Below are 72,089 nucleotides of genomic sequence, written 5' to 3' on the forward strand. Positions count from 1 at the left end.
TGGAGAAATCGTGCACCATGTGTCTCAGAATTGTTCTCGCCATAGAGATGGCATTTATCCACCCATCCTTATTTGGTCAAGGGTTGTCCTGCGGTGTCAACTCCCTTGCACTTCCAGGATTGTTCTTACATCGTTAATGGCTGTGAGAGCTCCCTGTACCCTGTAGCCAACAGAAAAGCCCCAAGAGGTGAGGCAGAGCTGAGGTAAGATGCACCTGTGCAGAGCTCACTGTCAGCTCAATGGCCAGAGTAAAAAGACAGGTCAAGGAAAATACAACAAGGCATTAAAGATACCCAACACCACTAATACCAGTTATCAGCAGGACACATTGGTCCTCTAAGATTGGACTCTACCATTTTTTACGAGCCCAGAAAAAAACAGGGCTGAATCCAGTGGATGGAGCCCAACCAGGATTAAATATTGATGTCTCCCACCACTATTACGTAAGACTATTAAATAATTCCCTTTCGGAAGTTTCCCAAAGTCTTAGGGAATTGTTTGATCTTAGGGATCAAAGTCTTAGAGAATTGTTCTGTTGCAGAACTGAGTCAGACCAGGTGTGTGTGCGTACAAGTGGGCTTTCCCCTGAAATGAATGGATGGCCTCACTGCCGTTCCTCGCTGGAAGAGATGGTCCTGGATCTGACAAATGAGAGCGAGGGAGGTCAGCTTCAGATCAGGTGAAGAAAAACCTTATTTTTCTCACCTTGACCCAGAATTTAAGGAGATGAGGGAAGCAGGAGTGATCCTGGCCTTCCTCACTCCCTCATTCATTCACCACATACTTACTGAATGTTACCAGGACGCACCACCTCATTTGCAGTGCTCAGTGCAAAACGAAAATGGGGGAACCCCTTGTTCAAACATTATTAAGAATTTCAATATGGCAACAGCAGAGCATTAAACCAAGTGTGGGAATCTTCTGAATGAGGGGCGCTGTGTGACTGCACAGGGCACACGTGACCCCTGAATGTCATCTGTGGGTCAGACATTGTGCAAAGTTTCAGGCATATGCTGGCAAACAAAGCACATATGGCACCTGTCCCCATGGGGCTTCAAGTCCAGGCTAGGATTTATGTTGTTCCTTCCATCAGGATCCTTTCCTGGGTATCTTTCACAGTTTGAGCTCTTGCTATAGTGAGTTTGATTCTAGTAATTAAATACTTTTTCATGCAGCCTCTTCCCTAAACCTCTGGAGCCCAAATGAAGAATCAATGATCCATTCCAGTGCGGGGTGTGGGCACAGATGGCTATGTCAAGGGTGGTCAGGTGTGTCTCTGGGAAGCACGTTGGTCTCCAAGGAGCAGCTTCCTAAGGGATTGTCAAGTATAGTTTTAACATTAGCAGCAGTTGATTTATAATCTGATTTACAACCCAACTGCTGAGTTTTCTGTGACTCCATGGAGTTCCCAGCTCACCACGTAGGACGTTCCCACCACTTCTTATGGCCTTCAGACCTGAGCACGTAACATAGCTACCCCATCCGCACAGGCTCCAAAGATTCTGAGTCCAGGACCGCTGAACTCCTTGATACTCCTCCGCTAATATTTACAACATTCCTCACATGCATTTTCAGAGAACATCTCTCTGCAGCTTCAAAAGCTTGTCAAACGCCAGGATCTGCATAGGGAACAAGAGCTTCCAGAACCAGCATGAGCCCCGACTAGTTCTCCTGAATTGGGAACAAAGGGCAGGTGCCGCCATGGGAGGTGGGGAATGGGGCTCAAGTACAGGAAGTACCATTCCTGACTCAGGTGTTCTAAGTCAGGGACTTCCTGTTCCTGCCCTCCCGTGGATAACACTCTTTACATTACAGGAATTTGTATTTCCCACCACTGGGTTGGATGAATTGTGCTTACCATGTTCTTACCTGTGGGCTCTTTCACCTTAGCTTATGCTATGATGGGTTCAGTAAGTTAATGATTAAAATCGTAGGTATCCTTCTCTGAAGATCTTAATTTTAAAGGAGCATCTTCACCTGCTGGAAATGCTGCAAAGCAATTCTATTTAAAATGTAACAAAAGAAAAAAAATGGAAACCTAAGGTACATTTCATTTTAAAAGTCTCTAATTCATACCTAAAAGTATAATGCTTTATACTGAAGATAGTTCATGATGAAGTAGTAAATATTTTTAATTTCAAAAGTGATTGCTTTTTGTATGTATATTATACTTAAAGAAAAGTTTTCTTTTTAAACAATTTCCACTATTTTTTTTCTCTGGGTGATATGATTATAGGTGATTTTTTTTAAATTAATTAATTTATTTATGGCTGTGTTGGGTCTTCGTTTCTGTGCGAGGGCTTTCTCTAGTTGCGGCAAGCGGGGGCCACTCTTCATCGCGGTGCGCGGGCCTCTCACTATCGCGGCCTCTCTTGTTGTGGAGCACAGGCTCCAGACGCGCAGGCTCAGTAGTTGTGGCTCACGGGCCTAGTTGCTCCGCGGCATGTGGGATCTTCCCAGACCAGGGCTCGAACCCGTGTCCCCTGCATTAGCAGGCAGATTCTCAACCACTGCGCCACCAGGGAAGCCCACAGGTGATTTTTGTTGGCTTCTTTTAAATTATATTGCATTTCATAACTGCTAAGAATGAGCTGCTAAAGCTTTAATTCTTTCTCTGAATCCCACATAAAAAACTTTCTCCAAAATCAGTGATCACATAATAAGTAGTTGATAAAGGAATATTATCCACCTGGTGCTCCAAAACAAATGCTCTTCAGCTCAGAAAGGAGCTGCCTACTTCAACCCACACAGGGAGATAACATGTTCTCCTGAGCAAAAGAAACCAGTTTCAAAAGCTTCCAAGTTACCCAGAACAAAACAAGGAAATTTAGCTGAGACCATTTTAAGGAAAAATGCTTACTCACCATAAACCTACCTCCATTTAGTTATTTCCTCTGTCTTGGTTCCCTAAGAAGTTTGGAGTACACATGGGAGATGAAATCTGTGGGGTCATCAGTATCCATCTGCAGGATGTCATTTATTCTGAATGAGAACCAGGATGACTTTTGTGAACAATCTTGGGTCTCAAATTCAGATGCCCCAGAGAGGTATGAAAATGTGTAATCCAATAGCTGCTTGAGAAATAAAAATGCCTAAGCGATTTGAGCCTTAAGAATGTGAAAGCAAGAATATTATTCAAATACTGTGCTGCTATTCAAATGATACCAGCTGAGTACCCCTCTGGGTCATTGTGTCCTGCAGTGCTGGTGCTGACGATGATTTAGTGGTAGGTTTCTGTTTTGGAATCCTTCCACATCCCAAGCTTGGCCATCCAGCCTGTTTTGCAAACCCCTGTCCAATGCCAGATAAATCCCTTATTGATTAGGATAGCCAGGGCCAGTTTCTGTTGCTTACAACCCAAAGATTCTGAATTGCTACCAAATCCACAAGTGTATTCTCCACCAGGAACTGTTAGGCCATCAGGGCTCTTTCTTCATTTCTGCTCTCTGATCAGCTGCTTCAACTTTCTTCATCTCTGCAAACCTGCTTCCTCCTCTGCTTCAAGTTATATGGCGGGGCAGAAGATGATCCCCCCATAACTTCTGATCAAGAGACCGCTTTGCATGGGTGGATGGGCTGTTTCCAAAATCCCAAATCAATGCTTCAGAGTAAGAATCCAAATGGCCCGCATGGGTCTATTGTCCACCCCTCCTGGTCAGTCGATGGCCAGAACCCATTGTCATGCTGTGCCATCATGCCTGCCAAGGGCCCAGGCCTGGGGGGTGAGTGAGAAAAACCATTTCCAGACAGTGGGGCAGAGATGTGCCCCTTCACAGGCTGGCAAACACTGCCAAAGGAATCCCCTTCATCCAAGATGCCGTTGTTACTTTCATAACGATTTCCTGCTCTCCAAAATGTAACCTTAGATAATTTCTCTGCCTCTTCACCTCTACCTCCAGTTTTTTTTCCAAGCTCTTCCTAACCCTTTATCATGTTAATCTATGCATGTTTAATCCCTTCCTACTTTTGTAGAGCTTCCATAAGTTACATTTCCCTTGAAACATTTCTTCATTTTTTTAAAGTGAATATGGCATTTTTTTTCCATGCCCCAATACTTTTTTTTTTTAATTTATTTAATTTATTAATTTATTTATTTTTGGCTGCATTGGGTCTTTGTTGTTGCACGCGGGCTTTCTCTAGTTGCGGCGAGCAGAGGCTACTCTTCATTGCGGTGCGCAAGCTTCTCATTGCGGTGGCTTCTCTTGTTGCAGAGCATGGGCTCTAGGTGCGGGGGCTCAGTACTTGTGGCTCGTGGGCTCTAGAGCACAGGCTCAGTAGTTGTGGCAAACGGGCTTAGTTGCTCAGCAGCATGTGGGATCTCCCCGGACCAGGGCTCAAACCCGTGTCCCCTGCATTGGCAGGCGGATTCTTAACCACTGCACCACCGGGGAAATCTCCCTTGAAGCATTTCTACTGTCTTTACCATTGGTTTTTAACACTCACTTTTTTGTCGTTCGACATGGGCTTCCTTGAGTCATGATTTTGGGAAGCTCTGCTTTGGGAACTGAGATCACAGCCTGGTTCCTGGCATGCACCTCTTTGGGTGTTTCATAAGATTGTCAGACAGCAGAGACCATAATTTTGTAAATGGTGCAAAGATAGTTTCTTGAATATTCATTGGTAAATAAAACGGTAGGGTATAGTCACTTTAGAAAGCGGGCTTGGTCTTATGTGCCTTCACTCACTGTCTTAATTAAAATATCCTGGTTCATTTTACCTGATGTGAAAAAAAGAATTGGTCTATTTATATCTCGTGGGCCATAGGCATTAAGGTAACAGAGGGACACAGAAGAATATTGTAGTTGGGGATAAAGGGAAAAGTGCTTGACACTGATAGAAATGGTTCTCAAAAATTTGAATTTCACATCCCCATAAATTTTTTAAAATATGGATTGGGGAGCATCAGAGAGCTGCCAACTTTTTATTTTGCTAAGGAAGGACACAAAACCAAGGAAGGTTAAATCTAAAACCAAAAACAAAAGCAAAGACTTTGCCATATAAAAGAAAAGAGCAGAAACAGAATAAAAAACAATCCTTCCCAATAAGGTTGATAAACTTGTTCCAACTTTTTAAAATCCCAGGCCACCAAAGCAATAGACCACCCAGCAAAACCTTCCAGTGAACCTGCATTTGGAATCTGCTCCAGGACACAGTCTACCTTTCCAGAGTGTAGCTTTTAAAAGGGGGCCAAAAAACAGCACTTCTGTTGGAATTCTTCCCTCCCTCACCCTTGGTTTCCTACAGAAGAGAGACCATGCTCCCCCATCGGAGTGTGGTGTCTTCCTGTGCATGCAGTTCCAGCCGGAAGCAAAACAGAGCCTTATACTACCTGCTTGCCATGTGCCATGTGCCAATAATAGTCTAAGTGGTGTCCATACAACCACCCATGAGCTTGGTAATATCCTCCTTTTCACTGATAAGGAAGCCAAGGCTGGAAAAAGTGATTCCACTTGCCAATAGTCATAGAGCTTGATGAATTCTGAAGCTGAAATTTGCACCCAAGTACATCTGATGCCCAAGTCTATTTTCCAAACAATTTTCTCCTCTAAGATAAAGACAAGGATTTGGACAATGAAGTGATGCATACATATTCATTTTAGAGAAAAGTTATTTTATTAAACTACTTGTTTTATGTTTTAGACCCCAGAAAATGTCAGTAGCCCTGTGGCCTCATCATGGTACTCATCCTGTTGAATAACAAAATATCTGAGTCACTTACGCTTCATGGAGCAAAAACACATGAGGAGCTCTATATGTGATTGAATGGTTTTTAAATCAAGTCGCAAGCTCGGGCATGAGGATACTATATTCATTTATGTTGGCAAGATTAACTGATTGTGAATGTTGTATATGTAAAAATGAATGGACGGACACCCTGGGGACACTATTGTGGATGAAACACCGAGGACTCGTTGCTCACAAGTCTCAGAGCAGGGCGAGGGGTGGAGGTCCTCTTGTTCATTCCATAAAATGGCTATTTATTTCAATGAAAAATAATTTCCCTCCATCCCCATACCTTCGGACCCCTGTCCAAGTCTGAATTTAATTTTTCTACATTCACATGATGCCTTCCCCCTGCATAGGTGGAATTCTCATTGAGCTCTATGAGTAGAGATTCTTCTGCCCCTGAAAATACACTCTGACCTTCTACAAATGCCTCAGATTCCCTTAGCAGGGATTTCTCAGTCCCTTAGAGAAAGGGCTTCCTTTGAGGATACGCTCGTGTGAGAAACCAATTCAGAATGAGGTCGGTCAGCACCCTCAGCTTCCTTTCTGAGAGCTGATTTGGATAAAAGAAAGGGTAACAGAGTGAGTGTGCACGAGACATGACGAAAACACATAAAGAGCCATTTATTTTGTATTTATTTCCTGCTGGCCAAGCACTATTCTAGGTGCTTTCCATGAATTAACTCAACCACTTTAATAGACTTAGGAGGTAGGTATGATCATAATCCATGCTTTATAGATGAAGAAACTGAGACACAGAGATTCTGAGCCATCTGTTCAAGGTTGCACAGCCAGGAAGTAGGGTAGCTGGACTTCAACTTGGCTTAAATCAACCCTTTGTAACCACTACACTAAGCAGCCCATCGAGATGCGTTGGCAGAGGTGCTGATGGGGGCAAGAGTATTGCAAAGACAATGTTGGGGCACAAAATACAACCTCAGAAGGTCTGATAGCAACATAATGTTTAGTATGACTGTATTAGCCAGTACTTTCTAAGATGCAAGAGGAGAAACCCAGGTCAAAATGGAATTAGCAAAAATGAGGAATGTGTTGGCCCCCGAACAGAAAATCAGGAATGGATGGATACATGGTCCCAAACGATACCATCAGGATTTGATGTTCCCTTTCCCTCACCTCCACTTCTTAGCTCTGCTTTCCTCTGAGTTGGCTTTGCCCTTAGGGCAGCCTTCTCTACATGGTGGCATCCAGCCAATTTGGGCTCTCAGCTACCCCTCCCGGTGGAAAGTCTTCTCTCTCCCAGTTGCTCCAGCAAAAGTCCCAGGATTCACTGACTTGACTGACTTGAATCATGAGCTCATTCCAGATGGATGCACCCCATCTTACCCAAGCGGATGGAATATGCTGATTGGTCCTAAATCGTGATCCCTCCCTGGAGTATGAGATAACCCTGTATAACCACACAGAGTGCTGGTGGGAGAAGCAACACCTCCAAGAGAAGTCAGAAGACAGCCCGGATGCTGGGTTCAAAACCCATAAAAGTTCATCACGCTGATCCCAGGTCTGTTTCCTTTTAAACACATGTCCTCAGAACAATTGTATTTCTCAGGAGCTGGAAGACAGGAGGCCACGTGCCTCTAAACTTAGCGCTCAAGAGCATTTTGTGCAGCATTTGGTTGATCAAATGACTCACAGATAACTTCTATGTGCAACATTTCAGGACCTGAGAAATTGACCAAAGGTCACTCCTTCCCGATGCTTACCTTACAGAAGCTGGTTCCGCCTGTGAACTGGGGAAAGTATGGAAGATGGTCCTAATAGCATTATTCAGTTTAATTCTTACTTTAAGCAACTTGTGTTTATTTAAATAATTTTAACATTCACACCTGTGCCACCAAACAAAACCTTGAAATAATATAACGCCTCTGTAATACTAGAGCATGGCAACCAGGAACCATTTGATAATTAGGTTTAGAGATGACAGTAGGAAATACTGTCCCTTTGTCTTCAGGGTGAATAAAATATATTTGTGTTTCTGATCAGGATTCTTTGTGTGATTATCTGTGTGGGTCTCCTTCAGCTGTTAGCTGTGAAGGACCTGTCCCTGATCCTCCAGGTCTTAGTGAGGCCAACTACTTCTCATAATTGAAGTCTGAGCTCAAATATTAGTTCCTTAGGAAGGCCTTTGCGGATAACCAAAGCACAGTAACCATACATAACCCCATTTTATCTCCATCCCATCTCCCTATTTTGTGCCTATCTGAAATTATTCTATTTCTTTGATTACACGTGTGTTGTCTGTCATGTGAGCTCCAAGAAGTCAGAGGCCTTGTCTGTGTTATCCATCATTGTATCTCCAGTGCCAAGAATGGTGCTGGGCACATAGTAGGTGCTCAGTAACCATTTGTGGAATAACTCCACTTCCAAAGAATTCCACTCTACCTGGATAGAGTAAAAAACAAAACAAGAGACCACCGGAAACGTACATTAAATTATTTTTTAACAGAAAAGCCCATTATTCTGGAGGAATCTCAGTGCTCATGTAAACATACAAGAGCCCAGACTATTCTATCCAAGTTGCAATGAGGTTGGACTCTGTCATTTGATATCACCAGGAACTAGAATACAGGAATTTGCATAGCTGTTCTCTTCCGGTGGAAAAATCAGGTAATGAGATCTGAACGGTGAGGGCTATCTGGCATTTGCTGCTACACATAGGCTGCCTAAGTACTCTGCTAGCTAAACGTTTTTCCCCCAAAGATAAAAGGACTCTTCTAGAGTTTCCTTGTTTTAGAATTGCTCACCTGGCCCAATTCATGAATACTGACAAACAACTTGATATCCATTTCCATTCTTTCTGGAGTTTACTCACCCTGACGATGGAGGTACTTTCCATCAGTTCCGTTTAAGGTGCCAATCCAGTGTGGAAGTACACATGTAGTGGTTCAAGCTCTGGCAAAACACAACCAGAGCTCAATAATCCTTCATCCAAGTCAACAGCCATAGTAAGATATGTCAAGGCAGGCTCTTGACAAACAGGAACGAAACAGAATGTACTCTGGGTCCAAAATAATTAGCAATAATAATCCTGTCATGGAATTTCCCTGGTTTTCACCCTGATGGAATTAGCCAAGTTACATCATGCAAGAAAGCATAGAATGGGGACCCATGTGATGATGAATTTTTTTAAAAAATTTATTTATTTTATTTATTTATTTTTGGCTGTGTTGGGTCTTTGTTGCAGCGCACGGGCTTTCTCTAGTTGTGGCGAGCGGGGGCTACTCTTCATTGCGGTGTGCAGGCTTCTCATTGCGGTGGCTTCTCTTGTTGTGGAGCATGGGCTCTAGGCATGTGGGCTTCAATAGTTGTGGCACTCGGGCTCAGTAGTTGTGGCTCGCGGGCTCTAGGGCGCAGGCTCAGTAGTTGTGGCGCACAGGCTTAGTTGCTCCGCGGCATGTGGGATTTTCCTGGACCAGGGCTCGAACCCATGTCCCCTGCATTGGCAGGCGGATTCTTAACCACTGCGCCACCAGGGAAGCCCTGATGATGTAGTTTTAAAAGTTAATTATGAAACGTATATGGTACTGTTAACTTAAAAACATTATAAGCACAACATGAGAGTTATTTGGGGCAAAATGAGGGCTGCAGCCCAGGAGACAGCGTTTCAGATAGCTCTGAGAAACGGCTCCGAGGAGGCGAGGGGAGGGGCCAGGATATATAGGAGTTTTGAACAAAGAGCAGGTAATTGGGAACATCAAAAGATTATGGTTAAATAAAGAAAACCAGATATCTCAAGGGAAGGAATTTAACGCTTTTCTATGTATGGGAAGATGCAAGAGTCTGGGCTCACTGAAACCATTCCTTTGATATGCACCTTAGCTGTCTGGGGCCTGTATTTTCACATCCTGAGTTTCTTCAGGGCTCACCACGGGGAGCGGCTACAGTCGGATGGCAGCTAGATGGCAGGTATTCTTTTCAGCCCTGAGTTTCCTCGGGGCTCACCAGCTCACGCTGGAGGGCTGCAATCATTGGTGACTGTGACATCCTTTGTTTATTGATATGGCAGGAAATATTCCATTTATAAATATTCCATTTATCAGCACCAATGGAATTTTTCAAAATCAATCGATTTTTTTCATTAGCCAGCTTAGCTTGACTCTGGACCAGACAGTTATAGCTAGATCTTCCAAAATTAATACTACTACTACTACTGCTAATAATAACAATAGTAACTGCTAATACTTACTGAGTATTTACCATGTAAAAAACACTATTCAAAATATTAACTCATTTAATTGATTTTCTCCATTTTTTTTTGAGATGCTCTATTACTTTAAAGAGGGCACATCTACATACAGACCTCGATTTCCTCAGACATTTCTGAAAAAAGAAAAAAGGAAATAAAATGTCTCTTTATATATGAGGTTTGTAATTAAACACAGGAACTGTGTTTCACCAGAACCACAGAATCAACCAAATAGAACAAGTACAGCTGTAACACGTTAAGGCATTTAATCTTTGTTATTTTGCAATACGTTATTTGACAATTATTTATTGAGCACCTTGACTGATCCAAGCATAGTTATAGGTACTAAGAATACAGCAGAAGACAGACAGTCTTCCCGCCGTCAGGGACCTCCTGAAGCAAGCTAGAACTCAAGTTACAAAATAAACCTACAGTGTTATAATAACATATAAGAGCCACTATTATTATTCCCATTTTGCAGATGAGGACAAGGTGAACAAGTTTGGTAATATGTAGCATGGTGGATTCAAACTCAGGTCTGGCTTAAACTCTACAAGAAACAAGTTTACTCACACAAAATGGGAAATAACACTTGCAAATTGTGTGAGTAGAGATACAAAATATCTGGCAGACACATAGTAGCTCTTCAATAAATTACAATCTGTTGGGGTTTCCCTGGCGGTCCAGTGGTTAAGACTGTGCTTCCACCGCAGGGGGCACAGGTTCAATCCCTGGTCAGGGAACTAAGATCTCACATGCCTCATGATGTGGCCAAAATAAATAAATAGTATGTAGTAATAGTAAAATGACTTATAAACTTGAGTGTATACCTGTGTTTTTCATCTCCTTAGAAATGAACCTGCTCTTTTAATGAACTTTTACAAAGGTTCTCTCCATGTAACTGCATTTTGGAGGCTTTAAGTTACATTTTTTCATAGTATAATTTACCAACAGGGCTGAATTCTACTCAGAAATCATCAAGCATATACAGGGGCCAAATGGACGTTTGTGAAGACAATGGTTGATTGCACTTCAGCTGATATTTCAAATTTTCATCTTAACCTTCCTAAGACATAAGTATAGTAACCCCCAATTTTATGAATGAGGAAACTAGGCTCAGAGAGGTTAAATAATTTGCCTAAGGTCACACAGCTAGTGAGTGGTACAGCGTTGGCTTCAACCCAAGCTGTTGAAAGCCAAGCTATTCTTTTTGTCATATAGAATTGCTTCCTATATGGCACTCAAATAAAACCCTCCGGGATTTTCCAACGACCTCTTCCTCAGAAAACAAAGAATGTATTGATACAAATCTTTCTCTTTTCATTTGGCAATGAGGAAATCATCAATGATCAATTGCCTATTATGTGCTTATTGGATGCTGGCCAAGGTAAATGGCACTGTGTCATTTGCTCTAGGAGAGACAAAAAAAAAGGAGACAATGTCTGTCATTTCAAGGATTTTTTTGTGTGTGTCTAATTAGGCAGGAAACCCCAAAACAAATGCAACAGAGATTATGACCTTCATTATTTGAGAGCCCAAACCCTGTTAATTCTTATTAATGTTAACAATAAACATTTTAGAACCTTTACTATATGCCAAGGACTTTCAGTGCTTTGTCATCCTCAGAAAAACCCTACTGGGTAGGTACTCTCATTATCAGCACTTTGAGATGAGCTACCTGAGCCTGACAGAGATAAACGTAAATTATCCCTGGTTGATCTGGCTCCTAAGTGGCTGAGCTGGGATTTGAACTCACCAGCATTTCTTTGCTAGTCTTCCTCTGGCTTTATTCAATTATACAGTTTCCTGAGTCAAAAATACAGTATTAAGTTGAAAACTCGGTATAACAACTGAGACATCTATGTTGCCTCTCTTGTATGTAGTTTGCAAAAACCATGGCATACAATAGAGTAATATTGTAGGTAATATTCACTGAGCATTTTACTGTGCTAAGAACTGTAGATGTATTATTCTCACAGCAACCCCACGAGATTGGCTATTTTTATTACTCTTATTTCCAGGAGACTTGACCTTTACTGTGTGGTTGGTTCTAACACCACCCATTCGACAGATGTGGAAAGTAAGTCCTTCGAGTTTCCACAATCAGTAAGTGGATGTACAACACACCCGCTAGTTTAGCCGAAGCTCTGAAGCACAAAGCTGTGTATTAACATTTGATACATTTGAGAGAGCGCTGTGTTTCTCGGCACAGAGAAATCAGCCGTTGCCCTCTTCGGGACCCTCAACCTCACCCTCATCACACAAGCTTACACAAATGCACGTGTGCATGCACACACACACACAGACTTTTTTTTTAATATTTATTTATTTTTGGCTGCGTTGGGTTTTCGTTGCTGCACACAGGCTTTCTCTAGTTGCGGCGAGCGGGGGCTACTCTTCGATGCGGTGCGCGGGCTTCTCATTGTGCTGGCTTCTCTCTGTTGCAGAGCACGGGCTCTAGGCATGCGGGCTTCAGTAGTTGTGGCATGCGGGCTCAGTAGTTGTGGCGCACGGGCTTAGTTGCTCCGTGGCATGTGGGATCTTCCCGGACCAGGGCTTGAACCCGTGTCCCCTAGCATTGGCAAGCGGATTCTTAACCACTGCACCACCAGGGAAGTCCCCCCACACACAGACTTTTGTCATCTGCGGTCGCTTGGTGTGAGGGCTGGAGTATAATTATCCATTCAGGACTTGGTAAGATTTCCCGGAACAAAACAGAGGGCCTGGGCCTGTCTCGGTAATGATGGTGGGCATTTACGAGGCGCTTCAAGATCTCTCATTAGTAATTCCCAGCAACATCCCTATCGGGATGACTCACAGGAATGGGCGACAGAGGAGGCCAAGGGAGGAAGAGTGAGTTTCTGGGACGGGGCTCAAACTAGTCATTTTGCATTTAGCTGCACCTCATCAAAGATGGGTATGTGTTGATGTCAACCAAGTTTTAAAGAACCAGCACTGCTTTCTTCTGCAATCCGGGACTTTCTCCACTGGACATGAGAAAACAATTTCTCTGAAATAGGAATTTTCTTGCTGGCTATTATGAGACTAATGACTGCCTGCACTTCTAAGTATCTATTTGGAGTTTATAAAGCAAAATGATGCTAAACTCATGTGAAAACCTAGCAAATCTGAAATTATTTTCCTTTCTGCTTAAGCACACCTGCAGAGAGAGAAAGAAAAGAAAACACAGTGGGGGAGGGGGGTCAGATAACTCAATAGCTGACATAACAGTAGGATTTAGCATTTCTTGAGCACTTACTATGTGTCAAGCACCGTGCCAGAAGAAAGGCACACAGTGGTGAACTGAATGGTTCTTCTGTTTGGGGCTTTTTATTTGTTTATTTTACCACCATTGAGGCGTAAAACAACATTTGCACCACACAGCCCCACATATACTGATCCCACCCACCTCCGTTTTGGAGATATTCCCATTTAAGAAACATTTCCAATATACTGAGATATTCCTGGTTTAAGAAAAGGTGATGTAATATAGCATGTTGTATATGAATGTACATAGTAAAGGCCAAAATCAGAAAATCTGGGTCTGACTTTCACATAACCCTGTGATAAGATCTGTGACACAGGGCAAATTATAGAACTCTCTAAATTTTAACCTTATTTATTCATTTATTTTTTTGCCATTGGGCTGAAATGGGAAATTCTATGTAAAATGTCTAGCTTAGTGCCTGGCTTATCATAAGCCCTAGAAAGCTTTATATTTGTACACTAAGTAACATATGGTATATAAGATATAGTGTCTATTACATATAGTATATATTCTATAGCATATGCTATAGAATATGTACTATATAGTGTACATATAGATATCTATATAGATATAATACATTATGTATGAATTATATACATATATAGCTATTACTTTTATTAACATTAACAGTCATTAACGTTTAATCAAGACAAATCTGAAATGACAGAGTTCAAGCTCAAGTCGGCCTGCAAAAGGTTTTCAAAAAACCAGCTAAAAGTTTACAATAAACTTACGAGAGAAGGATTTGACACCAGGGTCAAAATGACGCAGTCACGTGACTTAAAAGCCCTCAGAGGAAACAGAACTTCCCTCACCTCCTCCGTGGCTGGCGGTCGTTTTTGTACTGGATCAGAACAAAAGAATACGAACCACTTCAAAACAGTCAGCAAAATCTCCAACTTCTCTTCCTCCGTTAGTACAGAGAGTTCTACCCTTGCCAGCCACGAGGACTCTAGGAAGTGTGTGTGTGTGTGTGTGTGTGCGCGCGCGCGCGTGTGTGTATGGTGTGTTCCCTCCCGCGCTTGCGTAAGATGGACTTTGTAGGGATGGATGGGGATGGTAGGGGCCGCGGTTCGAAGGTGCAGGTGCCTAGCTTTTGCACAAGGTGGTCGGTGTCCAGATGGAGGGAGGGGCAGATGCCCCGGGGAGGGGCAGCCCAGTCTCAACCACAAGCCCTGCTTTTGCCTCTCATTTCATAACCAGCTAAAATGGCAACATCAGGTGGAGTACTGACGGTGGACTACGTTGTAGGCGCTTTACCTGCGCTCACTCATTACATCTTCATAACAACCAAAATGGAGCAGCTGGGGAGAAAACTCTCCAAATTCAGCGGCTCCTCCTTGCCCAAGTTAAGACCCTAAGGTGAAATCCCCTCTTCGGGTGCCTTTCACTAAGACTCAAACCCTCCCCACCTTGGGAGGTGCAGAAAGCCAACCTTCCTCCAAAAACACTTCCGTCCCGGCTGGCAAAAAACTGGTTTCGGGCAACGCGCGGTCGCTCGGGCTGCGGCAGGCGCCGGCAGCCTCCCCGGGGCCGCGCTCGGAGACCTCGCCAGCGCGGCGGCGCGATTGTGCCTGCGCGGGGCTGCAGTTCCCGGCCGCCGGGGGAGGGCGGGGAGGCGCGCTCGGCGCACGCCCGGTGAACTCCGGTGAGCGTGCCTTCCCTGGGGGATTATCTCCAGGGTGGAGTCCGCGGCGTTCCCGCCCGGAGAGCCGCGCTCCGGTCACCCGAGGCCCGGCGCCCTCGCTCACCTCGCTGACTCCATCCTACTTCCATGCACCACCCCCAAACCCGGGTCCCGCGTCCCTCCGGGCCTGGCCAGCCCTAACCCACTCCGCCCCACTTAGCGTGCTCATTGGCCACCCAGGGCCTGCCCTGTCTCCATAAATACATGGTCCCCGGGCACGGAGCATGGAGAGGGACCGGAGGCAAGCGCAGCGCCAGCAGCATCTCTTCCACCTCCCTAGACACCTCCACGTCGCTACTCCAGAGCTGGAAGTCAGCCTTGCCACCAGCAGGCGGACTCACGTCCTTTCCTTTCCTCTTCCAGGAGCCACCCAACTCCTGCGCTCCTCCAGCCCCTGCGGCCAGCGCTCGGCGGGCATCCGCTCCCTGAGGCTGCCGCGCGGTGCAGCGTCGAGCATCCTCGCCGAGTTCCTTTCTCCTCTCTGTCCGCCTTCCGCCCTCTCCATCACACCTGCTGCCCCTCTTTGCCTCTCTTCCGCAGAATCGTCAAGCCCCCAGCTCTCGCCGGCGCCTCTTTAGCAACCTCGCCCTTCCCAGCGCCCGCACATTCCCAAGCGCCCGGTCTCCCCCGCTGCCATGAGCTCCCCCATCAGCAAGGGCCGCTCCCTTGCCGCCTTCCTACAGGAGCTGCGCAGCCTGGGGCAGCCCCCCAGACCCGTGACATCTACGGCGTGCGCGCCCCGTCGGCCGCGGGAGGTGCCCCTCTGCCCCATGATGGAACGGGGCGCGGCGCAAGACGCGGCCGCCCTGCCCGGTCCCACCAAGTGGCCACTGCTGGGCAGTCTGCTGGAGATTCTCTGGAAGGGAGGGCTCAAGAAACAGCACGACACGCTGGTGAATGCCTAGTCGCGCCCCCAATTCCCACTCTGCTCCCCGCCTTGCTCTCCAAACCCTCCCCAAGGCGCGCGGTTCGGGCGCACGGTGCGCTCGGGTGTGTGTCCCGACTGCAGCGGTCCCCGGTCCCCCGGAGGAAGGAGGCGGGAGGAGGGAGAAGCGCTCTTGGGACTGCAGGGGATGCGCGCTTACTTCGCACCCTGCCCGGCCCGCTGCAGGCGGAGTACCACAGGAAATATGGCAAGATTTTCCGCATGAAGTTGGGTTCCTTCGACTCGGTGCACTTGGGCTCGCCGTGTCTGCTGGAAGCGCTCTACCGCACGGAGAGCGCGTACCCCCAGCGGCTGGAGATCAAACCGTGGAAGGCCTATCGCGACTATCGCGAGGAGGGCTACGGACTGCTGATCTTGTGAGTCCAGGAAGCAGGATGGGGTTCGGCGGCTGGAAATTGGGAAGGGACGGGAATTGGGGTTCCCTGGGGTTGGACCCTTCTAATGCAGGGAGAACACGGAAGCCCCTACCTGCTGCCGTCACGGGCTCTTGAGCGGACTAGAGTGGGTGGAGGGGCGTCTGGGCTGAGTACGCAACACTTGTGTTCCTTCTGGCAAGTGGGCTGGGCGCGGCCTTTCCGTCAAAGAAATGTCAAAAAGGTTACGCGAATTATGATGTTCGGACTCTTGGGTGGAATGAGATTGTCAAGTTAGCGTGCCAGGCAAATATGTATACAAACAAAATTACCCCTTAAAATTCTGCGACCCGCCCCTCACCACCCCCCCTCCCCCTACCTTGGTAGCTCAAACGCCAGAAGTTAACTCCTTTTGCTTTGGACAATGACCTTCCTATGACCTTCCTTTGTAAAGGAAATGGTGGGAATTAGGAGATAGACCTACTTGGAAAGCTGGTATGGAGGGGTGTGGAGGTTACATTTTGGAGAGAGAAATACTCTAATGTGGTGTGATTCCTCGGCTTTTACATTGTTAGCATTTAACAAGTTAGCACTTTTTTTACCCCCAACTTGTAATGCCTAATAGTCGTATTTTTCAGGATATATATAATTACTGGATTTATTTATTTATTTATGGCTACATTGGGTCTTCGTTGCTGCGCTCCGGCTTTTTTTTTTTTTTTTATGGCTGTGTTGGGTCTTCGTTTCTGTGCGAGGGCTTTCTCTAGTTGTGGCAAGCGGGGGCCACTCTTCATCGCGATGCGCGGGCCCCCTCACTATCGCGGCCTCTCTTGTTGCGGAGCACAGGCTCCAGACGCGCAGGCTCAGTAACTGTGGCTCACGGGCTTAGTTGCTCCGCGGCATGTGGGATCTTCCCAGACCGGGGCTCGAACCCGTGTCCCCTGCATTGGCAGGCAGACTCTCAACCACTGCGCCACCAGGGAAGCCCCTGCGCTCCGGCTTTTTTCTAGGTGTGGCTAGCGGGCTCACGGGCTCTAGAGCGCAGGCTCAGTAGTTGTGGCGCACGGGCTTAGTTGCTCCGCAGCATGTGGGATCTTCCCGGACGAGGGCTCGAACCCGTGTCCCCTGCATTGGCAGGCAGATTCTTAACCACTGCGCCACCAGGGAAGTCCCTAATTACTGGAATTAAAAACGGTATTAATGCATGATGCATCACAGGCAGCGTGGTCACCTATAGAGCAAGTGCAAAAGGGTTCACGATGAGAACAGGCTTTTTACAGCTCCGGTGAATCTCTGTTATTTGAAGGCAATGGCAAAATTCTAAATTCGAGGTGTTCTGTGAATGTGCCTTTCAACCCAATTCAATAGATTGAAAGAAGACAAGATTTTTTTCCTCAAACAGATCTGAGTTGCTGGTGAAGTGGGTGTTCACGTTCCCACTCTTATTGCTGGAAACGGGCCACTGGCCTCCCAGTTCAACCCCAGCGAGGGCATATCAAAAGTTCTGAACCCAAATATCTGTACTTGATCTTTCTGTGCAATCTTTGGCTCAAGGGAAAAGTGCTTATTCATCGTATTGTCAAACCAGCCCCGAATATTCCAATACTAATTATTCTCTGGCTGTTTCTTGGCACGATTCTGTGTTCATTTTATTATATAGTTCATGAAGTCAGAGAACTGGAGGTGTCTCTGCTTCTTCGTTCTTTTCCTTTCCATTTGCTCTAAATATAATTCTGCTTCTCTCCCAGGGAAGGAGAAGACTGGCAGAGGGTCAGGAGTGCCTTTCAAAAGAAACTAATGAAACCAGTGGAAATTATGAAGCTGGACAACAAAATCAATGAGGTTTGCAGGACGGGGTTCGCTTTCCTGGTTCTCCTGGGGATGGAGGGATTTAGTGGAGCTTCAAGCCACAGCTACAAAGTGCAGAAGAAAAGGCAGGCAATTTGGATGATTCAGGAGTCTTCCTTTTCTCCTCATTCCTCTCCACATCCTCCTCCTCCAAAACCCTTATTCCTCCCTCCTTCACTCCCTTTTAAAGTAGTATTACGATAAGGGAGCAGTTACGAGCATAGACTTTGACATTCTACAGTCTTGGTTTTGAACGTCACCCCACCCCCACCACTTATGTAACCTGACTGTACCATTTAATTTGCTCACTTTCCCAGTCTATAAACTGGGAGTAACAATTCCCACTCCTTAGGTTTACTGTGAGGATTAAGTGAGATAACACTATAAACTTCCTAGGTAGTGACAGCTGAGCTGGGTTTTTTAGGACGAGTAGGAGTCTGCAAGCCAGAGAAGGTGGGAAAAGGCATTCAGGCAGAGAGCATAGCCTGCTGAAAATATGGAGGCATGAGATGGTGTGTTCAGAGAACAGTACATTTAGTGCAGCTGAAGTGAAGCTTTCTCTGAAATGATGCTGGGCAGAGGGCAGGTCTTTACAATATTTTTGGGCCACGCTAAGGTATTTAGATGTTATCCTTTAGCCAACAGGGGCCCAAAGGGGGAAGGATTTAAACATGTAGAGAATTCTTTTTACTCCTGTTCACTCTGGGTATTTATTTTGAACTGGACCCACATAGGATCATATAGGTGAAAGACTGCAAATTCAGAAGCTTCCAAGGGCCAGTTGATTAATATAAATGTATAAGGCAGGCCCAGTAGGGATTTTAGCAAGCAGAATAGTGCCTGCCCTTTCTAGAGGGGACAGCTGCCCCAGCTCTGGCAAATGCCTACCACATGGAAATGTAGACCCAGTGTCACCAGATCTAGTAATTATTATTATTTTTTGATGACTAACGGAAAATTCATATGTTCATGTGAAATCTCTGGATTTTTTGATGGTAACAAATTCAAAGTACTTTTTAATATGCTATGTGGACAAACACGCCCATTAGTTGCACCTGTGGGTTTTGTAGTCACATATACCCTATTTCAGACCCCAGCAGAGCCACTTTTATGTGTCCAAGGGAGAGTGCCTTTGCTACTCTCTAAGCCTCAGTTTTCTCATCTGTTACCTAGGAAATGGGAGTAATGACAGTACTTTCTACCTCATGAGGTTATTTGAGGATCAGCGAAGGTAATACATTTTGCACTGTGCCTGGTTCTATACAAGCCTCATTAAATGCAAAGCATCAGTCATCTAAAACCCTGATTGTGGAAACTGGCCTCTAGGGGCCGTATAGGACTTGCCCAAGGTGACAGAGCTATTTAGTGAAGGTGCTGCATCCAGAACTTACAGTTCCCTGGCTCTAAGCTTAATATGCTTAATACCACACCAATCAGTAAGGAGACCTTTGCCTGCCCAGCTATGGAAGTGGCAAACCTCAGGGTAGCCAGAGTCCTTGAGACGTTGTCCCCACAGAGACACTGGGCTGATTCCTCCTTTGTGGTTTATTCTCCATTCTGATTAGAAGAAATGTTTTCCTTTTCTTAAATTTAGATCAAAAGCTGAAACCTAAGCTTCAGGGAGGCTGCAGGGAAAACTCAGGAAATAACCCAGGACAAGGGTGTTGGGGCAGAAGATGAACTCCCAAGGAGAATATATAATTAGTGATGATTCAGAATGAGTAATATTATGGGCAGTGAATATACAAGGTAGCAAAACCTGAAGCTAACTTACTGAACTTGAAACTTTTGTTTTCCTTCAGTGACTGAAATGTGTCTTTGGTGATTTCTTTCTGTTAAGGTCTTGGCTGATTTTACAGGTAGAATAGGTGAGCTCTGTGATGAGAGAGGCTGCATGGGAGACTTGTACAGCGAGCTGAACAAATGGTCATTTGAAAGTAAGTTGTCTTCACATCTTGTTCATTTGATTTTGCAAGTGATTTTGAGGACAAACATTGGCCCTGTGGACAACTCTTCTGTAATCATACACTATTGCTGAGTAGGAAAGGCCATAGCAGCCCTCTTAATGCTTTCAGGCGTTTAGGTGATGCTTTACCCTCTGGATTGTTTATGTAGTCATTCAACAAACATTTATACAACACCTGCTATGTGCCAGGCACTGTACTAGGGACAGAGCAGTGAACAAAACAGGCAACATCCTTGCTCACATGGAGCTCAGATTTTAGTAGGGGTGACAATCAACTAGTAAACATAGTTTAATATATACTCTGCCAAGGAGTAAGGGAGTCAAGAAAGAATATACGTTCCTAGGTGAGGCAAGTCTGCTTGGTAAGGAGACATTTGAGGTGAGACCTAAAGGAAGGCAAGGAGCAAGCCACCGGGGTATCTGTGGGAAGCCTGTTGGGACAGTGGAGACAGGAGGTGCAAATGTCCTGGAGTGAAAGCATGAACAATGTCTTTGGAGAACTTCGAGGATGCTGGTGTGAGTGGATTATGGGGGGAGGGGAAAGAGGAGCTGAGAAAGATGAAGCCGGGGCCTGAAAGTCCCCGCAAGAACATTTACTTTGAGTCCGATGCTGAGCCATGGAAAGTTCCGAACAGAAGGGAGCATGGTCACTGTTTTCAAGGACCACGCTGGGAATAAAAGCAAAGCCCTGCCTTGATGTGCTCGCTGCCCAGTGGAGATGCAGGCAGGGGAACAAGGCAGTTGCAGTAGAATGGGGAGCACTTGACTGAAGAGGTTCAAGGCTGGGGGAGAATCCTAGCGGCTGCCTCAGCTGAGCATGGTCAGGGCCACATCATAGAGGTGGTACCGTCTCAGCCAAGGCCTGGGGGACGAGCAGGAGTTTCCCAGGTGAAAGTGAAGGAAGATGGAATGTTCCAGGCTGAAGGAACAGAGAGTGTTGTGTTGAGGAGAAAGAGGGTGTTCCGAGTGACTGGAGCACGTCCAGCAAGGGACGAGGATGTCCAGGGCAGAGGATGGGAGGAAGCAGCGGCCAGCCCATGTCAATCCTGTAAACCAGGGATGGGCATTTGGCTTTGAGCCCAGAGTCCCTGGGAGCAATAGGAGAGTGATTTTAGCAGGAAGGTGCCAAGGTCCGATTTGCTGGAAGGATCACTCTTGACTGCTGATGTGAGGGATTGGAGAGGGTGCCCCGGGATGGAGGCTTTTGTCCTGACCTGTCTCCCCCATCAGATAGACCTCGTTGTAAAGTTACAGACTGTCATCTTAGCACATGAGAAAGCCCCATGCCAATAAGAAATCCACAGAAGGTGTTAAGGGAAAGAGGGAATGATTACAGAGGAGAAAAGAAAAGTATGTTTTGGAACTCGTCCGCTGGAAATACCCAAATTAAGGAGCATCAAATGCATTTCTTTGCAAGTCAAAGAAAACCTGACCATGGTGGTTGACAAATTATTGTCCAGCGTTATGAGAAGTCTTGAGGAAGCCAGTCCACAGCCGGCACTCAGTGATGTCACTGGGACCCAAGCCTGTTCTGTCTTCCTTCTCATCCATCCTGAGCTAGTTGGCTTGCTGCAGAATGGCTCCTGACCCTCCTGGCCTCACCCCTGCATTCTAGGCACAAACAAGAAGGAAAGAGGGAAGAGCTAAACCAGCTGTCCTTTCCCCTTTATCAAGGAAGCAAAAGTGTCTCCCTTGAATCTCATTGGCCAGACCTGGGTCATGTGACTGCTTTGGCTGCTACAGGAAGCCTGGGAAATCAGGGAACAGAACTGTCTTAGATCAATCCTGACTTATTGCCTGAGGACTGATACACTGACAGCCTAAATAAAATCGGGGTTCTCTTAGGGAAGAAATGGGGAAGAATGAGTACGGAGTAGGTCATTAACAATGGCTGCTACACATGATATCAAGGGTAAACTCTGAGAAAATCAAGACATTACAGGAGAGATTCACTCATGTATAAAAATGGCTGCATCTTCACAGTGGCTTTTCTGATCAGGAGGTTCTGCAGGGGATGAGTCATTGGACCTGGGGATAATTCTAGAAAGAGAGGAGAGTAATCAGGCCCCTTTCTCTCAGAGAATTTGCTTTTCCTCTGTTTTTCGAAAAGACCTCACTTTTATGGGAGACAGAATTGAGCCTTTGGTAGCCAGCTAATCATAGACTCCAGTGTCGCTGTGAATGGGTAACAGCGTTGATTATTTTAAATAACAGGCATCTGCCTTGTGCTATATGAGAAGAGATTTGGGCTCCTTCAGAAGAATGCAGGCGATGAAGCTTTGAATTTCATCATGGCCATCAAAACAGTAAGCTTCTCCGGGGTAGAGAATCTTTCCTTATAAAACGTTTACAGAACCTAACAAATGTGCATCACAGTGTTTCCCAAGAGTGGCATCCACACATATTTTATTATAGTAGTTAAGTGTTCATTTTAATATGTGTTGCATATTTTCATGAATGAATGTGCATATATGTACGTATGATAAAAAAGCACATTCACTCGTTGTCAGGCAAGGTGAAAGTAGGTATTTCAGTTAAAGGTCAGTTGATTAAAATACTACTTCAAAGAGTCTGAACATTTTCAGATTAAAATTTGGGGGATTGTTTAGGTTGTAGGTAGAGATAGTAGACCCTGTGAAACTGGTTTTAGGAATGGCTGAAGTTTGGAAATTATTGGAAATGGAAATGGATATGAGATCTGTATCCTTTCTTCTTTTTTTATGTTTAGGTCATAAGATCAATTTTTTTATGAGACACATCCAGTGGAAAAGCATCCCAAAGATGATTTTCATATGTCCCTGGAGGGTGGGGCTGGGGACTGGTGCCGAGAGCCCTGAGGCGTCCTTGGAATTCCGGCCTTTAGGGGAGCAAAGGGTGCAGTTGTTTAGAACGCTTCTCTCAAGGAGTGCAAGTTGTCTTTGAGAGAAAGAGAAACGGGGGTGAAAAGGCATTTGTGTTCCCCACAGATGATGAGCACATTTGGGAGAATGATGGTCACGCCAGTCGAGCTGCACAAGAGCCTCAACACCAAGGTCTGGCAGGCGCACACTCTGGCCTGGGACACCATTTTCAAATCAGGTAACGTGGCCACATGTGCCCAGAAACCCTGTCTCCGGAGCTGCTGCCGGAAGGTCTGGATGACCTTGGCCTCAGCACCCCATCCTTTGATGGAGTTGCTCCTCCAGATTCTTTTGGGCTTTGCAAACTCATGAATTTGGGGATCGCCCTGGTGCAGATGAATTCTAGGAAAAGGCAGGAGGTAGTTTTCTGTAGTCTTCTTTGGGAACTAGGAGTGGTTAAAAGCAAGAGCTTTGGAGTCAAAGATTCCTGGGTTCAAGTCCCGGCTCTGTCATTGGGTGTGGTGGCTTGGCCAAATGCACTCTTTTTCATCCTCAGTTGTCTCGCCTCTAAAATGGGTTAATAGTGGTAGTAGTAGTAGTAGTAGTAGTAGTAGTAGTAGTAGTAGTACGTACCTCAGTACAACTGTTTTCACTTCTAATATAGTAACTTAAAACCTGGCATATGATCTAGTGGGAACTGTCACTGTTTCCTGCCAAGAAAATATGTAATATAATTTCTGCAAAAACCTAAAAGAAAAAAAAAAACCTGGCATAGTCCAATATCTCAATGGATCAGAGCTATTTCTGCTACAGGATGAAGGGAATATTTGGTGCTAAGTATTGTTCTGAGTATACGCACACACACTCATTTAATTCTCACAGAAACCCTGTAAAGTAAGGTTTTCTATTAGGCCTGAGTGATAGAACTGAGACACAAAATTAAGTAACGTTGTCAAGATTGCATGCTAGGTAATGGCAAAACCAGGGTTGAAACCAGGCAGAAGACCCAACTCTAACCGCTGTGCCATTTATTGTCATCATTTTTACCATCATCACCATGATTATTATTATGGTGGTGGCTTGTGTGATGGATTGAAGTGAGGGAGGTGCATGCCTAGAATGTATTTGACAAACATCACCATTATTGTCAGCATGCATGGGCACTGCACGTGTGTGTGTGTGTGTGTGTGTGTTTATGTTTAATAACAATGGGGGAGGGGTTCTCCTCTCCTCTGCTGCCGGGATTTGGGAGCCAAATCCCACTGTGCCTGTATCAGTGACCATATCTGCTAGATGCTTGGATATGGGACCAAGTTCTGATTCTGAGAACGGACCCAAATGCCACCTGTGTCTCATGATGACCTCTCTCTCCCAAGCTCTAAGCTCTTCCTACTCAAAGCGTGACTGCAGATCCAGCATCCTCATCGCCTGGTAGCTTGTTAGAAATCAGACTTCCAGGCCCACCCCAGACTCTAGAACCAGAACCTGCATTTTAAGAAGATGCCCGGGGGATTCTTGTGCACGTTAATATTTGAGAAGCCCTGCTCCTGTGGGCATTGGTCAGTCCTTGCTGACTTAACAACAAGGCAGTATTAGCTTATCTAACAAATTGTCAAATTGTCAGATTGCCTGCAAAGACCCTTTAGATGTTGCAAGGAGAATTTGATCCTGGGTTCCATTTCATTCTTTTCCTCCTCCTAATTTTCAGCTGATTTCCTCTCCCTTTTTCTCTTCTCCAACAGTCAAATCTTGTGTCGACAACCAGTTAGAGAAATATTCTGAGCAGCCCAGCATGGATTTCATTTGTGATATTTATCACCACAATCAGCTTTCAAAGAAGGAATTGTATGCGGCTGTGACGGAGCTCCAGCTGGCTGCGGTGGAAACGGTAAGGGTGGGCCCGGTTTTAGTTTGCTAAATCAACGGGCTGTAAAATCTTTTTCATGATGAATTTTACGTAGTCATTCAACTCACCTATTCCATAAGGATTAACTGAGCATTAGCTTAGCAGGCATAAAAATTCTCATACTAGAAATGTGCAGGAGACCCAGAGCACAGCCTTTGTGCTTAAACATATGATAGAAAAATTCATGTGCTTTAGAGACAGAAATCCGGTGCAGGGTATAAGTGCCACGACAAATATGCAAAATGCTACAGGAATTAAGAAGCAGTAAAATCCTACACCACAGCAAGGTAGATAATCTAGGTTTTTAAAAACTGGATATATTTTAGGTTGTGCATGTTACCCCAAAGTGCCTAACTGTGGATGTTATTTAGTCTAAAAACATTGGAATACTGTCTGCAATTCCAATAATATTTTTTTCTGCTTAAAATTGTCAACAGAGGGAGTTTGGGAAACACTTGATTTCAATTTAAAGGAAACAGCTAATTTTAAATACCAAAATTCTGTCCCCAGTATGGTTGATACTCCTAGTAGGTACACAATACAGCCAAACTCCAAACATAAATACTGACAAGTATTCAGGAGGGTTTCATCGTCTTTGGTTCATTTTTTGAGCTCTCGCTGGAGTGATGATATTAATATTCCTCACAGGCCCAACATCTCATACACGTATCATCTCTAAGAACAATGTGTACCAGGTCATTTCTGTTCCATGTTTTCCCCTTTCTGTAGTGTTTCTGGTCTGAACAAAAAGTAGGGTTTTCTACATCAGGGAATAGCAAGGTTCTCATTTCTCCTCATGCTCCAGAAGGCTGTCAAAAGTGGGGACTTATGTCAACTCATTTTTCTGTTAAATTCCTTACCCCGAGAGCCTCCTTAGAGGGATGAAAGTAAAGCTTAACCCATTATTCTTTTTTTTAAAAACTGGAATGTGAGCTCCATGACAGTGATGACTTGGTCTTGTCCCTGCTATTCCTAGGGTATGGAATAGAAGTTGGCACATAGTAGGTGCTCAACAAATACTTGTTCAATAAATGAAAGAATTCAGGAATTATGGAGTGTCTGCTATGTGCCAGGCACTGTTTCGGGTACTTGAGAGACCACGATGAACCAGTTCCCCTCATGGAACTTAAGTGGTCTTGGGGCACAGATGATAGACATGTAAATAAATAATGAAATAGGATCATTTCAGATAGTGATCCAGGACCTGGAGGAAGCCATCGGGGTGAAGTCATAGAGAGGTAGGGGAGGTCGTCTCTCTCTGAGGATGTCATACTGGAGCTGACACTGGAATAACGAGAAGGAGCCAGCCAAGGGAAGAGCTGGTGCAAGACCACTCCAAGCAGAGGAAACAGCACATGCCAAGGCCCTGGGCAGAAAGAAGGATGGACTGGAGAAGTAGCACATGTGGTCAGAGTTGACAGGGAAGAAGACGATGGGCCCTGTTAACCAGGAGCCTTCGTGAAGCATTTGGATTTACTGCACCTGTGATAGAAATCTCTTGGAGTGTTTTAAACAAAGGAGGAACTTAATCAGATTGATGTTTTGTAAAGTGGGCTCCGGCTGGTGGATGGAGAATGGACCTAGCAGAGAGAGAGTGGAAGCAGCAAGGCCAGCTATGAGATGTGTCTCCTCCATGGAGGTCAAGCCGGGATACTTTGTGCCCATGAGGTTTCTCAGGCCACTTCCCCTCCATTCAGCCCCTGCAGTTATCCTAAAAGGCCAGGGCTGTCTTACAGGGCTTTGGTGAAAGCTACAGTTATCTGCCTTTTGGAAACTCTATTTGGTACTTGTGGTAAGGGACCCACTGATACGGTTCAATCTGTTTCTTTTTTTAGTCCTGGCTATTCTGAAAGTCACATTTGGAAAATCAGAGAAATTTGACAGTGTATCTAATTTGGTGGCTACGCCCTCTTCCTGTTTTGTAAATTGGACTCTTGTAATAATGACATCCACGGTTTATTTGCAGCTGAGGCTGACAGTCCTCTGACAGGAAGAAGGCTACTTGGAAGCATCTTCTTCCAAAAACAATAAATACCATTGGCTCCAAATTGTCCTGCACTTGGCTCATTTATGTGAGTGGCACATAGCACTTAGCAAAAGCGTCTTCGTGTCTGCAGAGAGGACACAATGACCATTTTTATGGGAATATTTGGCTTAAATTAGACAAAAATAGGCCTAAAGACAAATACGTAAGACTACCAGTGGTGAGTATTACGAAGCTAAAAGCTGCACTGGCTGTTTCTGCCAATATTTTTTCTCTTCTCATCGCCTTTGGAAAGGAAATAAAGGATGCCACTTAAAAGGCCATGAGTCTCTGTGAGAAATTGTGGCTGGTTCCTTGAAATACTCAACTTGACGCTAGAATTTCTTATTTTGGTGTTGGCCGCCTCCTACCAGGGCTCTTTCCTTGAGGCTGAAACCCTGGGTACAGATAATGCCTTTTTATTTTTGTGGTAACTTTTGAGGGTGTGGCAAAAAAAACCTTTCTTTTAAATTCCAGGAATGCAACTTCTTGTGCATTTGCATCGCAAAATTTAAAAAAAAAAAGACACTTTTATTAGCAACGCTCTTAGGCTCTCCATCCCTCTCTCCCCACTCAATTTTCATATTATTTTTTATATTAAGCAATTAACGAATTTCATTTTGAGATAATTATAGATTCACATGCAATGCTAAGAAAAAAATAGAGAGGATCCTTTAATCCTTCACCAAGTTTCCCTCAATGGTAACATGTGCATAAGATAAACTGTTATCACAACCCGGAAATTGATACTGTTGCAATCGCCCATCTGACTCTCATTGGGCCAGTTCTACATGCCCTCATTTGTGTTCAATTTTTGTACCAAACTATATTTTGCGTCCTAATGCAGCTGATTATTTAAAGAATTCTACTTTGATTCCCTCAGGAAATAAGCTATTATTCATTGATGTGTTTTATAAACTAAATCTGACTCTTCATACAGGGCATTTGTTTGAAGCACAGCCAAGAAGGACATGTAAAATAGTGTCACTCATACAGTTTTCATGACAAGGTGGTAGGCGTCACCTTTGGTTCAGCTCATATTGGTTTTAAGGCAGTTTATTTGCAGAAAACTCAAGTTTATGTCCATTTGGCTTTCAGACAGCAAACAGCTTAATGTGGATTCTCTACAATTTATCTCGTAATCCCCACGTGCAACAAAAGCTTCTTATGGAAATTCAGAGTGTACTGCCTGAGAATCAGATGCCACGGGCAGAGGATCTGAGGAATATGCCATATTTAAAAGCCTGTCTGAAAGAATCTATGCGGTAAGAACACGTGCCTAAGCCAATATGAATATGTCAGAAGGCTGTTCTCTCCAACACATAATAAGGGGTGCCCTGCCACAGATGGCTCCCACAGTTGATTCATAAACATTTACCAAGCTACAAAAAAAAAAAAAAAAGAGCCTCTGGACCATATTCCTTTCCTATTACTCATTCCCTAAATCATTTGGGCAAATTCTATTAAATCTTGGAAAGTCAGAGTCCTGCCCTTTAAATCAGTAATAATAATACTCTAATGGATGCTATAAGCAATAATTAAGATTAGGGGCACGATTGAAGGCTGTGAGACGAAAGCTCACCAAGGAACCATATTATACGATAAGACATAGAGACACCTTTGTTTTTGAGCCTCTGTATAAAATGTTCTTTGAAAATTCTTTTTCTGGAAAACAAAGCTCACAATGTCTTAGGGTCAGAGGGAAATATCTTTAACTTCATGAAGGGTAGTTAGGAGAAACCGAGAACAAACAACAAGCTTGAGGGCGAAGCATGTCAATGTACACATTTGAATGTGTACGGGGAATGAAACCGAACAAACACTATCAACAACTATGAAGCAGGCTTGTACTTGGGGGTTTAACCAACACATTAAGATAAAGAATATAAACAAGAGGTGTAAATATTGGGAAGAAAGAGACAGAACTTCTTTGTAAAGAGTTGGGATCATGTTCCTTTTTTGAGAACTCAGGCAGCAACTATTTATTTAACCAGAATCTGCATTCCCTTGAGCTAGAACTTGGTCCGTGCCCACTTTGACATCTCTGATTTTGTTTTTTCAGGCTTACCCCGAGTGTGCCATTTACAACTCGGACTCTTGACAAAGCAATGGTTCTGGGGGAATATGCTTTACCCAAAGGAGTAAGTAGAATTTGTACAGTCTGTACCTTACCCTTTTCAAATATCCATCAGATCTCCCTAAACGTTTCTACTGGGAGAGCATTCATTTTGGAAATGTGTAGATTGCAGTATATAGTTGATGTGTTGTGTAGTCTAGCATTAGGAATAATGGTTATGGAGACAGACCTGGATTCAAGTATAGCCTTGAGTGAGTTACATAACCTCTGCGAGTCTCAGTTTTCTCATCTGTAAAATGGGAATGATAAAACCTACCACATGGGATTGTTGTGAGAATGTGATGTAAAATTTTAAAGTTCATGACCTATTTATTGTGCCAGTATCACCTGGCACATTTCAAACACTCAATACATGTTGGCATTCATCATTATTATACATTTGTGGGTTACTTTCACATTTGTAAGGTGATGGCTTTTGTAAATTTTGCTATTCAAATGTTTTCTTTAAGTGCTTTGTGTTTCTGTGTGTTTTTAGACAGTACTGATGCTAAATACCCATGTGTTGGGGGCCAGTGAAGAAAATTTTGAAGATTCAAGTCAGTTTAGACCCGAACGATGGCTTCAAGACAAGAAAAAGATCAACCCTTTTGCCCATCTTCCATTTGGCATTGGGAAAAGAATGTGCATTGGTCGCCGATTAGCCGAGCTCCAGCTCCACTTGGCTCTCTGCTGGGTAAGACCCTGATGGGATTTCTGCAGCTGTATTCTGGGCTATTTATTCCTCAAGGCAGGAGAAGAGGGGTGATTCTGCTTTTTTGTGCTTCTGTGTTCCAGATCGTCCGCAAATATGACATTGTGGCCACGGACAAGGAGCCTGTGGAGATGCTGCACTTGGGCATCCTGGTACCCAGCCGGCAGCTCCCCATCGCTTTCTACCAGAGATAGGAGGCCTCAGGTGAGCATCTGGGGTGTGGAGAATGGCCAAGAGGTGAGCCAAGCTTGGAAGTCAACCATACTTGGCTTGGTGTCCCTGCTCACTGTTGGTTCACTGGGTGACCTTGAACAGTTACTTAACCTTTCTGCCTTCATTTTTTTTTTTCATTTGTAAAATGGGGACCAAAATAGTATCCATCCAGAAAGATGATATGAATACAAAATACCTAGCCCAGAGCCTGACATCAACTAAGTGCTCCAAAATGCAAGATGCTTGTCATGGTTTTTGCATGTGAATATCGGGGTGGGGGGCAAACTTCTTCTGTAAAGGACCAGTTGGCAAATATTGTAGGCTTTGCAGGACATAAGGTCTCTCTCACATCCACTTTACTCCACCTCAGTGCAGCCTCAGACAACTGGTCAATGAAAAGGGGTGACTATTGTATTAGTTTTCTATTGTTGCCATAACAAATTACTAAAACAAATTACTTACAAATTACTAAAACTTGTATTAAGTAGCACACTATTATTTTATCATTCTATAGGTCAGAAATTCGACACAGCTCTTGACAGGATAGAATCAGGTTGTCATTTGGCAGGGCTGTGTTCCTTTCTGGAAGCTCTAGGGGAGAATCTATTCCCTTACAAATTTCAGTTGTTGGCAGAATTTAGTTTCTTATGGCTGTAAGACTGAGGTTTCTGTTTTCTTGCATCAACTAAGAGTTATTCTCAGCTCCTAGAGGCCACCATTCCTTGGTTCATGACCTCTTCCTCCATCTTCAAAGCCAACTAGCCTCCAGGCTTCAAATCCCTCATCCTTCTTCTGTTGCATCTCTCAGACAGGATATCATTCAGGATAATCTCCCCATTTCGAGGTCCATAACCTTAATCACATCTGCAACGCTCCCTTTGCAATGCAAAGTAATATATTCACAGGTACTGGGTATTAAGAACTAAGCTTTTTTTGAGGGCCATGATTCTGCCTACCAGTACTATATTTCAATAAACCTTTATTCGTAAAAAGAGGTGGTAGTACTTATTGGACCACAGGGTCTTGATTTACAGACCCCTGGCATAGAAGAGGAGATACTTACCAGCCTGTATTAAATACAATGTAATACTTTTTCTGCAACATACCATTTATTACATTTTCTGACAGTGTGGGTGTTCTCATACCAACTTCATAATTTTTGCCATATTCATATATCAGCTATTTAATTGCTGCTTAATTATTTCCTTTAAATTAACACAGGCCTAATAGTATACTTTAGCCTTATTTCTAATTTCCTTGATGAAATGGTGTTTTTTAAGTCTAGTTATTTTCCCCTAATCCACAATAAAATGAATTTTCAACTACTGAAGTGATAAAAAGTTAGCCTGAGAAATCTCTAGTATTATCAGATGTGGAAATATGACATATAGCTTTATAGAATTAGGTGTCAGTGGTAAAACTCAGTCTCAATCACTCTTCCCTTTCAATGACATCACGTAGAATTTGCCTAGAACCAGTTGCTATTTGCTAACTGCAAGTTAAGTGTATTTGCTGATAGGTGGATTATTTCGGGAAACATGCAATTACAGATGAAATTTCTGAATGAGGCCCAGTGAATTCCTCCCTACTTGTCTGGTATCATTAGGCAATTGTCAAATTCTGAACATGCCAACAAACAGAGTTGAATCAAGTAGGATAATGAAGGAATTCTAGCTTAATTGCGAAACTTCCAGTTTTCAGCTAGGACAGTGTGCACAGTTGTCTTGGTGAAACACAAGAGCCCAGGGCACTACTGGTTTTAGCATTTATTTTTTTGCTAATAATTCCTCTTGTTTAACTATACTGCTCTGATGTATAATTGGGGTATACTTTATTTTCCAGATTTTTTTTTTTTTACCAAGACCACGAGCAGCAATTTTTACCCTTTTGCAAGAATGAGGCTTTGGGTTCCTATAAAAGGGTTTCATCTTCAAGAAATTCATGGAAAAGACTCTGACAAGTACAGGTTTCTGGTAACTGACTGTACTGCTGAACTGAATGAATAAGCATTTTCAGAACTCTAATGAAAAACTGATGAACTCATAAAAGTGCTAACAAAAGATCAAGATGAAAAAAAAAATTACATGGGACTGAGTGAACTGATGAGGATGAGTATAATTTTTGTGACTTTCTGTCTGAATTTAAAAAAAAAAAAAATCCCACAAGGACTCAAAGGCAAAGAATATACAAATCAATTTTCACTGCAAAGTAAAGGAGCTGTTACAGTGGAGGATTACTGGACTGAATGTCAATATTATGACATAGTATGAGTGTGTTTCATGTTTGGTAATTGCAATCATTGTTGCTTTTGTTGTGGTCACCCATGTACAATGCTTGGTGTCAGTCTATTTATCTCTTGTAAAAAAAAAAAAAAAAAAAAAAAAAAAAAGAATGAGGCTTTGGGCTTCTGCATGACAGGAAAGCAAACATCAGAAACCTGAGCATGAAACAGCATGTAAAGAACATTTAGTCCCAGGTGTTTATACTCCTTCTTCTGTACAATTGTTCTAGAAGCTGTACTGTCTGTGTAGCTGATGGTATTTATTAAGATGGTATCTGGCTCAGGGAAAGCAGATTGTTGGAATACCAGGCACTCTACAGGGTATACCGCCTGCTTACACGTAACTTACACGTAACTGACATCAGCACCATCCTGACTTACACAGAATTGCTCATCATCCTGTTTTCTCTTGTATAGGGCAGTTGGGCACTTATCCGTTGGTCAGGTAAAAGTCACTAAATGTTTCTGTCCTAGCTTTACCAGATTCACTGCTGGAATCTTCACTTCTCAGAAGTTTACATTTCACAATGAAAGACCGACTATAGCTAGATTACTGGGGGCCCTGTGTAGTATTGACGATCCATTTGTTGTAACTCCGTCTAATATATTTGGGGAAATACTGCTTAATAATAGAAGCAAAACTAAATATTAGTTAAAGTTATCAGGTCCCTATGAAGCTGTTTTTTTTTTTTTTTCTTGTTTTGAAATAGAAACATTATTGGAAAATTAGAGAAAACCTCTATGTTAAGAAGTACTTTAATGAAGTCAAAACCTCCTGTCTAAGAATGCCTTAATGATTTACTGTGGCATCATTGTGTTAAAGGATCCTGAAATTATTTAATTATGGCATTGGGTCTATTTAATCTATTAAGGACTGCATCAGTAGTTTTTAAATTGTGTGTGTGTGTGTGTGTGTGTGTATTCTAATGGCAATTTGCTTACATCATTTAAAAAAATATACATGGTATTTGATTTAGAAGTTTAGGGCAATGTTCTAAAGTTTAGTCATGGCTTAAAAATATTCAGTGACTTTCCCTGCCTTAATTTTCCCAGCTATAGATGGGTCAGTAGTAAAGTGTGCATACATTATAGATTAACTAGGTAAACCATGTTATGTGACTTGAACTCCTTGGGAAAATATGATTTCATAAATGGAAAAGGCATATAGATTTAAGCAATACTTGTAAAACTCTTAAAAATTGTGTTTACATATAGTTTATTTGCACAGGTTTTTACTACTACTTTTCCTAAAAGCATACTATATGTTTATATATGTATTTGATAAAGATTTCCCTTTTTAGGTTACATTTTTAGACTATTTCAGAAGTGTACATTTATATCTTTATTTTGAACAAATATGTGCACATCACCAAAATAAGTACATGCTTTCTCACTGCTGTGAAATTCTTTTTAGAATTATAAATCCACATGTGTTATCAGATTTCATCTGTATTATCTTCTTTGAATTCTCTAAAAGAATAAAAGTTTTCAAATATGTGAGATGTTTCCCCTTCATTGCATTTCATTTTTTTAAAAACTTATTTATGTTATTTATTTATTTATGGCTGTGTTGGGTCTTCGTTGCTGCACATGGGCTTTCTCTAGTTGCAGCGAGCGGGGGCTACTCTGTTGCGGTGCACAGGCTTCTCATTGCGGTGGCTTTTCTTTTGCAGATCACGGGCTCTAGGCGTGTGGGCTTCAGTAGTTGTGGCATGCAGACTCAGCAGTTGTGGCGCACGGGCTTAGTTGCTCCGCAGCACGTGGGATCTTCGTGGACCAGGGCTTGAACCCGTGTCCCCTGCATTGGCAGGCGGATTCTTAACCACTGCGCCACCAGGGAAGCCCCTCCCCTTCACTGCATTTCTTACAACCAAAGTTAAACATTCAAACTTTGTCTCACTAGAAAATTTTGTCATGTGACTAGTTTACAATATAATATTACAATAATATTTTACAGTAGTTTTACCAAAAGATGATCATTTGAATGGCAAAATAATTTTCCTTTTTTTTGCTCCATTTACTTCTATCTGCACCACCATCCCCTTCACTCTGGACCACAGCAGAAACTGCCAACTGATCTCTATCTTGCTTCCTTCTGGAGTGTTCTTTGTCCATTGGCCATATCGGTCTTTTTAAAACCCAAGCCCGGGCTTCCCTGGTGGCGCAGTGGTTGGGAGTCTGCCTACCAATGCAGGGGACACGGGTTCGAGCCCTGGTCTGGGAAGATCCCACATGCCGTGGAGTGACTAGGCCCGTGAGCCACAACTACTGAGCCTGTGCGTCTGGAGCCTGTGCTCCGCAGCAAGAGAGGCCACGATGGTGAGAGGCCCGCGCACTGCGGTGAGGAGTGGCCCCCACTTGCCGCAACTGGAGAAAGCCCTCGCACAGAAACGAAGACCCAACATAGCCATAAATAAATAAATAAAATTAAATTTTAAAAAAATAGTAGAAAAATGTTTAAAAAAAAACAACTATACTTCAGTAAAATTTCTTTAAAAAAAAAAAAAAAAAAACCCAAGCCCTACGGTGTCCCAGCCCTGCTTCTGTGGCATCCCATCGCTCTTACATAAAGATCCAATTCCTTAAGCTGGACTTCGGTGTCTTGTAAAGTACAACCCACTCACCCACAGGCCCCAGCGCACATGAACCACCGGAGACCTCTGCACTCTGGTCACACTGGATTCTGCCAGTCTCTTCTATTCTTTAAACATTCTCTGCCCCCGAGTTTTTGCACCTGATGTCTTTCCTCCTGGGGCACTCTTTCTTCACCTGTTCATCTCTGCTATGCACCAATCAGAGCGCAGCTCAAGCTTCCTGGAGGATGTCTTCCTGGATGATCGAAATCCCCCAGAGGCTGAGGCTGACCCTCTCTCTCTCTCTCTCTCTCTCTATATATATATATATCCTATTTGTTGGTCTCTGTTTGGGGGGAGCCCTGATTGATACACTCACTCTAAAAATGTGCTAATATTACCTCCATTTTACAGATGTGGAGGAGGAAACTGAAGCTCAGAGTTTAAACAACCTTTAACTGTTTTTTACAGTGAAAAGTTGTTTTTTTTTTTTTTAACTGATTATATAAATAATGCTTCTGAACTTTATGGGGACTAATAAATCCAGGCACATTTCCCCAAAGTCATCCTGTTGACAGGTGGCTGAGCCAGGACTCAGCCAAGTCACACAACCTCCTGTCTGGAAGATGGGGGTGTGGCACATTGCTCGGCCCAGGTGAACGTAGCAGATCTGTTACGATTGTCGTCAATCGTACGTGCCATTCAGTGTCTGTGGCTTATCATTTTGTCTCCTCCGGTCCCTATTCTGTCTCCCTGAAGGCCACCTCAATTCTTTAGCTCAAACAAAAGTCTAATGGGTGCTTATGGGAAACGAGTTCATGAGGATACATTGGGAATGCTGTCCACTTGGCTTTTGAGATGTCCAGATAATTTTTGGAGAGAGAGAGGGAGGCAAGAAAAGAGGGAAGGGAAAAGAACTAAGGAAGGAAGGAGAGAATCGAGAGATCAAGGGATTTCCTCGATGTTTGTAGCCAAGATTCTACACACAAGATTGGCACTGCTCCTCTGAATAGTAGAAAATTATTTATGGGGCAACTACGACTCATAAGCAGGTGATGGAGGGGAGTTGCATTATATGCACCTTTAACCCGTGCAGACTTAACCATCCATGCTCAGAGCAGAGGTCTGACTGCGACAGAAGGTAGCACAGGTGATTCCAGCAGCCTGAGTCTGGTTGCAGGGCCCAGAGGATCCCAGGGCTGATGTCGGGTCACTGGTGGAGGGGGCTAGTTCCTAACACAGCTGGGTATGGGGTCTGGGGTGCCCCAAAGATTGTGTTGGCCTGGGCCGAGCCAGGCCCAGCTGGTCTCAGCGAAGGGCCTGGCCCGCTACGAGCAGGCTGGGTCTGCAGACTGGGGGATTATGGTTTTCTAGTGTCCGGTGTCTGCCCCCTGGTGGGTGAGGCCGGTCCAGAGGCCAGAGCCGGCTTTCTGCAGGGCAGGGGCAGGGCCAGGGCGCAGGGGATTCTGGATCCGATGCCTCAACGCGAGGGGGCGGAGCTGCGTCCGAGGCCCTCTTGCGGGCAGGACCGTGTCTAGAGGCGGCTGTGAGCTCAGGGGGTCTCTAGGCAGCCTGTCTGCTGATGGGTGGCGCTGGGTCCCTGCCCAGTCAGTTGCTTGGCCTGAGGCGTCCAGCACTGGCACCTATGGGCTGTCAGGCAGGGCCAGGCCTTGGCACTAATGAGCTGGAGGGAGGCTCCCAGCAGGCCAGCCGCCGGCAAGCGGCAGCGTGCACGCGGTAGGACGGTTCCCGAGGATGCCACCTGCCCGTGTCTGTGTCCCCAGCGTGAGCAGCAGCCGCCCCCGCTTCTCCGGGAGACTCTCCAAGCCCAGCAGGTAGGTCTGGCCCAGGCTCCTGTCCAATTACCGCTTTTGTGCTGGGCCCTGGTGCGCGTGAGAGGTTGTGTGGCCCTTTAAGAGTGACGGCTCTATTTCCCCGCAGTCCTGGGGGGCTCCCGAAGTTAAACCCTGCCGACCTTCCAAGCCAAATGCTCTGGGGGCTCGTCTTCCCAGTGCAGGACCCCCAGGCTGGGGAGCCTGACGTGGGGCTCAGAGGTCACACTCTCGTGGGAGAACCTCTGCAGTGTAATTATTCTCCAGTTTGTGCGTCGCCCACCCTGGGAGTATGGGACTTGACTGTATCACGAGTCTGCCCCTCCTACCCGTCTCGCTGTGGTTCCTTCTCTATGCCTTTAGTTGTGGAAGATCTTTTCTGGTAGGTTCTGGTCTTTTTCATTGATGGTTGTTCTGCAGATAGTTGTGATTCTGGTGTGCTCACGAGAGGAGATGAACTCAGGGTCTTTGCACTCTGCCCTGTTGGCCCCAACCTCTCAAGGGGGCATATATACCTTTCACAAGTGATGTGCAGGATGAATTTTGGAGGTGTGCAGACAAATAACTTTTATTACTGATAATGTGTGTTTACAGTCATCTTCTGTAATACTAATTTTTTAAAAATGTCTAGTAGTATTAAATTTGCTTTTTAAATAAGTTTATTTACATTATAAAGGGGAGATGGTAGTGTGATATTTCTTGAAGCATATAAATTAGGCAACAACCATGAAAATGGCACAGGGGTATCTGGAAATGAGGAATTTCTGGAATTTAATAACCCTAGGATGAAGGTGTGAGTAGATTTTTCATTTTACAGATGAGGAAGCTGGGGCTTGGAGATTAATAAATGCTTATGTTTCTTGGAACTCGTATGCGATGGGGCCAGGATTTGAACCCAGGAAGTTTGGCTGTGGAGCCCAGACACAAAGGTGGCCTCCGTGTTTCCCACCTCCTGTTAGTCACATCGTTATATAACCCCCTAAAAGTATGGGCAAGACCTGTGACTTGCTTCTAGCCAATAGCCTATGTCAAAGGTGACGGGACCTCACCTCCTGATTATGTAATAGAAGATTGTCACATCTGTCCTCCCAGGAGACTGTCTTCTTTGCAGGTTTTGATGACTAAGTGGCTGATGGGGGGCTCTACATGGCAAGGAACTGAGGGCAACCTCCTATTAAAAAGGAAAGTCCAAAAAGGAACCTAGTAAGTCCCAGATTAATCATCAGAACAGTATCATGCACTGATTTATCCAACAAATATCTATTACATTGCATACTTGTTAAGGATAAAGGAAATCTATTCTCACGTTACAAGAGTTGTTCCTTGTTCCCTTCTGGAAATTCTCTGCTTTCCAGGGTGTAATTCACTATGGAGACAAACTCATCCCACCTGTCAAGCTTGGATTGATTAGTTCTTTTTTAACACCTAAATTGTAGGAAATTATCTAACATCATTGTTCTAAAACGTGTTTAAGATTTTTAATTTCAGGTACATTTTGACTGTGGGAGAACCCCGCATGAGTTATCTTACTTCTCATTGAAAATGAATAGATGAAAATAAGGAAGAAAACATGAAAGTGAGTAAGAAGGGAGGGCACTGCTGTTTTCGAAACATCAGTGAAGTGGATTCTGGTTTTCATTAAATAACAGAAGCAGACTATTAATTAAAATGAGGAACTAAAATTATAAGGCCACGAAGTTTAGCTCAGGATTGCCTTCTAGAAGTACAGCGTCGGCCAGATCAGGACCATAGACACAGCAGAATATGCTGCCATTGTGTTCTTAATGAAATTCCCAAGACTAATTCCATCTATTTTTCTTAGAGATTCTGGATAAAGGTGCTGAGTCTGACGTTGGATGAACACTCATTCAATTTGCCAAGTTTTTCCAAGGTTCACTAGCAAGTGACCTGGGAAAAAATTCATATTAAGGCTTTAAAAGTCTACAAGTGCCGGAAGAGCTTAAAATAGTTAACTCATCAACTAGCCGGGAATGAACTTAGGATAAGTTTGTCTAACATGTTCCTTGTTAGGACCAGAAAAAAAAAAACCCAAAAAACAGAAAACAACTTTATCTGAGGAAAGGACAATTCATTTGTGTAGGTCAATATCAAACTTCCTTGGTAATGAATGACTTTGGTAGTTATTCATGTTCTGGCTGATCTGATGAAACCACATTTTGTCCCTAAATTTCTAAGTGACTTTGATCAAGAGATGTTGGAAGCTTGAAAAGTTACACTAGCCTTCTAAAATGAACTGGGTAACATGCTTTCTTTTCCTATTTTCAGAAAGGCTTTGGATTATCAGTACCTTAAAAGTTAAACATCTATAAAACTACACAGGTATGCTCAGGGCTGGCTACATAATTGCAGGATCCAGTGTCAAATAAAAATGAGGAACTTCTTGTTAAAAAAAAAACTTAAGAATTTCAAGATAGTGGCACAAGGCATTAAACCAAGTGCCCATCTAAGCTTGGGGTCCCATGTGACTGTCCACGTAAGATCCCATAGCCGTGGACCCAGCCCTGACATGGGCATGGAGGTGTTTAACCTCCACGTCAATTGGTTTATTGATTATTGGTTTATTCAGATTTTCTTTTTCTTCTTGGGTCAGTTTAAGTAATTTACATTTTTTCCCCAAAGCTTGACTGAGGCTGGAGAACCCCCTCCCGAGATGGCTCCCTTGTGGGGCAGCAAGTTGCTAGCCATTTGGACGGAACCTTAGTTCTTCACTACGTGGATATCTTCATAGAGTTTCTTGTGTGTACTTATAGCCCAGCTGACCTCTCCCAGTGAGAGCAAGGCAGAAGCCACATTTTCTTTTAGGAGATAAACTTGGAAGTCACACAAGTCATTTCTGCAATAGCCTATTGGTTATAGAGGTCTGCCTTGCTCAGTATAGGAGACCACACGCGGTCTTGAATATTATTGGTGGCCCCCTTGGAGACTGATACCACTGTACTCTATGTCGAGAAGCTAATAATAGTAATAATAATAATGATGACAATAATCATTTACTAAAGTGCTTACTGTGTGCCAACAATGTAGTCAGCACTCTGTGTACATTATTTCATTTTATTTTTTATTTTTTTGGCCACGCAGCTTGCGGGATCTTAGTTCCCCAGCCAGGGATTGAACCCGGGCCCTCGGCAGTGAAAGCACAGAGTCCTAACCACTGGACCACCAGGGAATTCCCCCATTATTTCATTTTGAATGCACAGCAACAGCAACAAGTCCTTACTATTACCAACCCTGGGATACGAATGAATAAACAGGTTTGGATAAATTAAGTAACTTGTCTTCCCTTTTCTACAGAAGTTTTTAACAGAATTATCTAGACCAACCCTGGTTGAATCAGGGTTTCTCAGCATCAACATTAGTGACGTTTAAAGCTAAATAATTCCCTGTGTCGGGGTGTTGTCCTGTGCATTGCAATATTTAGCAGCACCCCTGGTCTTCCCCTGCTAGATGCCAACAGCACCCTCAGTTGTGACAACCAAAGATGTCACCAGACATTGCCATATGTCCCCTGGGAGGCAAAATCACCGCAGTTGAGAATTACTGCTCACACTAGGATTTTTCTCTGTTGAGATGTCACTTCAGTATAGTGCAAAATTTCAAGCGTTGCATGAAAATTCCATCCATTGAAATGAGAATGAAAAGGAGCATGCATTCATTCCACAAACATGTATTGTCTCCCTAGAGACCTGTACACACAACTGTAAAAACGCCTATACCGACAGTCGTGAACTTTCCAAGATATGTAGGGGTGAGTTATTAAGTGTTGGAAATTAAAATCTGTATTATGGATTAGCAATCAAACAAAGAATTGGCTTGTCAGGTCAGATTAGGCTGACAGAATTAGGAACCACATGAATCACTGAGTTAATTGCAACAAAAGCTGCAGTTTACTGAAGGCATTCCATTTACCCAGTTCAGAAGGAATTCCACCTGCCTTTGAAGCAAAGAAAGTTTAGGGAATGTATAGATTTCCACGCCAGTGTTGAAATTGCTTTGGGAATCTGTTCATTACCAACATATTTATCTTGCGATACAAACAGTTCCCAGGGATCTTGTATCAGCCCTCAGAAAGACAATTGAGAAAAATGACTTGTGAACAAGACATTATTACTCAAAACATGTTGTTGGTAATTCAGTTCTAAACAATGGCTTCGGGAAACACGTTTGTCTCAACAAGTTAATGCATTTTTATCTGTTATTGAATAATTAAGTGGCTGATTAACTGGGTACAAATGTTATCCCTACCACTAATGCTATTATTCATTTGGACATAAGGATGGAAATCCTTCAAGTTTCTAGCAATTTCTGGCAACTTGTAGAAAGTTAAGCCATCAGAAAGAATAATAAGGGCTATGATCTCTAACTGCTGACTTTAATTCTGAACACCATGAGAGTTGGGGTTCAGGCAGACTTGCTCTTAGCTACTTTGCCAGAACCTAGTCTAGTGTCTGGTACATAGTAAGTGCTCAAAAACCTTAGTTGGAAACATTGAGTGATCTTTAAAAGTTCATTAGCTTCACTTCCTAGAAGACTGTCAAGAAATGTAATTCTGGAATGGATTTGAAATCCTGTTTCTTATCCTCTACCATGTTCCAAATAATCTTGTAACACCTTTTGATATAAATACCTGAATCATCAGCTCATCCTTTGACTCTGAGAGTTGATTAGATTTTGCATTGGGGTTGAACTTAGATGCTCCTATTGAGCTGGGCCAATGCTTGACTCCCAGCTCATCTGAGGGCAAATGGTGAGTCTGCCAAATTTTACTGTACCAAAGGGGAATTTTTTATGTCATGTCTGAACTTCTGGCATCCTGAGTATGCGTTACCGGGGATCATCCAGACCACCAAATCCACCATCCCTCCAATCTAAACTGATTGCAGGCTGGGCTTCCTAGAAATGTTAGCACATCACTAAACTTTATGAAACACTTCAAGGAGTAGCTGCATTCTGCAGTAATAAAAAAAAAAAAAAAGGAATAAGAGCAAGGGCAGTGGTAGATAATACCTACTGAGAATTTGTGTGACAATCATTATGGCTAAGTTTGTTTATAAGCATTGTCTTACTTTAATTTTTACATCAGTCATGAGCTGTGAGGTAGAATTATCTCCAGTGTTCAGATGAGGAGATAGAAGCTTAGAAAGTTAAGAAATATGCCATAGTTCACAGAGCTAAGGAGTGGTAAACCTGATCTTTGAACCCAATATTCTTTTTGACCCCAGAGCATGGGCTCACAATCACTATGATTTATGTCTTCAAATGAGTATCTGTAAAAAAAACATCAACACAGTAGACACTACATGAGTCTGAGTTCATACTTGAAAGGTGTAGAAAGATGAGCTGCCCTTGTGGGGCCCCTCCTCTCCCACACTGAGCGGGATGACCTGTGTGACCAATAGATACTATGAAAGGCTACATCATAAAAGACATTGTGACTTTCACCTTGTACTCTCTTGGATCACTCTCTCTACGGCGAAGCCAGCACCATGTCATAAGGACACTGAAGAAGTCCTACAGAGAGGCCCACAGGACACGGAACTAAGGCATCCTGCTAACAACCAGGACAAACCTACCTGGCATGTGAGTGAGTCAACTTAGAAGTGAGTCCCCTAGCCCCATTCAAGCCTTCAGATAACTTATAGTTATCTTGGCTGCAATCTCCTGAGACCCTCAGACAGAACTGCCCAAGAAGCCACAAAAATTTTTTGGTGCAATTTGTTACACAGCAATAGATAACTAATACAAAAGGGGAAGATGTTTTTAAGGGAGTGATTATAATGATGAATCAGGATAACTAAGATGGATAAGCAAGGAAGTGAAGGAACGTAGGGTGTGCAGTTGGATGGATATAACTGATTAAAATCACAACTCCCCACCATGGTGTACATACCGCAGGCCCTGATGCATTCTGACATAATCTCTTACCCTTCTCATCTTGCTCACTAAGCACACCCCACACTGATTCCGTTGGTGCCATTGTTGTTCCTTCAGTAAACCAAGCTCATTCCTGCCTGAGGACTTTTGCAATTGCGATTCCTTTACCTGGGACACTCTTTCTCCAGATCATTGCATTGCTGGCTCCTTCTCATTCTTTAGGTCCCAGCATAAAAATAGCTTATTCAGAGACAACTGTCGCGTTTGATGTTGCCATCCCCCTACTCCCACTAAACTGCCCTACGACATCACCCTATTTTTTTTTTAATTATTAGCACCTTTAATTATTATTTATTTATTTTATGACTGTGTTGGGTCTTCGTTTCTGTGTGAGGGCTTCCTCTAGTTGCAGCAAGTGGGGGCCACTCTTCATCGCAGTGCGCGGGCCTCTCACTATCGTGGCCTCTCTTGTTGCGGAGCACAGGCTCCAGACGCGCAGGCTCAGTAGTTGTGGCTCACGGGCCTAGTCGCTCCGCGGCATGTGGGATCTTCCCAGACCAGGGCTCGAACCCGTGTCCCCTGCATTAGCAGGCAGATTCTCAACCACTGCACCACCAGGGAAGCCCCCAACATCACCCTATTTTATTTCCTTCATATTCCTTAGCCCTTTCTAAAATTATTTGTTTGTTTGCTTACGTATCTCCTCAACAAGAATATAAGAGAACAGGGACCTTATCTATCTTGCTGACTGCTGTGTTCCCCAGTGTCTTAAATAGTGCCTTGGCCAAAGTGGGATCATAATATAAAGCTGCTGAATGAATGGATGGTTAAAAAGAAGCAAATAGAGAGAATAGGTTGAACCCTGGCTTACACAAACAGTACAAGTACTGACAACAAGGAAATGCCAGTTAGACAGTAACTGCAAACACTGAGAAAGCAGAGAGGCTGGGCAAAGACACCTTCAGCCTCGGAGGAACTTAAACCGCCATTCAATTCAAACCTCCAGGAAGGACGCCAAGCACAACGAAACCAGATACTGACTTCTGCGTGGCAGTGGTGCTTCAGCCACGTTGACAAGGGTTCAGATGTATCAGGAAGGAGTCTCATACTTGACCAACCCTCCATCCCTGCACTGTGTCTGATCCTATCTGGGGAAGCTTCAGAAGGACCCACTTTCAGTTCATCACGACTTCTCTGGCCTCTGAATATGGCCACATGGTAAAGTCAGTGTTACCTGGGAAGCCATTCCTCCAATTTCATAGAACACAGTGCAGCTTCAAAGAAACTTCCACCAGGACATGAGTGATCTTGTATTCATTCGCTACCACACATTGTTTAATGTTCCACCCTAACTGGACACTCTGAACCCGATATTCACATGTTATTGGCAACTAGAGCCACAGCAGCCTCGCCTCAATTATGAATTTACAAGCTGTTGACACATCACATGCAGGCATTTTTAATCATTAAAGACAAACCCAGGAATAGTTTGGATTCTACGCCCAACTGCATGTTACTCAATGTCTACAACTGGGCAAATTAGGCTTCAAAGGGTCTGAAACCCAATTCCATGTCTGCATGAATCATTATCCCCTCAAAGTGGATCTCAGCACATTGTAGAACTGCTAAATACATGGGTGATGTCCTAACCAGGAAAATAAATTCCTGTTTTGAAAAGGAAACAGTTTTCCCTCTTTCAAATGAAAGGCATAAATTTATGTTTTGAAAGTTGTCACTAGGGCAATAATGAATCCATCTTCATGTTCAGAGACTGGGGTGATTAATAACCAATAATTCTTAATAAGAGTCTGATTTATGTGGCAGCTTTATCAGCCCACAGGCATCATGTGTAGCAATGGGAATGTCTTCATTTCATCCAACCTGAAACACATCTCTTGGGATGCTCCCAGGAGTCAGCTGAGTGGTGTAACCAGCATTAGAAATTGAAAACAACAAACACAAAAATGACAGTTAAAGGAAATGAGGAAGTATATCAACGATCATCTTCTGCGAAAAGATTTACAATATTTATGGGATTTTCTTTTTCCTTTTTTAGAATTTTTTTGTTATTTTTTTCTCTTACTGCATGATGTAAGCAGTACTCATTTATCTAAAGGAACTCTGCCAAAAATCTTGGTTCTTTTTGATAATCAAGACCAAGATTCATATCCTGAAGAGAAGGTCTTATGCAACTTTCCCTGTTTCAAAATTGAAACTGTCCTACCGAATCCTTCTGCTTTTCACTGGAAAAATGTTCATGGAAGAGATCTTCGTGGCTTTCAGTGGAAGTTTAGGACTTTTGTTAGGCAAAGAAAGGCTCCAAGAACAGGAGAGATGCTGAGGAAGAGGAGGAGAGAAGATGAAGAATAGAAAAATAGAAAAGAAGAAAATGGAGAATAGGAGAGATGCTGAGTAGAAGGAAAACAAAGCCAAAGAAGTTCATGTGCTGAATGGCGGTGGATCCACTGGCTGTGAGAAGCCATGTAGTGATGGCTGGGAAAAGACTTTGAGAAAGGATGCCCTGTGTGGAGGGCTTCTCTGGGGTCACATCACCCTTATTCATCTCTTTGCTTCCCCAACCGGATCCATATGTGCCCACCTCTATTCCTGAGAGGCTGACCTCCATGGTCCTCCAGATCCTTTGCCCTTGGCTACATTTGGATTTAGCCAATGGGAAGCAAGCACCAGCAGGAAATCAGAGGCTGGGAAGTGAGAAAGGCCAAAGTATTGCTTCTGTCACCCCTCAGGCCACGTGTCCGCCACCAACTTCATCCCACTAGACTACATCTCCTTCCAGGACCCATCCTCCACTGCCTCAGCTCTCACTGGGCACCTGCAAAAAATATTTCCTCTTCTTGCCCCTTCAGGCTAAGTTCTTAGCACAGGTAATGTTTTAAAAAGATCTCTCCAGTCAGTGAAAGAAATGAAAGAAACATGTGTTTGATAACCAGCGGTTATCAGGTACTCCCAACATGAACTCATTTCCCCCTAAAAAAAAAAAATAATAATAATTCCCTTTCCCTACAATGGCAGATAAATGATATCATCATTACATACTAAGCACCAAGCTAGCAAGCTATTTTTTTTTAAGTGAAAACAAAGCATTCTACCAGACAGAAGAACTTTAAGCCCTGATGAGATGACTTCTAAGAAGAAAGAAGTGGTTTTTGATGAGGAAAACACTTAGAAATAAACCAAAGGAGTGTGCACTTGAACCTCAGACTTAAAGGTGGCAAATAGATTCACTCTTCCCTGAAGCTGAGGTGGAGCCCTTGGATGCTTCTCTGAACCACACACACAGACCAACATACTGACTCACTGCTCAAGCCAAGAAAAGAAGCAACCAGGAAAGAGAAACCAGAAAACTCTGTTGAATTCCACTCTTGAGCACTTTATTGCCAAAGTACATAGACCAAGCTTCTTCAGGCGTACTAGTGAGATATTTTCTCCCACATATTTTGGCCCATAGCCCAGGTACACACCCCCTGAGTTCAATTATGGCCCAGGAATCACCATCCCCAACAGTGCTGTGACAAAATTACTGGGTGAACTCATCAGGAACTTTGTGTACGGAAAAAAAAAGAATGAGGAAAATTATCCACTGTGGATGGTGCCAGAATCCCTTCTTAGGAGCACTTTATCACGAACTATATGACCTTCTTTCCCATCAGCCATACCTTCAACGAATATTGGATTTGAACTCTGGGGGTCACAACATCACAGACTTAGGACTAGTTTATTATCTCATAGTTTTATGGAAGACTAAGAAAAATAACCAATTAACAAAGTGGTCAATTGCATAGAGATGACCAACAAACACATGAAAAGATGCTCAACATCACTAATTATTAGAGAGATGCAAATCAAAACTACAATGAGGTATCACCTCACACCGGTCAGAATGGCCATCATCGAAAAATCTACAAACAAGAAATGCTGGAGAGGATGTGGAGAAAAGGGAACCCTCCTACACTGTTGGTGGGAATGTAAATTCGTACAGCCACTGTGGAGAACAGTATGGAGGTTCCTCAAAAAACTAAAAATAGAACTACTATACGACCCAGCAATCCCACTCGTGGGCATATACCTGGAGAAAATCATAATTCAAAAACATGCGTCCCAGTGTTCATTGCAGCACTATTTACAGTAGCCAGGACATGGAAACAACCTAAATGTCCATCAACAGAGGAATGGATAAAGAAGATGTGGTACATATATACAATGGAATATTACTCAGTCATAAAAAGGAACAAAATAGTGCCATTTGCAGAGACGTGGATGGACCTAGAGACTGTCATACAGAGCGAAGTAAGTCAGAAAGAGAAAAACAAATATCGTATAATATTGCTTATATGTGAAATCTAGAAAAGTGGTAGAGGTGAACTTACTTGCAAAGCAGAAATAGAGTCACAGATGTAGAGAACAAACTTACAGATACCAAGGGGGGAAGGGAGGGTGGGATGAACTGGGAGATTGGGATTGACATATGTACACTACTATGTATAAAATGGATAACTAATGAGAACCTACTGTATAGCACAGGGAACTCTACTCAGTGCTCTGTGGTGACCAAAATGAGAAGGAAATCTAAAAAAGAGGGGATATGTGTATACGTATAACTGATACACTTTGCTGTACAGCAAGAAACTAACACAACATTGTAAAGCAACTCTACTCCAATAAAAATTAATTTTAAAAAATCTGTGTGACATCCCCCCCAAAAATCAATAAAAAATAAAAATAAAACAAACAACAACAAAAAAGTGGTCAATTAGCCAACAATAAGTGATGGAGAAAATGGAAGAGAAGTTTGAAGGGAAATAAGGTAACTACAATGGGAAACAATTTTATAAAGACTTAACATGCTTCTCGGGGTTGAAGACATCTATGCATCAGACCCAATAAGCATCTAAAGGCTTAAAAAGATTCTGATTTGACAGTAATGGTATTTCTCTTGAAGAAAAGGCTAACGATAGCCTGCTTCACACGGGAATCTCTGAGGCTTCCTTTCCAAAGCCAGTTTTCATCCTCAGGAAGCTGAGGTTGTCGGGTAATGTCATGGTGTCTCGTGCTATTTCTTGAATGCAGGTTGGGATAATTACAGAATGTTATGGGAATGTCCTGAAACACCTCAAGTAAGGAACGTGCCTTGGATAAACCGGCTCCTCTGTGGAAATCCGTATAAGTACTTTGTGTCTGGTCCCTGGAGCATTGAGATTCCTTTGCTCTTTCCTTCTCTCTCTCCTTCTACACGCCTGGGCCACCTCTGTAATATCCGTGCGGGGGCAGGAGTTCATTCTTGACTTAAGATGATCGGTTCACAAGGTGAAGTAGGCGAGATGCACTTCCCTCCGTTGTCCCGTTCTCCTCAGCTACCAGCTCCATCAATAACCGCAGGTGATGCAGCCCCTTCAAAACGTGCCCCCGAGCACACACCTCCGCCCCCTTCTGCCAAGCTGCTTCATGTTAGGGACCATTCTGAAGACTTGTTTCTTCCCCTGTCTCCTCTGAGTGTTCTTCTGTGACTTTCAGACAGAGAGTGGCAACGATTAAAACACACACACGTCAATGTTTTCTGGGGCATAGAAATTAGAAGGTACTAGTTTGAATTCTCGTTTTTCTCCTCCCTTCTTCAAATGTCACAATCTTTCCCAAATCCCACGCCATTCAAGACATTACCAAGATATATTTTCACATTGTTAAAATAAAGTGTGACCCTGTTTCCTCAAAATAAAGATGTGCCGACCACAAATAGTTAAAGCTTGGCTTGACACAACTTACCAGCAGTTAAAACACACACACACACACACACACACACACACATACATACACACACACACATATTCTTTTCCTTGATCCAAATTTCTAAACTACTTATTTAAGAATAACCCAAATCACCAAGATACATTTAAACACTAAACATACAAAAAGTTAGTACATTAAAAATAATTAAAAGCTTGAAACCGGCGTGAATCTGGATGGTCTTATATATCAGAAAACTGGACCATGAAAAGAAAGAGAGCACAATCTCTCTGTGAAGCAGGTACTTTTATGATCCCCATTTTACAGGTGAAGAAACCAAGGTACAGACAGAAGTAACCTATTCAAAGATCAGTGACAGAGCTAGAACCCAACCCCAGCAGGGGGACCCCCCCAAGCCACACACATAAAGACTACGCTCTAATGCCTTACTGCCAAAAGCGGTAAATAAGAGGATGTGTTGAGGATCTCTATGTGCCAGCACCATGCTTGGTGCAGGGTGTATGATACGGGAAGCAAAAGCAGACACGGTCCCTTTTACCATGAAGCTCTGGTGGGAGAGAAGAACATTCACCCAGTGCTCCCTGATCAGGACTGAGCGGTACGTCGAGCAGTGAGCCTTGAGTGTGGCTTGGTTCCAATTAGGGGTGAGAGTCTCTGGTCACTAAGACCTGTTCCTACAGAGACCCTCTGATGTGTTGTCCTCCTTAGAGGATGACATTTCTAAAAGCATCTGATTTGCCAAATCCTTATATTATTATTATTTTTTAAACATCTTTATTGAAGTATAATTGCTTTACAATGGTGTGTTAGTTTCTGCTTTATAACAAAGTGAATCAGTTATACATATACATATGTTCCCATATCTCCCATATATTATTTAAAGCACACACTCAGTTCAGAATTTCCGTTTCCGGGTGATACACATGTGATCTCCTCTTTATTCCTCCTGAGGTGTTTGGAACATGGGAGATTACTTCCTTACCTTCACAAGTCAAAACCAGCACAGTATCCAATCAGCGAGTTACAGAAAGGAACCACCAAAATGTTATCAAGTCTATAAAATCAGGTACATAACATCAAGTACAGAAACTCTGAAAACCTTGGGAATTATTTAGCCTTAGGAGAACCTCAGGAATATGCTCATTTATTGATGAGGCCATAAAACATATATTCCCCTAAAGGTTTTCAGCTACCTTAGGGCTGACAAAGTTAGGATCTGATTTTTTCACAACCACCTGAAAAGATGGTTGAGGCCTGGAAAAAAATTATTTCCAGCCTATGAAAAAGAAATATCAAAATGACATGTAATATATGTTTCATAAATATCTAGAAAATGTAAAACTATGTTGATAATCAGTTGGTACTCAAGTTAGTACCTACATGTGTACATATGTGTATACATGTATATGCTTATATGAGTGTGTATGTATATATAAAAATATGACTTAGTGTGGGATGTGGTTGAAGTTAAATCTGTTGTGGTACGTGATAGAATATTCCAGATATAAGAAGACCTTAACTTGTTCTTTAAAATTTTGATTGAAGTATAGTTGATATACAGTATTGTGTTGGTTTCAGGTATACAGCAAAGCCATTCAGTTATACATATATATGTATCTATTCTTTTTCAGATTCTTTTCCCCGATAGGTTATTATAAAATATTGAGTACAGTTCTCTGTGCTGTACAGTAGGTCCCTGTCGGCCATCTATTTTATATATAATTGTGTGTATCTGTTAATCCCAAGCTCCTAATTTATCTCTCGCCCCGCCCTTTCCCCTTTGGTAACCATAAGTTTGTTTTCTATGTCTGTGGAAGACCCTGACTTTGAAGAAAAGAAATTTGTGAAAAAGTGGGTCAGGGAGGGCAGTATCAAGATTTAACTGCATTTTGGATTAGGCGTCTAAAGGACAACCCAAAACAATTCTTTTCCGTTTTCAATTCGTCAGGTTTTAAAAATGTTTCTTGTAATTAAGTGGCTGGCCCATTTTTCACAGCAACGGGTCCCATGAATTCATGCCCCGGGAATTTACTGAGCACCGAATGGCAGTCCTCTTCAAGACTTAGGCCTAATCCACATGTTCCAAGCCCCCTTGGGGTCTGCTCTGACACCAAGAGGTGGACAAAACTAGCAGTGTCCTCTTGCCCGACTCTTTGACAAGAGACAACTTGACTTCCCTTCGTGGTGAGGGTGAGGAATTGTGCCCGATGATCCTGGTAACCTCCACTGCCTCCATCTGGTCTGAGTGATTCAGACGGAGACCTGCCTGCCTGTTGGTTCTCCCAACTGGGTTTGGCGAGCCTGATAAACAGGCAGTTTGCCTTTTGATGTGTCTAGACACACAAGTGATTCAGCAGGTTCCTGTAAGGAACGCTGACAAGCTCGGGCGGGGAGGCTGACTTTGTAAGGTCCCTGCTCCGCAAACCCAGCTCCCGTCGAGGCTGAACACTCCTCGGCACTCTCTCCCTTTCTTTACCTGAAGGAACCAGACGATGAGTCACCAGCTTGAAAGAGCCTGTTCTTTCCTTCCCCGTTTCGAGCCCCATTAAAAGTTCCCTCTGACACTGCCTGTTTCCCTAAAGGCTGAAAGCCTCCTGACAATGAGGAACACGCTTTGCATATGAAAACACACTTTCCTTGTCTGTTGCAAGTTGTTTCCTACACAGAGGTTCTAAACCTGGGAGGTGGTTGCAGAGGAGCTCTGTGAACCCTGGAAAGACCATCTGCATTTGGGTGGATGTGTGCGTGAGGAGTTTTCAGGATGGGGTTCGTAGCTGGGGGCTCAAAGTTGACAGTCTACTAGCTCTCCAAACTGACTGAGCTGGTAGAGCTCACGTTTCTTGAATTTGTGCTCAGAGCCAGGCACTGTCCTAAGTATTCATTTAACCCTACCAACCCACTTATGAATTGGCACTACTATTTTCATTATCCCCATTTTACCAACCTCAAATTAACCAACCAATAAAAATGGCACAACTAGGAATCAGACCCAGGGACCCTGGTTCTAGCACGTGTGCTCCTAACCCCTGCACGGCACCACCTCCCGCAGTGAAAACAGAGGGAAAGCTATGAAGGTATTGCCATTTTAGCTCTACCTAGTCTGAATGGGAAACTATGAAGAAAAAGTAGGCTCAACAAAGAAGAAATGGTAAATTACCGGGGCTATTTGTTGATTAAACTACCAGGTTATTTAGCAAAATTTCCTGGGCTTTGTAGGCACAGCTTATGTAAAATCTTATGAGCAACAGCTGCCTGCAAAATTCTTCTAACACCCCCAGGAAATGTATTTCTTCCCTTGGGTCTTCAATGTCCCCAAACAAAGATACTCTATCTCCCCACCGTCATTCCACAGAGAATATATGCTCTCTAGGCACACACACAACTAGGGACATGGGTCTTTATAGGCACAAAAACATTCACATTTGAGGAGATAAGCATTGTTCACGGTCCACCGTTTCTCTCTCCCAATGTAAGGCAATTAGTAGATGCAGGATATGAATTTAGTCGTGTTTATCCTGGTCATAGGCTTTGGTGGAAGGAGTCTGGGCTCTGGAATCAGATAGTTCTGTCTGTGTTATTTAATGATTGGAAGCAAGATATCTGTAAAAACATTAGCTATGGAAGTATTAGTAGCCCTAGTATTGTTTATACCACTTATGGTCTTTGTTTATGGGCCAGATACTGTGCTAGAAGTGCTACATGTTTTACATCATTTTATTTTCACAACTTTCCAAGGGAGATACTATTATTACCTATGTTTTGCAGATAAGGAACAGAGGCAACTAAAAGTTGAGTAAGAAATTGACTAGAGCCACACAGATGATAAAGCTCAGAGCCATGAAAGGAACTGATATGACCAGTCACACTAAATATTTGCTCACTACCTTGTGTCTTGGAAGTGTGTGTATGTGTATGTGTGTGTGTGAGTGTGTGTGTGTCTGTCACCCAAATTTTCATAGGTGAAAACTCAGATTTCTATCCCCCATTCTTTTATTGTAATGTATCTTTCTCTCCTATGCTGTTTGAAGCATAATAGAAAGTATTTTAGCATTTCTTTGATAGACAATGTCTGTTTAATGACTTTATTGATGAGTATTTTAAAGTAAACACATTTGTTCACTAAAGAGGTAAAATTATAATCTGGGGGAAATGCCTTGTCTTAAATGAAGGACTTAATCTGAAACTGAAGTTCATGGGTTTACGAAGTGAGTCATCTCTGACTCACTCTCTGGGTTTGCTTGGAAATGCAGGAGAAAGACTTAGAGCCCAACTTGGGGTTGCACTGCTGTTTTTCTTGTTGTTGCCTTAAAAATGCTCAGATGGAATCGAGGCACAGAGTCAACAGGGCATGAAAAATGGAACTAGCCTCCTGGTCAGTGTCTTGTTCCAAGCGCAGAGGTGGAAATGGTTCCAGTGGCTGCTTTCATGGGGGGAAGGAGTAGTATTTGGACATTAAAGATTTACTAAGCTGTATTTTTTATTCTATTTTTGAACTTTGCTGAGCAAAACCCGTGCACCTTCTGAACCCGGACTTTCAACATCCTCTCTCTGGTTTACTATAAAAAGAAGATTCTTTAAAAAAATTGGGGTGGGATGAGAGTTTAAAAATTTCTTTACTTCTCAATAGCCTTCCTTGTGGTTCCTGAATTTCTGGCTGAGCAAGCACAAGCCGGTGAATGGTAGGGAGGAAACATAAGTAAAATATTGTCTTTATTTGAGGTCCTGATTCAGAATGAAGAGTTAAGGAAATGATCACACCAAGGGTTCCTGACCTAAGTAAACAGTGCTGACTTGGAAGGAAAAACAACACTTGACAAGAAGTGAGGTGGGAACTACACTGTCAGGAAAGGCATAGGGTGCTGGAAGATTCTGCAGCCCAGGTCACAAACAGGCAGGTTTCGAGCCACCTGTGGACCTGAGAAAGGCTTTGTTTGGCTGGCATGGTGTGGTTTAAACTTTTGAATTCATCAACAACTTTTAAAAATCGGGAGATTCCATCCTCCAAATTGGGATCTTCACTTCTCTTCAAAGTTAGATCTGTCTCCCTGTGGGCCTGCTTCTCGTGGCACCATGGATACAGCCAGGTAACAGAATCCCCTTTGAGGAGGTCAGGCCCTCTCTGGTTTGCCCTACTCTCCACCATTCCCTGCTACTTCCCACCTGGTCTATCTCACTCATTGAAACCTTGCCCCACCTTCTATGCATTTGGGCTTTTAGCGTGCGTTAAGGACCGTGCGCAAGTCCTTTATTTAACTCCAGTCCCCATTTATTTACCTCCAAAATGAAAAAAAACAAAAAGTTGGCAAAGAAAAGTCTCTCTAGTTTTCTTCAGCTGTGAAATCCTATAAGAGAAGAACCCCTCATCCAATGTATCTCATGTCCTGAAATACTGGCCTCAGCCGTCAACATAGCTCAGTGCCCCTATCATCTGCTTCTCACTTACCAGCAGTCCCAAAAGAAGAAAAACGACTCCGTTCTTTAGATTTTGTCTCATTTCCCCAGCTATTAACAACAAGCATCCTCACTGATGAATATTTCAACTGAAACCTCTATGAAAAAGCGCCCTATCTTTCGTAGCGTTCTTCTCCATTGTTAAAAAGCAGGTATTCCTTAAAGCGTTGCTTCATGAATACAAAAGGTCGGGTTTTGTGATTTTCCTTTGAGAGGCCCCTCAGCATTCCCACTGTCAGTGTAGCAACCTGCGGTCAACAAGAAGATCAGGCACAGTCCCCAAAATGCCCTCCTGCCCCCGGCACAGGGAGACCGCTCTCTCTTTTATGGCTTTTCAAATGTGTCCTAGGAGACAACCCCCAGTCTGTTCACTGCAGGCACTCAGTCCCCAGGCTGCTTGGCATTTATCAAGCACTCAGTGAGAGAAACAACCATCCTGGAGGGACTGAGCTGCTGAGCTCATTTATTCCTCCAGATATATCCTTAAAAAAAAATCACTGGTGGCAGTAGAGCAAAGTAGTTAGGGGCTCAGCTCCCCAGACCAAAAATGAGCAAACAGGTAGATAGCCTTGGCCCCTGCTCTCAACCTTCCAGTGGCTTCTGCATCAGATGGGAACCATGTTACACTTACCCAGCAGGGTGGCTGTAAGAGTTAAAAACAACAAGGCATACAGTGCACTTAGCTCAGACCTTGGAATATGGCCAACCATCATGATAAGGGCAGCAATAATCATAACCATGTTTACTGAGCACTTAGAAGCACATGGCTCTGTTAACTGCCTTACACCCATGATGACATTTAACCCTCACAACAGCCCCACGCAATGGGTACTGTTGTTACCATGCTTTTTTTTTTTTTTTTGGCCATGCCACACGACTTGCGGGATCTTAATTCCCCAACCAGGGCTTGAACCTGCACCATCAGCAGTGAAAGCACAGAGTCCTGTTAGGACCAGACCGCCAGGGAATTCCACCATGCTTTTTTTTATGAAAGGCAATAATGGACTCAGAGATGTTAAGTAACTTTCCCAAGGTCACACAGCAATTAAATATTGGAGCCAGAATTTGAAGCTAATGTTTGCCATCCTAAGCACACTACTATCTACTCATTTAATGTTCATGAAAACTTTGGAAGTGGATACTATTGATGACCCCATTTTACAGATGAGGAAACTGAGGCACCGAACAGTTGAGTAACTTGTCCCAGGTCACCTAGGTCAGGCAGTCTCTTATCCACTGCCCTGGGTGCCAGGCACTATACAGAGTCCTCCATATACGGTTCTATTTAATCTTTGCAAACACTGTAAGAAAGGGATTATCACCCCATGTTATAAATCAGGACACTGAGACTTGAAGACATGCTGTAAGTTGCTTCTAGTTAGACAGCAATGACACGGGGTTACTGAGATTCAGGTCTGCCTGTGGCTGACCACAGAACCCTTAACTGTTACAATACCCAGTGGCCTCCTCCTCCTCCTGTCCCGATGGCCCAGATCCCAAGTGGCCTTTTCTCTCCCTCTGCCATGTCTCTTTTTCTCATAAATTCAAAAAATTAGGATTCTTTAGATCTGGCCTCACCCTGGGACTAAACTTTAATCTCAGGAACTCATTTAAAGGTCACAGTTCCCAAACAGAGATGTTGGGAGGGTCTGCCAGTGATTACCATCTGAACTTCATCACCTCCACGACTCACTGCAGTCACTGGGTTCACACATTACGAAACCGAATCGGAGACATCTTCTTCCAGCCTCTTAGTCAAACCAACAATGAAAAACTGCTCTCTCATCAAACACATCTAAAATCCAGAGAACCAGGTTCAACCATTTGAAAAGTCTTCATGTGAATATGATTGGTACCAGCTAAGAGATTGATCAGTTATCTTTATATACTTACTTAAAAATAATGTAATCGTTTTTTTTTTTTTTCCTTAAAACTTAGAATAGAAAAGATCAAGAAGCTCCAAGGTGGATAATAGTCAAATTCAGTCTGTATCATTTAGGGTTTGTTCAGGGAAGCAGAACCATGCTGAGTGATCTAGAAGAGGGATTTCTCATGGGATTGGACCTTATCTGATTGTGGGAGCAGAGTAAGGCCTTTCAAGCTGGGGCTCCTTTACTTCCCTCTTCTAAATTCTGTGCCGATTTCTCTGGCAGGCAACCCCAGTCTGGAAATATACAAGAAAGCAAAGTTGGGGAAATGTCCTACCTTAGCTACATTGACACAGTGCAAATCTACCACCCATAAGATGAATTTCTATACTTGACAATAATAATAGAAGAAAACGTATTATTTCATCCACCCATTCATTCACTTAACAAATACTGAGCATCCCTTATTAGGCACGAGGGAGACACAGGTGGATAAAATGAGGTCATAATTCTGCCGGAGTCCACTTCTTCTTTCATCTGGATGCTGGTCTCCCTGCTTCCTTTGGGCAACACTCATTCCCACCGCAAAGATTTCTCTACAGAATTGCCAAAGCGATCCTTTTTTTTTTTTTCTTAATTTATTTATTTTATTATATTTATTTTTGGCTGCGTTGGGTCTTCGTTGCTGTGCGCGGGCTTTCTCTCTAGTTGCGGTGAGCCGGGGCTACTCTTCATTGCGGTGCGCAGGCTTCTCATTGTGGTGGCTTCTCTTGTTGTGGAGCACGGGCTCTAGGCACGTAGGCTCAGTAGTTGTGGCTCGCGGGCTCTAGAGCGCAGGCTCAGTAGTTGTGGTGCACAGGCCTAGCGGCTCCGCGGTATGCGGGATCCTCCCGGACCAGGGCTCGAACCCGTGTCCTCTGCATTGGCAGGTGGACTCCCAACCACTGCGCCACTAGGGAAGTGATCCTTTTAAACACAGATCATGTCACTCCTTACTCTCAACCTCCCAATGGCTTCCCATCCCAACAAAAATAAAACCCAAAGTCCTTACCACGGCCTAGAAACCCTCCGCGGTCTGGCCCCGGCCGCCTCCTGGTTCTCATTCCCTCCTACTCCCGCTGGCGCCCTCTAGCCCTCCTCGCACCCATGCTGTTCCTCAGCCACACGAAGCCTGGCCCTGCCCTCGGGTCAGTGCACTGGCCACCCCTCTGCCTGGACCACTCTCCCCCAGAGCCTCACAGCGCTCTCCTCACTTCATCTCAGCCTCCTCTCAGATGCCACCTCCTGACCCCGGTCGTCTTTGTCCCCATGCACTGAACCCTTCAGGACACTCTCCATGTAGCAGCTGCCTGTCTCCTCAGGGCGTTTATCACTACCTGAGTCACTGTAAATGTGTTCATTTGCTTCCCCTTGGTCTCCCACGCGGCGAAGGGCACTCCGGGGTGGCAGGGACTCTGCTTTATCCAGAGTGACTTTGTCCATGCCTACCTCTCCGTCCTGTTTCCTTCGCAGCACACGTCACCGTCTGGACTGACTTGCTGTTCATAGCATTTACTTGTTTACTGCCTGTCTCTCCCCTCAAAGGAGGCAGACCCTGGGTGGGGCGGGTGTTGGGCAGGAGGTGGCCTTCCTGCTCTAAAGCAGGGCCTGGCAGACACCCTGCTCTCTTCTCCAGGAGTAGAGAAGCGCTCTCCCCATGAGAGACCTGCTCAGAAGCAACCTTTATGTTCAAGGAAGCAATCCTGGCAATAAACGTATTCCAGTGAATTTCATCTTAAAAATTTCAAAGCCCCACCTAAGCAAGCCATCAAAATTTACAACGCCGATCGAGGGGCAAATTGACATCATGGGCTTCCTGATACGATGCACATGACGGGAACATACCGCCACTCGTGAGTTTTCCTGCCAGAATGTTTAACCCAAATCTAATTGGAATGAAGCGATCGAAATCAAACCCAAACTGAGGGTCGGTCTACAGAACAGCTGGCCTGCACACTCAAATCTGTCCGTGTCCAAAAAGACAAGGAAGGGCCAAGGAACTATTCTAGAGAACAAAGGGAACTAGACATGATAAGACAATATATGGCCCTGGATCCTGGGTCACAAAATTAATCGCTTTAAATAGCCTTTGTGGGTGGGGGCAGTCGGGAAGATTTGAATGTGGTCTATACTGATAGTAGTATTGCTACCGATGTCAACTTTAGGAATTTGGTAATTGCATGTACTCGTATGAGGGAACGCTGGTGTTCGTACGCAGTACTTGAGGGTTTTAGGAGTAAAAGGACATGATGTCAGCAATTTGCTGTCAAATGATTTAGCAGAAAAATAATGTATATATTATATTACTATATATAGTACATACTACATAATATATAGTATATCTCAGAGAGAAAGCAAACGTGGCAAAATATTAACAACTTGAAGAATCTGGATGAAAAGTAAAAAGGTGTTCATGGTGCCCCTCTTCCAATGTTTCTGTAGTTTGAGATTTTCAAAATAGAAATTTGAAAAAAAAATTTTTAAAGCATCTGGATGGATGAACAGACAAAGAAAATGCAGTCTGTAGATACAGTGGAATATTATTTGGCCTTTAAAAAGGAGGAAATGCTGCAAAATGCAAAAGCATGGGTGAACTTTGAGGACATCGTGCTAAGTGAAAAGAAGCCAGTTACAGAAGGACAAATACTGCGTGATCCACTTATATGAGAGATTTTAAATGATTAAGCTCAGAGAAGCAAACGATAGAATGATGGTGGTCAGGCGCTGGGGGGAGGGGCAAATGCAGAGTTGCTAACCGATGGGTATAAAATGTCAGTTATGCAAGATGAGTAAGGTCTACAGATCTGCTGTACGGCATCAGGTCTAGAGATAACAAGACTGTATCACACACTTTAAAAATCTGGTAGAAGGGTGGATCTCATCCGAAGTGTTCTTAGCACGATAAAATTTTTTTAAAAACTTTTTAAACCCAGCCCACCACAAAATCATCCACAGAGAAGAATTGTTCTGAGTTTCTACCTGGCTTCCTTGGAATATAAGCCCTTTAAAGGATACAATAGCCTTCCCTATCTTTGCTGAGTCATTTCATAGTTTAAATGTTAAACATTTCACATTTCACAGTGTACTGAGTTAGTAACTTATAAGATACTGTGTACGATGTTATCTGCTTTAGATTTAATACATATATTTTAACACACTGCTTTACTCATTGACACACACACGTGCACGGAGTCACCCATTGGATTTGCCCCCGTTGACACTGATCTCATCCATGAACTTGATGCCTCACTTGCCCCCCCGTTGTCCACTCACCTCCCCTTGGTCAAGTCACATTTTAACAGGAAGGTCACAAACCTCCTTGGCCTCTCTGAACTCTTCCCCAGTAGGTCAGGAGCAACTCCACAAGCACCCGATTCCCTCAATGAGTCCCATTCACGCTGTTGATCAGTTGAGGCGCGCGACAGAAACACTGTTGGGTCGGGGAGGGAGGGATGCTGTGGACCCAGCCTTTAGCGCTCGGCCACCCGCGTCACCTCCCAGTCCCTCTCCCTCTGCGGGTCCCCGGCATGGGAAGGAGTTGGCTGCCAGAAGCACTCAGGGAGTTGACACAGACCAAGGGGAAGCCATATTCAATGATTAACTCAACCCTGACTGCAGCTTGCACTTCTTGACCTCTCATAAGAACCCAGCAGAAAACAAGTTCGAACACTCAGAACTGAAATCCATAAACCCAAAACCTTTTACAGAGGGTTCATAGCAGGAATAGAATGCTGTTCTGAAAAATGCACATCTAAGCATAAGTGCCAAACGTGTTGAAACTATAAAACAGACAAAGAAAGAGGAGAGAGAGCAGACAAAACAAGTAATGAAATAACGATTCTTAAAATTCTGAAACATTTCAAGCATACCGAAAAGCACCTACCACCCAGCTTTGTCAAATCTTAACATTGGTCATTTAGGCCCCAGCACTTTTATAAGAAATAAAATATTACAGATAGTGTCAAATTGCCCTGATTTCTTTTCAGCAAATCTAATCCCCTGTTCCTCCTTTCCCAGAAATAACAGCCAACCTGAATTCCTGAATTTGGGATCCATTATTTCCAAACATGTTTTGTATGATTACCACAAATGAACATATTCATAATCAGTATATGATATTGTTTGCAGGATTTAGGCGGCATATATCTTTCTGCAATTTGCTTGTTTTCAACATTGTGCTCTTGAGATCTTGCCTCACTGATGTAATTCATTTGAGCGCCAATGCATTTATTTAACTTTGGTGTAAGATTCCATTGAATGACTTTATCCTAATTTGTTTACCCATCATCTTGTTTCTGGACCTTCAGTTTGTTTCCATTTTTAACCATCTCACATCCTCCGGCTGTCAACATTCCTTGTGCACGGGTGTGAGGGCTCCTCCAGGGTATCACGAAGTTGCTAGGACACCGGGATGCACATCCTCATTTTGATTAGATCTTGTCAAATGACTCTGCAAAGTGGGTGCAGTCCTGGCCCCCACCTGTACTCTATGAGAGGTCCCACCACTGCGTATTTCAGTCCTATCTTATTCCAGATTTTTGGTCCACATTCAACTCAGTGAACACCTTTAATTCACTGGGGAAAAAAAACTGTATAAACATAAAACTTAAAATAGGATCACTTTTATCCCATATCCCATATACGCATAATTATATTTAAATTTTATATAAAAAGCACTCACCTCTGAAATAAAATAACAGTCTTTAACACAGATGTCAACAAAGTGATAATAATCATTAAAAAATATCAGCTAATATATTGAGTATTGACTGGGCGTCAGGAACTTTCTGCATTCAATAAATGCAATATCTCCTTGGACCCTCACCACCACCCTTATTTAGATACTATTGTTATTATCTCAGTCTTGCAAAGGACCTAGTAAATGTTGAAGTCAATAAGTAACTTGGCCAGAGCCACATGGCTAGGAATCGGTGAACGCGGGATTTGGACAGTCTCCCTAAGCTTCATAGCTTCAGAAAATTTACTTACTCTGCCCCCATTTCCTCAGCTGTAAAAAGGAGGAAAATAATCGGACGTGTCTCATAAGAACGGACCTGATGATGCAACACAAGTAAAGCAGAACAGTCACAAGCATGCGGAAAGCTCTTCAACAGTTCTCAGCTGTCATTATTTTTCTGTTTATTAGTTCTATCATTTAAGAATCTTACAAATAAACTTAAAATGAAAAGCTAACATCGGAGGCCTCTGCTGTCACACGTGTCCTGTTCTGAGGGCTTCAAATAATTCTCACTGCCATCTTTTCATCTCAGTGTGTCTTCATCAGTACAAGACGGTGCTCACTTTGAGTCTGGCTTACAACCGTCCTCGCTAGTTATTCTGAACACCATTACCATTAAAATGCACAGGAACAAGTGACGCAATTGAATGTGTACACCCAGTTCAAAAGAAGGAGAAATGACTGAATAATTGCCTAGACCTCCAAAGAGAAAAGGTAAAGAGGCTTTGCTTCATCAACAACCTTAAGTCATAATTAGAAAAATGTCGTTGCTGACCTCTAAAGAACCAGCCGTTTTACATGACCCAGATATTCAAATCTTAGAATTTCAGGTCTAGAAGAGCTTCACAGATGAAAGAGTAAGAGTTCCAAAGCGTCTTTCAAATAAGTTTGGGAAATGCTGTCTGCCGCACCCCATCTTGGAGGTCTATCCCATACATTGGTACATGAAAGTCTCTGAGAAGTCCCATAATAATAATTTTAAAATCTGTTTCATTTGCTTAGCACTCATGTCCCCTAACTAATTGGATCACAGCATGCTTTCATTATTAAGCCCCCCATGCCCATCCTTGGGAACCAGTACCCCACGGACCTCAGTCACCTTAGGGGGTCATTGATCTAAAGAGACTTTATTTTACACATGAGAAGACTGAGACCCAGAGGCAAGTGGGCAGCTGGTGGACGGGTTTCTCCAGTGCAGAGGGTAGTGCTTTCCCCGTTACCCCAAGCATTTCCCTTTCTGGAAGATAAGAGCTACTTACCTAACTCTGCCCCCATCCCACTGCCCAGGAAAAACAAGTCACATTTCTTAACAGATCTCAGCATCTGTGGTTACAGTCAATTGCTTTTCCCTGCACTTCTACACGAATGTTATTATAGCCACCATCTATTGGCACCTACTAAGCACTGAACTAAATGGCTTAAATTATTAATTTAATTTTCACAGCCTGTGGTTATTACCCCCATTTATAGATGAACTAACTGAGGTTTAATGAGAAAACCAGGAGAGCTGGCACTTGTCTCTTTGAAAGCCCTGCTCCTTCTATGTATGGCAGTAAACTAACTTAGCCTGTTTATTAATGATGGGTAGGAAGGCTTACAATAGAAGCCTCTAGAAGAGGCAAAGAACTTTATAATTGTTATTAATTATTCTGCCAAGCAAAGAGAATGCCATCTCAATTTACAGGTGATGGAAAGACTCGGAGAGAGTAGGCCAGTCTCAAGATTTCACGGAAGTTAAAGGCATAGCCTGCCTCTTGCTTGATCAAAAATTCTGTTTTTCCAGCATGACAGGGATTATCTAAGCCATATTATTGCCATTTTCTAGGCCAGTTTTTAGCCTCTCACATAGTGGAAGCAACTTAAGTTTGGTGGTAGATCTAGACTTGCATCCTGGTGCCACCCTTGGGGAAGTCATGGGACCTCTTTGAGACTCGGTTTCCTCATTTGCAAAAGGAGCATCTAGCCTGATGCTTGGCACATAATTGACCTTCAATAAATGGCAGTTGTTTCTCTTTTGACGCACCTGGTGATCCTTGCCCCATTGGATTATCCACCAGTGTTACCTGCCATGCCCCTGCCAGCTGGCATGTCCTCTCCAGCCTGCGGGCACTGATGATGGGAATGCTTCTTCAGATCAATCTAGACCAGCTACAGGCTGGGGCGCTCCACCACCTGCGCCCTCAGTGACCACAGAGACCTGGCAAAAAGGATGACTCAAAAGCCCTCAGTGACCCCGGCTGGAGTTGTGCCGCGCTCACAGCTGGAGCACATCCATCATCAGGCCGTCCTCGCTGGCCTCCACACCTGCAGAAGGAAAGCAGACTGTCAACCAGCATCCAAAGGTCAAAGGAAAGCTCAGCGTTTGTTGGGCACTTGATCCCGTTTCTTTGGGAGTCGCCTGCCTGGAATTTTCGAAAAATCTGAAAATTTTTCACGTTTTAAGCTTATCCAAGTGATTAATGCCACAGTGTGTGACTGGTCCCCTGTGCTCTGAATTCACTCAGCTTGAAGCTTGGTACAAATAGCATCACATTCATCACTTCTGCATCTTCGGGTGAGACTTCACTCAGCTTTCGGGCTGTTCATTTTATTAGTTATGTAATTTTCAAGGATCGTCTTGGGGCTCTGTTGTATCTTCAACGAGAAGGAAAAGGGAAGTAGAGAAAAAGGGAAATAATATGGAGGGGTGTCAATGGGGTTTGTGCTAGGACGTATTAAACACAGTTAATCCTCGTATTCACTCATTGTGGTGGGTAGTATTATCCTAATTTTGCTCAGAGAAGTCAGGTAAGGTACCTAAGGACACAGCTAGTCATCGAGGCTCCTAGGATTTGGCCCCAGGTCCACAAGACCCAGAGCCCAAGCTCTTTAATCACATGGCCTGGCCAGCATCACAGGGGAGTCAATTATGGGTTGGATTCTTACAGTTTATACTGATGATGATTGGATTGAAACAATACAATGAAACCCCATTAAATCATGGCCCACATAGTTCAGCCTCAGAAAGGAGTACAAGAAACACAATCTGCTGTTGGAAAAGAATTTCCGATTTTTACATAGATTTCTCCACAGTCATAAGGGAGTTCACAGTCGAGGGGGGGAAGACAGCTGTGTAGTTGGATTCAGCAGCATAAATGCTACAATGTGGAGCAGACAGGGACCGGCAGGCAGAGAGCGTGGAGAGGAGAGATGAGTCCCATGTGCTGGAAGCAGCAGACGTTCAAGCGAGACTCCACCTTTACCCACTCCTTCTCTGCCTTGCTGACCTCACCTCCCATATTCTTTCGGTTCTCTTTACGTCCCCCTCGTAGTCACAAGCTGGCTGCCCAAATGTCCAAAAAGCACATCCTCTCAACAACGTCCCAAGCAGGAAGGAAGAGGAAGAGCCTTCTTCCTGTAACAGTTAGAGAAGAAAATCTTTCCCAGAAGCACCCATCAGGCTTTCCCATGTATCTCACTGGCCAGCCTGGGTCATCTGCCCACCCCCAGACCTGTGAGCTGGATGTCTTCCAGTTCCCCCCAGCTCTGCATCCTTTCTTCAACATTCTATGTAGACCAGTGAGGGCTACCTGTAAGGACTTCAGGGCTCCAAAATTCCCTGCCTGGTTTCAGCCAAGGCGTGATCCCTGCAGAAGGTCAGAGGAAGAAAAGACAGTGATGGAGGAGGGGGACGAGTCCCCAGATCTCTTCTCTGGATGTGACCTCAGGCTGGCTGGGGACTTTTCTCCTCTCAAGAGGGTCCTCCCTACTTGACTCTCTCCTCAATTCTATGATTACTCTACTGATGCCTTTGGCCTAAGGAAGATACAGCTCTGTCGCTGCTAGTCTGTAATTACCTCACTATCCTTTTGGAGTTCCATATGTTCACGCCTCTATGAATATTCTATTTTAATAACCCCTCCTAAATCACTTGGTGCCATCTGTTGCTTCTTGGGGGCCTGATTTGCTACAACTTGTCATTGCCAAAGAAGAATCATGGTTTAGACTAATCCTATTTCGTTCCCCTGGGGCCAGGAGAAGGGTCTACTCTTTCTGAGGGGCTAAACATACAACACAAGGCAGTGTGTGCCATGAGCTGCAGGCCAAGAGGAGGGAAGGACCCTTGGGGGCAGATGTATCCATGTCTGAAAGCTTCACAGAGAAGGTGACAGTTGACAACATCTAGAAACCCAAGTAGAGGTCTTCCTTCACTTTTCTCTCCATCCTTCTCTCCCTCTGTCAGCTGTTGCTCTTTTTCTACTTCACCGGTTTTCACTCGTGAGTAGTTTATTCACACAACTCAGCATCACAAAGCTGATTTAGAATCTAAAGTATTGGGCTGGCCAAAAAGTTCATTACGGTTTTTCCATAAGATGTTACAGAAAGACCCGAACGAACTTTTGGGCCAACCATAGCAGTGGGTCTCAAAGTATAGTCCCTGGACCTGCAGCCTCCAGCATCTGGGAACTTGTGAAAGATTCTCAGAGCCACTCCAGACCTACCGAGTCAGAAACTGCATTTAACAAGCTCCCCAGAAGATCCCGATGGCCACTGTGGCTAGAGACCCCCAAGCTTTAGATGGTGGCAGAAACTGTCGGTTGCCAGCTCAAGCCATTACCAACCACGCTCCTTGCAAGCAAACTCAGACAGTGTTTGCGATTCAGGTGAGGGACATTGTTCTCAAGTTCTTTCAGGACAGGAAGCGGAAAGGTCTTTTTTTCTCCATTCTTTGGTCCTTTCCCTCCTCGGCAGCTTGCACTACAGGGTGGGGCGGGGCGGGGGGAGGCGGGTGTCACGTGGTCGTGGTCAGAATTGTTGCTGAAAAGGTGAGAAGCTGGGCTAGCCAAGGGAAGAGGAGGGGGAGGGGAGGAGAAAGGAAAAGAAGGCGATTGTGCGGAGTCTCCGGGATCTGGTTAAAATGCAGATTCTGGTCCAGCATGTCTGGGTGGGTCCTGAGACTGCATTTCTAACAACTGCCATGTTGCAGTCAAAACTGGTGGTCCCTGGACTCAGCAAATGCCCCCTCTTTACGCACTCAGCTTTGGAGTCAGGACCGAGACCTGGCTGTCCTAGGCACTGCCTTAGCGGGGAGGTTCTCCTAACTGAGTGCGTGCAAATCACAATCACTGGGCCCCATGTCCCCGTGCACACACCCGAGTTTCTGACTCAGCCCTGCTGGAGAGTTTGCATTTCTACCAGTCCCCCAGGTGGTACAAGTGATGCTGACATTTTGAGAACTGGTGCTCTTAACTAGCAGAACTTTTTCTTTGATATTTTTGAGCATTAAGTGACCGAGATAACTGTCATTTATTCCAGATGCTAATGATTCCAGGTGTTGATAAAGAAAAAAAAGACAAGTATTTATCGTCCCACAAAAACCCCAGCTGAAAGAGCCCCAGGCCCTGACCATCTAAAATATAATCCAACTCCACCACCTGCTGGTGATCTCAGGAAGTGCAAAAAGGCGTCTGTCCTGTTTGAAAACAGCTTGCTGCAAATTAATCTTGGCAGACACAATAGGACGCACGAGACACTCACTCACCACCATCCTCCTCGCCTTTATTTAGAGAATAAACATGATTTGCGTAGTTAATAAATCAGTCCCTTGATTCTCACCTAAAGGGCGCCTGGCACACTGAAATAAAAGAAGCGATAGCTAACATTTCTAACATGCAGGGTAGCCCACGCTTCGGCGATGCACGTGTGTGAACTCTGCTGCTCCCATGCTTCCTGCAGGAACCGGGTGCGGGGAATTTAAGTAACTTGCTTAAAGGTACACAGCAAAAAGTGGTGGAGACAGAATTCAAACCAGGTAATGTGCCTCCAGAGTTGCCTGCTCTCAATCTCCATGCTAGGCTACCTCCCAAAAAACAGCTGGAGGAAGTGCCCAATAAATATGTTTTAGGTTAATTAACTCACCCCACCCAGAAATGTAGCACTGGAATATGCCTCAGATCCAAACTTTTCCATCCCTTTCATTTTATAAAAAGAAGACAACAACAATCTGGGGCACAGAGAGGTGAGGTGACTCGCCTGAGGTCACACAGCAACTTGATGACAGATCAGCAAGGCCACTTGGGCTCCTTCAGCCATATCACCCTTGCAGTAGCATCTACTGAGGGTAAATTGCCAAGTCTCTAGCATAAGGCGGTGTGCCATGGGTAAAGCAGAATTGTGACTAAACGCCCATTTTTGGACAGTTAGGGGCTCTGATTACATTTGGGGACTATGATTCTAGAAATAATAACTCATTAAAAAATATAATCAAGGGCCCACCACATTCTCTCTTCCACTGTTTAAAAAATTATTTTCTAGCCATTCAAATAAGCTATTAAAATTGTTTAAGCTATTAAAATTTTTGCCATGTACTAGCTGGATGATTATTTACTCAATATTTTTCCTGTAATCCGTTTTCATTTGCCCTTGTCCAAAGTAATATCTGTCAAAGCATGTGTATGACATTACTTGATAAATCTGTTGTTTGATTTAGTCATTTGGACTACACAGAATTTACTTCTGTAAAGCCTAATAGCACCTTCCTCTCCACCAGTGACACACCACCATGTTTTGGGCAGAAGTGACTTGGTCCTCAGTAGCTCTGAGACCTGCATCCTTCTCTTCTCAATGATACCTGTAGGTCCTGTGATGTGGGGCAGGTTATTAACCTCACTGAACCCTGGTTTTGTCATCTGAAAAGTGGGATTAATGTCATTTCCCATCCAATATAATTATTGGGATTAAATGAGAAGATCCAGAATTTGACAAGCTGCCCCACTCATAGCAAGTATCCAATCAACGCCAACCTATTATCTTGAGCTATAATCATTGCTCTAATGAGGCATGACAGTGTAGTTTTTCAAAATGAAGAACCATGAATCTCAAGGCTAGTCATAAAGGTGGCATGTCATCGTTTTCTTTGAGAATATAGACCTTTCTTTGGAAGAGGGACTTGTTTCCCATTTAACAGCTGGACACACTGAGGCTTAGGAAAAAGTCATTATCATGAATTCCCTAAAGTCGTTGCATGACTCAGCAGGAATACAGGCATCTTCAAGTCTTGAAATTAGTAGGAGGTTTTCATTCTTGTTTATTTTCTGAATATGTGGCTTGGGAGTTTATGCTATTAAAAAAGGTGCATCCTTTTTCCGTATCCGGGAACAAACAAACCAGGAATTCTTAATGCTGCTTCCTAAGAAGGGAATGGAATCTACCTAAGTGAGCATGGTCTCCTCCGTGATTCATGGAGGACAGTTCTCTTGCTTCAAGAATAAATTGTGCGTACGGAGAAACCACTTAGAGTTCATAAGTTCTTCCATCTATTCAGGAGGAGGAAATTCAGTTTGACTGTATTCTTTGGGCTTCTTATGCCATAGATATAAAAATAAAGCAGCTTTTCAATTTAGAGAGGACCTTATGACCCAGAGCGTTTAAGTAATTTTACACAAACAGAAAAGCCGGAATTATTAAAGAAGATTCAGATTCAAGCTACAAATCCCGTTCAATGGGGGCATTGTTCTTTTCTCCTCAAGGGAAGGTTGAGTGAAAGTGGCTGGTTCCAGTCAAAATCAGGAAAGCACACTCCAGTTTTTTCTCCCCACAGCCAGTTATGCAGTGGAATTACATACTTGGGAGCCAGCTGGGGGAAGAGGGAAACAATACTGCAATTGAAAGAACACTGCTTTGCACACACGCTTGATTTAATAATATGCTTTGTGTTTCTGCTTGTTCATATTATTTGATCTTCTCTGGTTAGAAATGCCCCAGCAAATTAACAAAGCTGCAATCTCAGCCCTCACCAAAATAGGAAGAAGCGAGAGCCTGACAGGGCTCGCCACTACAGGGATTCTTACTCTGGATGCACATTGAAATTACCTGAGTAGCCTTAAAATAATACAAAGTACCTCTGCCCAGGCACACCCAGGACCTATGGAAGCTTAATTGCTGGGCGGGCGGCTTAGATGAGCCCAATGTACAGCCAGGGCTGAGAACCACTGAGCACGCAGACAGGTGGGCAGGGCCGGACAGCTCTCCATCATGAAGCAAGCAGGCTCTCTGTCCTCAAGGAGATGCACTGTGGGAGGATGCGGGCATCATGGTGGATGTTCGGACATCAGAGAAGTCATTGGTCTAATTCCAGTCTGACTCTGATTGGCTGTGTTTTTTCAGGCCTTTTCTGTAATCTGCCTGAACTTCTCTCAACTTCTGTGGACCGAGGAAAAGAACTCATTCTCCTAATGATTCATAAAATCAATATCGTGGCTCACAAGAAATACATATATTTTTTAATATTTTATTTATTTATTTATTTATTTATTTTTGGCTGTGTTGGGTCTTCGTTTCTGTGTGAGGGCTTTCTCCAGTTGCGGCAAGCGGGGGCCACTCTTCATCGCGGTGCGCGGGCCTCTCACTATCACGGCCTCTCTTGTTACGGAGCACAGGCTCCAGACGCGCAGGCTCAGTAGTTGTGGCTCACGGGCCCAGTCGCTCCGCGGCATGTGGGATCTTCCCAGACCAGGGCTCGAACCCGTGTCCCCTGCATTGGCAGGCAGATTCTCAATCACTGCGCCACCAGAGAAGCCCAAGAAATATGTTTTAAGTGGACCAGGAGAGAATGCAGTAGAATATAATTGAAATAGAATGTACTACATAGAATAAGTAAGAGCATTTTTTTTTTCAGATGTGTGTGTGTGTGTGTGTTTCAGTGAACATGGTCCTAATGAAAAAATGTGTGTCTCAACTGTAAGTGACCATCAGAAAAGTTTGAAAGCCTGTGTTCTCACCTACAGGGTTTTGGGGAGGACGAAATGAGATAATGTTGCAGCACACATCACATATGTAGTGCACGTCACATATTATATAGATTAGGTAGACTGATAGATCAATAGATTGATAGACAAGCAATCTACAGCAAAATACGTCTAATTTGGTGCACAGATGACGGAACCAGCTGGATGAAAGTGGGGCCACTTCAGCTGTGGTTCTGTTAGTGGTAGAATTGGAAGGTCTGTGTCCTAAGAGAGCATGATTTTGAAAGAGACTCAAATCCTCGATCGATTCCCTATGTGATGAATGGGAATTTGCTCCATCACATTCAGATTCAAGAAATGTCACATCTCTTCTTTTCCTCTTTATCAACTGAATCCAGCTGAAAACCTTCACTAACTTGATTGCTGAGAAATTCAATCTCAGTCCTGGTTATGGAGTCACTGCTCTTTTTTTTTTTTTTTTTTTTTACAATCATACAATAATGGAAAATAATAATAATAAAAAACCAGCTATGATTTATGAACCTTATTATGTGCCAGGCACTGTGCTAGCACTTAAGCACATTGTATTGTTTAATCCTACCTATGAGATACTTACTATTATAATCTCTATTTTCCAAATTGGAAACTGGGGATTCAGCATCTCCAGGGATTCACTTTGAAGTTACAGCTGCTGTTTCTGCTAATTACCTCCCTTACCGACCTGTTCTTCTTGCGTCTGCAGAGCCCAGATGCTTCAAGTGGGCTCAGAGATTCTCCTCTTTCCCCTGACCACAGGCTCAGACTGTAACCCTCATTGTTACTCTTAGAACCTCTGCTCTCAGAAGCTAGATTCCACTGGCATCCCATAGCTGCCCTCCAGGGAACATGAAAGCAAAGGTGACACTGGCACTGGTCTCTGGCACTAACAAAAACAGTAACCACCCAAAAGAAGTGTTGCCCCTTCCTTGGAACTGGGCATAACCCTCTGTCTACCAGGGTAGAATCACTCCCCCTTTTTCAGCCACCAGCCCCAGCTTCCCTCCTGGGATCCTCTATGCACCTCTTTCTTTTTCTTTAAGAAAAACCTAAATCTTGTCCTTGGAGTGTTTAGAAACCTCTGTCTTTGAGCTTGAGACACAAAAACCACGTCTCAGGGAAGCACAAACACTAAACACAGACAGTTTGGCTAATTTCTTAAGGAACTTCTCATGATTTCAAAACTCCTACATTAAAAATAAGTATCTCAATATTTGAGGTGTGCCACGGTAACAAATCACTTTCACGGACACTGTTGGTTCCCCACTTATTTGCAAACAGAACCCTGTTTATTTTTCCAGACAGCCATGCGTCCAGCCCTAGGGAGTGAGCCATGCTTGCTTCAAGCCAACTGCCACACGTGGCAACGTGTTACAATTTGCCAGTGATTTGTCTGCAGGTGAGGGTTTCTTGGAGATATTTTTCTCCCTGCATCTGAGAGAGCCACTCAAAAGTGACGCTCCATCCTGCTTTGGAAGCTCCCATGCCAGGATGCGATATTTAGGTCAATACAACCATGGGATAATAGCCTAAGGACAAAAATCAATGTTCCAGGACAGTTCATTGGAAAGGTGGAAAGTCCTACTTTCCTTGATGACATTATTAAACCAGTATCATGCCTGGGGCTGCAAATCTGTGTACTTCTTAAGTAATAAATAAGTGTACTTATGATTTAAGCCACTGTTTTTGGACACTGTGCTACTTGTGGCTAAGACTATTCCCTACAGAGGCACGAATCCTTCAGGCAAAGAGGAGAAATAAGTCATTAGAAAAATCTGAACAAACTTTAGGGTACCAACTTCCTTGACTTAACAGTGTTTCGATCTTTTCTGCCTTTGCTGAGTTATTCAGACTAGATCTTCAACAAGCTTAGCCCTGAAAGCTCCTTCAGGTTTAAAGTGTTGGGGTAATATGTTATTACCTAGAAATGCAAAGTCTTTGTGTCCCTTTGTGTCTCTGATAGCACCCTTCAAAAACTTCTCAGATAATTCCACAAGCATTTATGTTCCCGAGGATGCTGGGGGATGGCAGCGGGAGGGTGCAGTACAAGGCGCCTGAGACACAGTCCCAATCCGCACGGGGCTCGCTGTCTAGTGGAGAGATGGGCCTGGAAAGAAAAAGTCTCAAATACAGCATGGCAAATGCAGAAGATTCCAGGTGAGCAGAGAGGAGGGATGATGCTCTTACTTCAGTTCCCTCAAGAATTCTGGTATAAAGCAGAAATGGTCAGAAGTGAAGGGCATGTCCCATCCTTGATAATGTTAAGAGATGAATGAAGAAGTTTCTCCAGGTGACTTCGGGGTTCAAGAGGGAAAGGGGGACGAGCAAAGTCTTTGGATGAAAGGAAAGGGATGTTGGAGATTCCAGGGAATTACTGAGGCTTAGGCAAGTGACTTCACAGCAGAAGCTTCTGCCCTTCTTAAAAAAAAAAAAAATCCCTTAAGGCAAGAATATTAAAAGTCTGGCTGTTAGCTTGAATTGAGGACCAGGGGAAAATACGAGATTGACAACCATAAATTACAAATAGATCCTTCCAGATTCTTGTTTTCCCTCTGTCATTCACTGTTGCCTTGTTCGCAACTAATTTGACAGCATTTTTTTCAGGTTGTCCTTTGCTGAGGTTCTTTTCCCCCCCAAAGAATTTAACTAACTTTTCACTGAAGCAACAACTCTCTTTATTTTGATCCTGATAGTTTACTGAATTATTTATTATTTATTTCAATGATCACTAACAGGTACTACTAGTGTAAGCGGGCATGGGGACAAACATAACTGAGTCCTATAAACGTAAAATTCAACAAGTGGGAACAAAGGGAGCCTGCAGACCATGGAATAACCAACTTCCACAAGCCCCCAGGTGCTATGGGCATCCTCGGTGTGTTTTACAGGCTGTGTGTGTACAAATAAAAGAACCGTCTATTTATAGAGGGAATGGAGGAAAAATTAATCCAGAGGTGAATAATAAGATCTATTTTACTTTAGTCAATCATTCTGTTATCTGGGCTTTGAAATATATTGTACTTCCCTGAGATAGGTACAGTAGTTCTTGGACTGGAATGTAGCATGATATTCTTGTTTTAA

At 43.6% G+C, this 72,089-nt stretch overlaps 1 protein-coding gene and 1 long non-coding RNA gene across 2 annotated transcripts; one reads left to right on the forward strand and one right to left on the reverse strand.

Annotated features, from left to right (window-relative positions):
- Positions 1-15,083: 15,083 nt before the first annotated feature.
- CYP24A1 (cytochrome P450 family 24 subfamily A member 1) lies at positions 15,084-32,958 on the forward strand. The gene is made up of 13 exons (XM_082362682.1): positions 15,084-15,779; positions 15,998-16,188; positions 17,934-18,027; positions 19,874-19,970; positions 22,214-22,305; positions 22,966-23,077; positions 24,582-24,727; positions 27,867-28,033; positions 28,831-28,909; positions 29,381-29,578; positions 29,680-29,800; positions 31,652-31,709; positions 32,206-32,958. The coding sequence occupies exons 1-11, from the start codon at positions 15,522-15,524 to the stop codon at positions 29,788-29,790; spliced, it is 1,545 nt and encodes a 514-aa protein (XP_082218808.1). The 5' UTR covers positions 15,084-15,521; the 3' UTR covers positions 29,791-29,800; positions 31,652-31,709; positions 32,206-32,958.
- Positions 32,173-36,142, reverse strand: LOC309614391. Its single transcript, XR_014236145.1, has 2 exons — positions 34,616-36,142; positions 32,173-34,240 (listed from the first exon to the last, which is right to left on the reverse strand). It is a non-coding gene; the product is annotated as an uncharacterized lncRNA (long non-coding RNA).
- Between the last annotated feature and the right edge of the window lie 35,947 nt (positions 36,143-72,089).

The sequence above is a fragment of the Balaenoptera borealis genome (genome assembly GCF_965194805.1).
Source record: "Balaenoptera borealis genome assembly, chromosome: 16".
Classification (NCBI taxonomy): Eukaryota; Metazoa; Chordata; class Mammalia; order Artiodactyla; family Balaenopteridae; genus Balaenoptera; species Balaenoptera borealis.

Coding starts and splice junctions, on each gene's coding strand:
- CYP24A1 (XM_082362682.1), top strand. CDS start 15,522: ATGAGCTCCCCCATCAGCAAGGGCCGCTCCCTTGCCGCCTTCCTACAG. Junction 28,910..29,380: donor AATATGCTTTACCCAAAGGA/GTAAGTAGAATT, acceptor GTGTGTTTTTAG/ACAGTACTGATGCTAAATAC. Junction 29,579..29,679: donor TCCACTTGGCTCTCTGCTGG/GTAAGACCCTGA, acceptor TCTGTGTTCCAG/ATCGTCCGCAAATATGACAT.